The sequence below is a fragment of the Nesoenas mayeri genome (assembly GCF_963082525.1).
Source record: "Nesoenas mayeri genome assembly, chromosome: 6".
NCBI classification, from domain to species: Eukaryota; Metazoa; Chordata; class Aves; order Columbiformes; family Columbidae; genus Nesoenas; species Nesoenas mayeri.
Window position 1 is genome coordinate 43,653,565 of NC_137545.1, and position 62,162 is coordinate 43,715,726.

The 62,162-nt window shown below is 48.7% G+C and overlaps 1 protein-coding gene across 2 annotated transcripts; it reads left to right on the forward strand.

The window, feature by feature from the left end:
• Nucleotides 1-6,580: 6,580 nt before the first annotated feature.
• On the forward strand, nucleotides 6,581-60,153 carry GPD2 (glycerol-3-phosphate dehydrogenase 2). 2 transcript variants are annotated; one of them, XM_080347081.1, is made up of 17 exons: nucleotides 6,581-6,715; nucleotides 17,784-17,891; nucleotides 24,396-24,567; nucleotides 26,460-26,584; nucleotides 27,553-27,650; nucleotides 28,556-28,719; nucleotides 42,764-42,928; nucleotides 44,147-44,291; nucleotides 48,178-48,371; nucleotides 51,502-51,636; nucleotides 51,881-52,056; nucleotides 52,573-52,704; nucleotides 53,138-53,296; nucleotides 54,359-54,471; nucleotides 54,566-54,644; nucleotides 54,750-54,848; nucleotides 57,443-60,153. In XM_080347081.1, exons 2-17 carry the CDS (start codon nucleotides 17,790-17,792, stop codon nucleotides 57,566-57,568), a joined length of 2,184 nt encoding a protein of 727 aa, XP_080203207.1. In that variant the 5' UTR covers nucleotides 6,581-6,715; nucleotides 17,784-17,789; the 3' UTR covers nucleotides 57,569-60,153. The 2 variants fall into 2 exon arrangements, with proteins under 2 accessions (XP_080203207.1, XP_080203208.1); XM_080347082.1 differs by having other exon boundaries at nucleotides 44,204-44,291.
• The last annotated feature ends 2,009 nt before the right edge of the window (nucleotides 60,154-62,162 follow it).

Below are 62,162 nucleotides of genomic sequence, written 5' to 3' on the forward strand. Positions count from 1 at the left end.
TCTGCACACGAAAAGCAGAAGCTGAGCAAAACTTGCGTTCTTGGTGAATTTGGAAAGAAAGTCGAGACTGCGGTTTGCTCGCCAGCCAGGGGGACACCAGGTGACAGTTTCCCAGGCCAGCAGAAAAATGCAGGCCAGTTACAATGCCATCCGGTAACAATGCCATCAGTTCCCTTTCCCTTGCGCTTAATTGCTACTTCAGAACCTCCACTGGCAGAAAGTAGCACAGTAGATACTTGAAGTAAGAACTCCTATTCAGACAATTACTTACAGTTGGATCTGTCAGCCTTGAAAGACTGTTTTCCCAGACAAGCACTGAACCAGAAATCCCAAAGCAGTTAGGCAAAAAATATGCGTATTGAGAAGACTCTAATTCATTATTTTAATATATCTGAGAGTTACCCAGGCTGAGGTTGACCAGCAAGTTTCCCCTGCTCCTCTTACTCTCCCAGCCACTGTCGTTCCCTCCCGGGCAGCCGGTGTGACCACACGTTCCCATGTCTCACCGTGTGATTGCACCCACTCTAAAACCACTGTCGCATCAATCCCTTCATTGGGACATAAGAAAGGAAAGCGTCATGCTACAAATGCACCTGTACCATTTGTGCCAATTCACCTCTTCACGTGGAGCTGTATTAAGTGGTGTTTTTGTTAAAAATAATGTGTGAGGAGTAATTCAGATCCACCTGAAATATAACAAACCTCTTGGTAAGAACCAGCTGCCTGGTCATCATGTTTCACCAGCACACACCTAATACTGAATATTACCAGGAAAGTCTAGTCAAGGCTTCTTGCTGTGCCCCAAAATAATGAGGGATAACTGCAGGCCTTGAAAAATGGCTTCTAAAAGCCTCTCCAGCAAAGGCTTCCCAGTCACACTCCTGTCTCTGTTTCCGGGGCGCAGGAAATCTGTGCCGTTCCTGGTGAGCTCTGCGCTGAGTGGAGCACACACATCAACTCGATTTTAACAGGTCACGGAATAAGCCGGACTTTTAAAAATATCCACCTACCCAAAAGGACACATGAATACGTATTGCGGAGCCTTCAGCAAAGACTGTCGAAACAAAACAAACAAAACAATCGTGGTAATCTTTTAGGTAAGACTTATAATGTAGAACAACTTGTCAGTGCGGGTTAAAGTTTTAAGGCCTAGCAATTTTGACAGCGTCCCTCTGAGCACAGGGAGAGCGCAGGGACGAGCAGGACAGCAAAAGGTCACTTGGTCACATATCTGCTGCCTCTTTTAAGTTTATCTCAAGACCCACTAGGCACGTCCCAATTAATTATTTAAATCTGCAGGGAAAAATATTTCTGTAGATGAAAAGGGATAATCTTGCATTCTGGGGAAGCCACAGGGTGGCTGGCGTGCTCAGAAGTCGTGGTAAGAGGAAGCTGAAGCGTTCCGTCCGACCCACAGGCTCCAGGGGACTCCTTCACATCCCAGAACGCCCATTTGTCCCAGGTACCAGCAAAGGGGACACTTACGGATTGTCCCATATCCCATTGTTTTCAGCTGAACAGCTCTGGATTACAAAAGGTCACCCAACCCAAACTGACAGTGATAGATGTGGTTATTCAAAACAACTTTTCCCAACACAGCCATTGATTATGTTGCCAGCAATCTGCATAAGTTACAAACCTGTGGGCACCCCAGGAAGGTCGGTCCCAGATATCATTCAGATGGTCACAAACAAAAGCCATCAGGCAAGTGGTGCCAGGGAAACAGACACTGGAAGAGCACGAGCGACTTAGGTCCCCTAATTCCTCACTACATGCTGGAATATTAGCCTGGGGCTTTCCAAGTGCTTGCCTATGCCTTTGAGCAGCTTTTCTAAGATTTTTCCCTAATCAACCAAATGGAAAAGACATTTGGATACAAAGCAGATGTGTAAATCCACTAGGGCAGATTTTGGTCTGTCATTGTCTAAGAGAAAAGAATAATATAGCACTAATACCAAAAAGCCTTTTTCATTTCATTTTCTCAATACAATCTCTCTCCAGCACACATAAAGAGAAAATAAAACTAGAAGATTCTCTTTACCACAACAAAAAATCTTTAAACGACATAAAATAAATACACTTAGATAGTTCAAACAGTCTTGCTCTCAAAAAGATACTGTCTTAGTTTTCTCCTGTCCTCTACAGCTCAGCTCTTTGCCCCAGAAAAACACAGATAGTGCTGCACATCACTTCTTTCCATGGCCTGGCCCTCCCCTAGTTCAGCTCCTATGCTGCCATTGCAGGGAGAGGCCAATTAATTACTGTGTTTGTTCTGCAACAAATTATGTGACCCATGACCTTATTCTTTTAAAACTGCAATTTTTGCCTTTGTTTCTGTGACTCAGCCCTGATGTGTTGTCTTTATATAACTGCAAACAATAAGACATAATGATGACGATAATATATTACTTCAGTTTTAATAGAAAAATGGGCCACTTTCTCTTTTGAGACACACAAACGCAGTGGCTGGTTTTAGCTGTTGCAGTGCAGGGGGCACATGTTCAAGCACAGCCCATCCAGCCCTACTTTGGTTGGTAAATTGAGTGTCTGATATGAAGCAATACAGTTGTATTTCCGAATGATACTTGATAGCAGCAGCCAGAGACCGGCACACTTTTAAATGTTTAATCACAGCCCTGACTAAGTACTTTTAATTTCCAATGGGAGGACTTACCATGGATCTGCTTGAAAAAATCTCAGTAGAGAAATTCTGCTTCTGTTTCTGTCATTTCAACTCTTGTGTGGTTATTATTAACCCTTGCTCCTCACAAAGGCATGTTCCTGAAGACAGATTAGGAGAAAACATATTTGTGAATGTATGAACAGATTTTCTTCTGATGATACATAACTCTGGCAGGCAGTCAGGAAACGATGATAATCCTTTTCTTGATCTTCCCTTGCTAATGAAGAGAAGCTGCCTCTGGGGTTAAGGAGAAAAGGTGAACTCTCCCTGAACACAATTTACACCTGCTGAGCACATGATTTCGGGCATCTAGAATTCTTGTCTTGGCAGGTGTCCCAGGGCCCGAGCACACACACAGAGACTTGGGAGGTAATATTGTCATCTAGACTTTAAATAAAGAACAGACTCAAGAGGGATGAATTCTGTGGTACCTTAAGGCATCTCATTTTTTTGCTTAACCTTGTAAAAATCCTTCACTATTCAAACGTACAAAGACCAATCTGTACCAACCAGTAACTAAGATAGAATCACGGCTGAAAATTAACTGAGATAGAAAGACAGCTGTGGTTGGAAAGAAGCCTGATGGAGGGAGGAGAGAACAGCCCGCTCCTCGTTTGTCGGTACCTGCACCGTGAACACGTGGAGAACCTCTCCTGCAAAGGGAGCTTGCTGAGTAAATGTGACCCTTGTAAAAGCTGTCACCCATTCTTGGGTTTCCCCTTCATGAGAAGAGCAGTACGGGCGCTTGCTTGCTACTCCCTTTAAGAGTTTGCTGGTTTGGAATAGTTTATGAAACACAGAGGTGCTGGAGTGCAGGATATGTTTGCTTGGAAATCGGGTGTAGACATTTCACACTCATACACTGCTGCGTTTTGAATCAATCAAAATTATCAAAAATTGACACTGACAACGCAGCCATATCTACAGAGACAACAACCGTGAGGCACGGAAGAACAGGGTATTTTCCCAGTTATAACAAATGTGTGATGATGCTTTGGACACTTGTTAGGAGACTGATGAGACAGCAACATTCAGTGCACGTGTTAGTGCACATATATGGGGTGGGTATTCACCTCCGGAACTTGTCTGTGTTGGATCATGCTGAAATTATTCACGACAAATTGCATTTACAGCCTTTTGTCATAGCCCAATTATCATTCTTCCTTTCTCACTCAAAAAAAAAACAACCCAAACCAAATCAAAAAACCAAAATCATACCCCCCCCAAAAAAATAAATCCACTTCTGGGGGTTTTTCCTTTCCTTTTCAGTTCTATCTGTTCAGCTGAGGTATTCCCACGGACTCTAAACCTCAGTACCCCTGGGAGATACAAATTCCAGCTGCCCCTCGAGATCTGGCTCCTTCCAGGAGCACTACCATGCGTCTGGGACATAAACTGCTTCCAGCATCCGCGCCCTGAATATCACTTACTTTGCAAAACTTTTGAAATCCAACCCTGGCAGTTGTTTACTGACTTTAAATGCCACCTCGAGAGCTGATAGCCATCCATTGCTATTGCGGCTTCCAATTTAGCTCGTCTGGTTATATCTGACCCAAGAGGGAGGGATTATGTTGCTACGGGCTGCTCAGATGGGACCCGCAGTGACATTTAGCAGCTAGAGGTGCCTGCAGGACACGGTGGGAGGGAGATGTGCCCCATCCTTCACGGAAGCCGCAGGTTGTGTTTCTGTGCCTGACAGCAAACACGTCTCATGCCGCCTGAAAAGCATGCTGGCTAAGCAGCGAGCCTGGAGGAACAGCAATAAAAGCAGCTTCTGGGAGCTGGCCAGGAAGCTTGGCTAGACACAGCCCATCCTCATGTGCCTGGAAAGCAGGGACGGGGACAGGGCACGGGGCGCAGGGCACTGCGTGTGTGACACCTGCCGACACAGCACGGGGGCAAAGACAGACTCAGAGGGGTTTATGGGTATAAATATTCACCATATCAGCTCGTGTTTCGGTCCAGCATGGAAAAGGAGACCCCAAACACTTGTGGAACCATGACTGCAGTGCACTGAAAATGTCTATTTGCAGGGAAAAGCACAGCCCAAGTTCAGCAACAAGTTTTGGAGGAAGATCCTGGCTTATTACTGATGTGTGTTTGTCTTACTGCAAAGCAGCAACAGCCAGGAATCTCCAGATGATTCCCCCCAAAACAGCCACATTTGTCAGCTGTGTCCCCAGGAGCCTGGAAACCAGGAGGAGGAACAGAGGACCATCAGAGACCACAGCGCTCGGCAGCAGCTCTTCCAAGTCTTGTCATTGGTGTCACAGAACAGAAAGTAGTAGGAAGAATGAGGGTATACAAAATATCTCAGGGTATCATGCAGTGCGCAGCTCACTTATAATCCGTATATGGCAAGTGCTTAGGGAAGTTCAAGATTGGAAATCTGCTGGTTTGCAGAGGTAAAGAATTGAAAAGCTTTCAGTTCAGGAATTGTTCAATAGACAACCCTGTGTACCATATGCTGCAGACTGAAGCGAGATCCACTCAGTCCCAGCACGGGTGCTGCGAGTTTCCTCTCCGTGACAGCGTCACCCTGTGTTGGGCTCCTTTAGCTGTGTCCCAGAGGGGCTGAATCATGGAATCACAGAGTATCTCAAGTTGGAAAGGACCCATAAGGATCATCGAGTCCAACTTCCTGCTCTTCATAGGTCTACATAAAATTAACAACATGACAAAGACCATCGGTCAGTGGGTGGTTGTGCACCCTGCCTGTAGCTGGAAAGCCTGGCCCCTACTCTGTGAGACCTGGATTAACTGCTGGATTGTGCCCCTGCCAAATCTGGTAGAAGTCAGGTGCTCGGTGGGGCTTCATGAGAAGTTTCAGTTGAACTGAGAGAGCTGGCAGATGTATCAAGTCATGGAGATGTTTCTCAACCAGCTTCACACCGTACTGGAGCCGACAACAGAAAAAGATACGAATTTCTATACATCCATTACGCATTGCATATTTTTTTCAAAGGTGGCTCCTCAGATTTAGCATTTTTCTGGTTCGGGATTTCCTCTGTGTCTCATCCAGGTTATGAATATTGGGGCTCTACTACAGATCAAGAGATATATCGGAAAGCTCTTCTATCCACCAGACCGCACTTTAACCCTCCAGGCAGGTATCTGTGGCAGATAAATGGCCATTAATATAATACAATCACACAGAACCCCAGAGTGTGAGGGGTTGGAAGGGCCCTGGAAAGCCCATCCAGTGCAATCCCCCATGGAGCAGGAACACCCAGATGAGGTTACACAGGAAGGTGTCCAGGCGGGTTGGAATGTCTGCACAGAAGGAGACTCCACAACCCCCTGGGCAGCCTGGGCCAGGCTCTGACACCCTCACCATGAAGAAGTTTCTTCTCATATTTCAGTGGAACCTTTTGTGTTCCCGTTTGAACGCACTACCCTTTGCCCTATCATGGGTTGTCACCGAGAAGAGCCTGGCTCCATCCTCCTGACACTCACATATTGACACTTTCCATATTGATCCCCAGCAATGAGTCCCCCCTCAGTGTCCTCTTGTCCAGCTCCAGAGCCCCAGCTCCCTCAGCCTTTCCTCACACGGGAGATGCTCCACTCCCTGCAGCATCTTGGTGGCTGCGCTGGACTCTCTGCAGCAGTTCCCTGTGTTACCCACGTATTTGTGACCCAGAAGGAGCCGGCCCGGGCCGAGCGGCCCGGAGGAGGGGCCCGGAAGGGCCGCGACGCCCCTGAACGCGGCGCGGGGCGCGGAGGCCGCTGCGCTGAGCGCCGGGCGGAGCGGAGCAGGCCCGGCGGGGCCTAGCGCGGCGTTCCGGCCTGAGAACCGCCCGCCCTTGGGCCCGGCCGCGGCCTGGGGCGGAGGGCAGGACGGGGAGGCGCCGCCGGCGGTAGAGGCGGAGCGCGGAGGCGGCTGGCAAGCTGCCGGAGGCGAAGCGAGGCGTGCCGTGCCGCGGGCGGAGGAGCCGGCCGCCCGCTCCGCTCCGCTCCGCCCGCCGCCTTCTCCTCCCGCCGGCCGGCTGCAGCGCGGAGGGACGGGACGCGGCTCGGCCGGGCTCCGCGGTGAGTGGCGGGGGGGACGGGGGGGCGGGAGGCGGCGGCCGCCGGGGCTTCGCACCTCGGCCCGGCGTGGGGCGGCCGGGACCCCGGGCTGCAGGCTCTGCCCCCGGCTGCGGGCTCTGCCCGGGCTGCGGGCTCTGCCCCGGGCTCTGCCCCCGGCTGCGGGCTCTGCCCCGGGCTGCGGGCTCTGCCCCGGGCTGCGGGCTCTGCCCCCGGCTGCGGGCTCTGCCCCCGGCTGCGGGCTCTGCCCCCGGCTGCGGGCTCTGCCCCGGGCTCTGCCCCGGGCTCTGCCCGGGCTGCGGGCTCTGCCCCGGGCTGCGGGCTCTGCCCCCGGCTGCGGGCTCTGCCCCGGGCTGCGGGCTCTGCCCCCGGCTGCGGGCTCTGCCCCGGGCTCTGCCCCGGGCTCTGCCCGGGCTGCGGGCTCTGCCCCGGGCTCTGCCCCCGGCTGCGGGCTCTGCCCCCGGCTGCGGGCTCTGCCCGGGCTGCGGGCTCTGCCCCGGGCTCTGCCCCCGGCTGCGGGCTCTGCCCCGGCTGCGGGCTCTGCCCCCGGCTGCGGGCTCTGCCCCGGGCTCTGCCCCCGGCTGCGGGCTCTGCCCCGGGCTCTGCCCCGGGCTGCGGGCTCTGCCCCGGGCTGGCGTGTGGGAGCCGCGGGTGGAGCTCCCAGGCTGCCCTCAGCAGAAACCTGTAGCACACGCATCGCTGCCGCTCCTCTCCTCCTCCAGATCTCGCTTTGGCGAAGTGCGGCGGGAGCTGACGCTGCCAGCCGCCTGCCCTCTGCTTTGCTAAAGCTCTCAGGTGGAGAGGCTGCCCGCCGGCCGCTGTGCGTGGTCGTTGTGCGGCAGCGCAGCCCCGGCTGTGGGGTCGGCGTCGCCGCTCGGGCTGAGCTCGGGTCAGTTTCCCGATGGGCCGGGGCACAGCGCCGGTGTCTGTTCACGAGCAGCTGTTTGCGCGCGTGGAGGGATGTTTATATGAAATGTACATATGTTTATATAACATGCAGGTATGTTTTTATAATGCGTACATATGTTTATGCAACATGCGTAGGTGTATTTTATAACAAACAGGGTTTTGCAGGACTCTTTCGCTAGATTTCTTTCTCCCATAGAGCTGACAGAATACAGTGTCTCCTGTTATTAAAAAATGTGAATACTGGGCAAGGAGTAGTGTGGCTGTAGTTACACTGAACTTTGGAAAATGGAAACTTACTTGTCGCTTGCACTGAACATACTCATGGGACCATTTCTGGGGGAGAGTGTAGCTGTGTAACAAGTCAGTCCTAAACTTTTTTTGTGCTTCTTATTTCTTCTATTCAATGACTTCAGGCAAATGTTTGTAAGCCCCTTAACAGCAAAAGATATAAACGCGTGTGTGCGGTGACCTGGAGTGTGAAGCAGCCACATTTGCTACCTGCGGGACTCACTCCTGCGTTGGCCGTGCACTGGCAGCAGAGGCACGTGGACAGCGAGCTGCTCCCGGTGCGCTGCCAGCAGCCCTCCCTGCCCGCTCCGCACTCCTTGCTCGCTCTGCCCCGCTCCTCGCGCCCTCCCGGTGTCTCTGCTGCCCTGAGCAGCCCGTGGGCCGTGCCCGCCGCAGCTGTGCAGAGCTCTCCGGAGGGGCCGGGGCGCTGAGCACTCGCAGGGCTGTGGCGCTGGGCTCAGAGCGTTGGCAGCTCCGTGCGGGGCAGCTCCGGGGCAAGGACAGCCTTCTTTTGGAGCGCTCAGGACACGTGAATGTGTTACCACTCTGGGCTCTTGCATTGGTGTTGTGGTGGTTCTGGGGCAGTGGCTTGACTTCCCTCTGTGTCCTAGATTCCTTCTCTGTGTTTGCAGCCTGCTCTGTCCTGAGCTCTCTTTGAACCGTGGCAGCTCTGCTGCAACGGGGTTTCCACCCGGAAAGTTTTCCTGTGTGAGAGCTTTGCTGGGGTGCCATTACACTGATGTTGGCCTGAAGACTCTGCAGTCCCTTTGTAAGATCATCTTCTGACCAGGGAGCAGAAGCAAGCTGGCAGATGCAGCTGTTAGGAGTTTGGTGTATTTTTAATTGAAGTTAATCAGACCTTTCCTTTTCCTTACTTATTCATAGGTACGGTTCCTCAGAAATGCTTAGTGATGAGCAGTGACTGATGATTAGCCAGTAAAGACTCCATCTGATATTTCAAGATCTTTAAGGGTTGATAGCTAAGGCTAAATCCACTACTGGCTCTTCTATAACAGCAATAAGCAGAATAATATTAATGTTAGCCATTTACCAGTTTTATTTAGTCTAACTTTGGATGAAAGTTTTGAATAGACATGCATACGCGTGAAAGATTAGACGCACACCTTGTATCTAATTTGTAGTGTTATTTGGTTGCGTATATACGGATATACACTTTATTTTGCTTAATTATGTGTGTGCGCAAATATGCATGTGCAGAAGCACAGTAATAATAACTTGGTGAGCCAGGCCCTTATTACATAGTGTAATATTTTCTCTAGAGCTCCATTTCTACCTGGTAATCTGTCACTAATAGAAGTTTGGAAAGCTGGATGGATGTGGTAGGTTCAAAGGCCGTTAATGCAAACCAGCTTTCCAAATGAAAGCTCACACAGGTTCCTTTCCACCACCTGCTTTGTTTTCGCACATGTCTCTGCAAGCTTTAGGAAATATTTAAAAGAAATGCGCTTTTTCCACAGTCAGTTTGCAATTGTTACTTTCTACTTTCCCATGGCAGTGAGCTGGGGTGTGTGGGCCGGGGAGCTCTGCCTGCAGAAGGGCACGTCGGTGCACCGGGACCGACCCCAGAGAAGCTGAGTACTGGGTAGAAAGGGAAATTAATGTGAAACAAAAAAATTAGAGGCTGGGGAAAATAAAATATCTGAAGCAGATGAGGCCAAAGTGTGAGGATGGCGGTTTAAAGAGGGAAGGAAGTCCCCGCGTGCTGCTGCTTCCTGGGGCTGTGGGCGCAGACCCGGAGCTGCGGGCGGTGAACGATGTGGAGCAGAGACCATGGGGCTGCGTCCCCGGCGCTGCCGCCTCACACAGTTCCTGCTGCTGTGGATCGAGCCCATTTCTTCCCAAAGGCGTCATTTGAGAGAGCAATTTTTATTGTTGTTACATTAAAACCTCCTCAGTTTTACTTTTAGAAACACTCCATATCCCTAAATAGCTTTCTTTGAGCTTTCTTGTAGCTCTGTCTCAAAGGGTTTGTTACACCCAATAATGCTGCTGGAGCCCAGGTTGTCATTTCTCTGCTGGCTGGGTACAAAGTCTTGGACTTGGCCTTTGTTTTGCATAGCAAAGTGTTTCTCAAATCAAATGCTGATTGTGCTTTCAAAATGATATTGAATGCATGCCCCTCCTTGGGAATGAGATTGCGTGTACAATCAGGTCTCGATCTTTATGCCAGGGTATAAAGCCAGGCTGCTTCCTTGACACGCCTAAGTAATAACCTGGTTTGTAGGTATTTTTAAGCAGGTGCCTGTTTGCCTGTGCAGGTCTATGTCCAGTCTTGTAATAAGCAAAACGTCTTCGTTTTTAATCCTCCTTCCTCTAGTGTTTGGCTAAGGGGCGGAAGAAAACCATGGATATAGTTCAATATTAGGATCAAGCTGAATTGGTGGACTGTCTAATCGAATACCTGCATTAGCTATGAGGAGAATGAAGAATATCAGGAAAAAAGACTGAACAGCTATAAATTAACCATATCTAAGCAAAACATCTCTCTCTAATTACAATAATTGGTTTACAGTATTTGCAAGTTTGTATTGTGTGTGTGGTGGGTTTTATGGCAGATATTAACCCCCACTAATATAGAAAGTGAGAACGACTGTTTGAACGACTTAAGCTAAAGACAATGTTGGCACAGGAACAAAAAAGTGTGGCAATCACCCTGCATTAGTCAATGATCAGGCTGGAGACTTGGTTTCCCACTCCTCGCGTGGCAGATTTTGAAGTAACCTTTCAATAGGACAGGAGAGAATTCAAATATATTTATGATAGAACTTGATAAATATATTGTGGTGTTTTTATGGTGGGAAAGCTCGAAGCACTCGTGACCTCAGTGTTCATTGTGTTCCTGTTGGTTCCCGGGGTTACAGCTGTCGCTGTCTGTAAGTATTGCCTCATCCTCAGAAGCATATTGCTTTCTCCAGCAAAATTCCTACTAGCTGAAATCCCAAGAAAGATTTAAAAATCAGACTTTTCCCCTCATTATCTGTAGGTTTGGCTTTTTTTTGAGGGTGATGGAACAGAAGAAAAAGTGGCTAGGTTAAAAATACAAACAGTGGAAAGAGAAACCAGATAGGTTTGTTAGTGTGTTCCGTGCGGGATACAGCGTGAAGCAGTTGGGATATCATCATGTAACGCTGGCTGGGAAGACCTTGGTCACCTGAGTACAGAAAGCTGAGTAGTTTGAAGCAGTGGGGACCAAAAGCAGGAATGAGGATAGTACACTTATTTTTTCCTTTTCTTTTCCTATATTTTTGTGCCTGACAAGCGCTGCAGCTACTTTTGGGCGCGATAGCCGAGCGAGTTGCCGGGCCTGGAGCGTGGGAAGGATTTTCCCCATATGGCCACTGCTGCTCTGGTTCCGCTGATGAGTGCAGGGCGCCCCGTGGGGTTCGGGGTTTGAAGTTCTGCGTACAGGAACATACACATTTGTGATGTGGTCTGTGGCTTAAAGGGACTTGTAACCCTCTGAGCTGTCTGGATATTGTGGATTATGTTTCTGTGCTTGGTTGGTGAGGTAGTTCTTGGCTAATTAATTAAAAAGTGCCGAAACTTGTGTTTAAGAACCCGAAGTAACCATGGGAGGTTTTAGGAGAGGGTTTTGTACCCACTGGAACTGTCTCTCAGTGTGTGGCTCCATTAGCTACGGCTCACAGTCCTTCCTGGTGGAAGTCACGAGGTGTGAGTCAGTGGCCAGGCTGAGCTGCTGAGGCAGGGAACCAGCTTGGTTGCCCCTCCAAGTGTCCTGCTTGGTTCTTGTTCACCATCACTGCTGGTCAGGTAACAGTTAGCACAGGGCGGCCCAGGAAGGTGAGACCCCCAGCTGGGGATGGGGTGCTCGGTGACTGCTAGGGGTGCTGCCGGGGGCACCCCCGTTTGGGTTGGTTTCAGCTTTAGTCACTTGCTTCTGAGGTGCTTCCTTTGGTTAGTGTGGTCTGACATCCTATGGAACTTAGTGTTAACCACTTCAGTCCTTTTTAAGAGCAAAGGAGAGATGTAGATGATCTAGTTAAGGGGGGGCGCTAACAGGATTATTTTCCGATTACGTCACCTTTTTCTTGTTCTTTGGCCACTTCTTGCACTGTCGCACCCCTGACCGGCCGGTGACGCTCTCGGAGTGGCACAGCTTTGACCGCTCCGGTTACCTGCAGGAAGAATCCTAATTGTGGCCTGTCCTGCTGCTGTTCCCTGCACCACACCGATCATCACCTTTCAAGTAGTCCTGCAAGAGGGATGGAGGGCCAAATCCAGAACAAGACAGTGACTTCAGCTCTTCAGAGGCGGCACAAGACGCGACTCTGCCTGGAGGGAGATCGGTCTGGGGCTCTCGTCACCCAAACCTCACCTGAGAAGCTTTTGGAAGGAATAAGACAGATTGAATTAGACAACGCTGCTGTGCCAGTGGCAAGTTATGCAAACCGTAGTGGTGATGATTATAAGTTTTCTATTTTTAAGCCTTCTATTGAGTGACTCACTTTATTAGATGTGTTTGTTTAAAACGGAATGTGAAGCACCCAGATTCCATGGTAATGGCCTCATAAAGCACTCAGATATACAACACAACAGATTGGATTTCTTCTCTTAATTTAACAGGTTTTGCGTCTCATACGCCATGTCTGATGGCAGCATACAGGGCATCACACGCTCCTATTGCGAAGCTCCACAGTTTGTATCCATCTGTCTCTTCACTTTTGCTAAAGTAGTCATCTTCCTTTGATCTCTCACTCACGATTCTGCGGCTGAATTTCCCACCCTTCCCCTTCCCTCATTCTTCCCATTCCTTCCCCCACCTTTGGCCATGGGCTGCTTAGATCCAGCCCGATGGTTTGATGGTTAGAAATCCCTGCGTGCAGCGCTGCGGGCGGTTCAGTGCTCCTTGGCAGCCTCCTGGGCCTGGACAGGTGCCCGTGTGCCCTGGGCTGTGCAGAGTTGCACAACTCCAAGTAAGACCCAGCCAACAGTCTTGCTGGGCTGGGCCTTACAGGTGATGAGGAGGGCAATTCACTCCTTGGATTTGCATCCGGCTGATCAGAGCTGGGGGTGGCAGATGTTTGTCACATCTACTGAAGGTGTGTGTTGAAACCCCCTCTTTATGAAACAGGACGTGAGTTGCATGTTGTGTGCTTTTTGGTTTTTAAATGTGGGGCTGGAAGTGGTGCGGGAGAATCCAGGCTTTGAGGAGTGTGTTAATGGTGAAGTGGAGCCGGTGCCCGTGGGGCGGGAGACCCAGGGTTTGTCACCGGTGGGCTCAGGGGGGTGTCCCCAGCCGGGCTCTGGGCTGAGCCCCCGGGGCAGTGGCCGCTGCTTTGTCACAGTCAGCGTGACCCCAACTTGTGGTTACAAAATGCGCTGTTGGAGGGAGCACTTCCTCCTGTGATCACAGTTCTTAATAACTTCTTTAACTTTTGGAAACTGAAAGCATGAACGTTGGTGTAGTTTCCATTTCATGTAATTCGTGCCTTTTTTTTTTTTTCCCCCCTTTGTGCTTCCTTTCAACTTTAAAGCCTCTTTCTTCTTATCAGAAGTCCTCTGATAGCTGGAGGTTTGCGGTGCCGTCCCTGCGGCTGTTCAGCAGCGCTCGGTGGTTGGCCGGGCAGTGACGCGGTGTTTGCGGAGCTGGGGAGCGATCATGCCGTGCACAGCGTCCCCTGCTCGTGCTGCTGCTCCTGCCCCCCGTGCTCACCGCCTGCGGGGACGTCAGCCCACCCTCCGGCCCGTGGGGTGGGTCCAAAGGCTGCTGTTTATCACCTCTATTGAAGCTACATGCAGATTTACAGTGTCAGGTGGCACTTTCAGCATTAAAGCACTGTACGCTGTTTGAGCCGTTTATAAAGGTGACTCAGAATATTTGTGTTATGGAAAGATGACTTATTTCTGACTGCATCACTTCTCATGCTGTTTGCTGTTATCGTTTTCATTAAAATAAAATTCAGTTTCTATCACAAGCTATTGATCTTGGCTTGGAAGAGAGTCAAGGTTTATCACCTGCTTGCACAAGATGAGAGGTTTTTAAGTACGGGCTCCTTCCCTGTATATAGCACTCTGTGTACAGCCTTGGTCACGACTGTGTGAGCTGCATTCTTTCCCTTTCATCTCTGAGCTTGGTGCTCACAACAATCTTTAGCACCCGTCTGGGACAGAACTTGAGGAGAAAACCCACAAGTGTACGTTTGGAGCTGCAGCTTCTCTTTGGCTGTGTGTGCTGGGCAGTCCTGAAGCCGTCCTGCCGGGGACACCTCGTTGTGTCCATTTCCCACGTGCGATGCGGTTCCTTTTGGAGAGATGCCGAAGTGTTTTGGGCAGGGAGGAGTTGCCGTATGCTCTGGTGGGGGTCGGGCAGAGCCTCGCAGGGCACCCAGCAGCCTGGCACCTATACATTACATCTTGTGACCCTGCCGGCTGGCTGGCTGGGGCTCTGCTGCCGTGCCTGTAATGGCCTGAGCTCAGCTCAGCCTCATCCAGATCCATCTGCTCATACCTCACCAACACGGGTTCCTAGGGTGAAATTGAGATGTTCCGAGTGTGAAAGTGCTGTCTCTAGATTTGAATGCCTGTCGAGCTTTGCACCGGAGTGGCTTATGTTAAGCCGTACTTTCCTTTCTGTCCCTGAATGAGCTTCTCTTACCGACGGCGAGCAAGATTTATGTGGCAATTTGCGCAGCTGGTCTCCTGGGAGCGTTCCTTTCTCCGGAGAATCGCATAAATGTGGCTCCGAGCACCGAGCAGAGCTAATGCTGCTCACACCCCCTGCCAGCGGCTGGGGATAGAACCCCCCGGTACAGAGGGCGTCGAGCCTGCCGCTTTCCGTGTGTTCTGTGTTATCTTGCATAGTGAAAGCGGCAGAATTGTTCTCTGGGGCATCTCTGATTTCCCTTAGTGCAGTTAGCACAGCTGTGTGCTCAGTGCGCCCGGTGTGCGCTGCGGCTGCTGGCGATGTCCCTGCTCGTGGCCAGGGGTTGGACCACATCACTTCTAAGGTCTCTTCAACCCAGGCCGTTCCGTGGTTTGGTGTGTGGCAGCACCGGCCCGTGGTGCTGGCTGCGTTCTGGAGGGTGAAACGTGTCGCTGGTAGAAATCTGGAGGTGGAAAGGGCTGGTATGCCGAAAGACTGCGCTATTGTAGACACGATCCTGAAGATTTTGTAGCTCCTCGCAAATATTCAAGAAAACAATACTGAGTTGAACTTCCATTTGATTTTGATAATCACTTAACTTCTGAAGGCTGACTGTCCTTATGCATATGAAGGAATATTTATTGCATGCAATTGCCCGTGGAGTTGGTTTCATTCCTAATAAAGATTTCTTATAGGAAATGTTAAATAAAAGCTGTTTGCTTGTCTCTGCAGCATTGTGTTAGGGCTAGTGACAGGTGCCTCAAAGCTTTCTGAGTCAAAGTAAGCACAGTGGGGACACGGAGGTGCTTGTTGCTTTTGGTGTTTGTTGTTTAAGCCAGTTCTCATATCTGGGAGGACCAGAGTTTATCCTAGCTGATGAATGAGAACCTATGGCATCTGTACCCAAGTGTTGCCTGTCAGCCCATGTGTTAAACACGAAAAGAAATTCCTTCCAAAGCTGCCTGGAAAGCTGCGTGTTTAAAGCACTGGAGCGCACTGGCCTGCGCCTGCCATCCATTGGCAGCATTGGGCTGTGCCTCTCGGTGCCTTCCTTCAAAGTCAATGAGCTTCTGAAGAGTTTAGTTGGACTGGGGTAGGAGGGGGTTTGTGCTTCAGCCAGCACCGTTTCATACCGAACTCGGCAAAACATTGAGCGGATACGCTTCCATTTGTTTTCCTGAAATCTCTGCAGGTGCGTAATGCGGTACGTTGGAAGATGCTGATTTGTTCTTTTTAAACTCCCTGGGATTCTACAGCATGTTGTGTTCCCAGAACAGGCACTTGCGAGGGTTTTATGCTCCTTTGCTGATGCGTCAGGTGTGTGAAAGTGCTTCAAGGCTGCCGCACTTTGCAGGCTGAACGGTGAGTTGTTTTTCTAGGACTCGGAGAAGCCTTCTGGTCGGAGCGTGTAGCGCAGAGTGCTGGGACGATGTCTGTGCATCACCGTCACCGTGTGCTTTGTGCGGCTGCAGGCAGCCCGTGAACGGCTGCTGGTGGCCACGGTTACTTCAGTTTGCAGGATGGTGGTGGCAGCGCCAGTTTGCCAGCTGCACGCTTTGACTCTTGTGCAGCGCTGCATTGCATGTTGTGTTATGACTTCGTGAGTATCTGTAGGCATTTCAGGTGTGTCAAAGTGATATTATAGAAGGTTGTTTTAAGAGATTTAAGATGGTAGGGTTTAGCTGCTGGTTAGTTTTTACTTTTAATTTTGGGGTGCTGATAAACCTGCAGAATGGTGTGTGGTTCTGAGGCACTCTGCTCTGGGGGTAGGATGTTTCTCCCTGTCATGTTCTAAAGGAAACATGAAGTTGGTCCCTTTTGAGACTGAAATATGAAGTAAGTGGAAAATGTGATGCTCTACATACGTATCGAGAAAGGTTGTTATGGTGGGAGTCTTCAAGAGCATATGTGCTGCTCTGCAGAAAAACTTGTGGGAAGCTGCAAGTCTTGGCCTTCTGTACAGTAATCACTTACATATAGTACATACAGCATCTGTGCATCAAATGTTTGTGTGCAGTAATGGTGTGTGGACTCTCCCCCTGTACTGAATGTGCTGCAAGAGAATGAAGTCGAGATCTATCCCGTCTTAAAAATGAAGTTTTCTTGTTTGGCTTATGTCTTAAACATGTTTGGTGTGTTCTTAAAGAAAAAATAACAGTTATGCAAACTGGAAGAACTAATAGATGAATGGCCCTGCCCAGCCCCTGGATGGGGGAGCTCTGGTGGGCCTGGCTCTGGTGGGCCTGGCTCCTGTGGGCCCAGCTCCCACCGCCTTGCAAGCCCGCTGTTGTTCCAGCGTTGGCACAGGGCTGCACACACCGTCTGCTGCTGCTTTAGCCTTAACGGGGCTAAATCTCTTGTATGGAGCCTGCTGGGGTCTGAGGCTGGGACAAAGCTGTGTCCATCCCCGGGGGCTCCAGCGCTGCGGGACCCCTCAGCCGTGGCGGGTGTTGTTTCTAACGTGACACGAGCTCCATGGTCCCGCCAGGATGGATGAGGTTGTTCCTGCTTAAGATTCAGGTCAGCTCCATGCAAATCTTTCATTCAGCGTCCGGACACTGTGTCTTTGAAGAATTCGCCTGACCCACATAGGGCTGGTTGTAAACCCTCTGGAGGCAGATGACAAGTTCTGCGCTAACCGCGGGACGCTTGCTCTTGTCTGCTGTCTGTGCTGCTGCTCCTCGCTGCAGGGCCGACCGGCGCCTCGCCTCCCCACCGATCCCGGGTAGGACGAGCTGTGTGCAGGGACTACTGGCCCCAGAATTCCTGCCCGGAAAGCGGGATGGAGTGTTCGAGGCGGCCGCGACTGTAGCAGTGGTTTGATGGGGCAGGAGGGCGGCCGCAGGTGATCCTGTCAAGCAGATGCGCTGTTCTCTTGTGCCGGGGGTTTGGTGCCCAGCTGGCTGTGACAGGGTGTTCTGATTCTGCTTTGGCCACAGCATCGTAAGCACTTATCACATGTACAAGTACTTAGAGCTTAGGCGGGGGCCGTGCATACATCTTGTATGTCTAAACACTCTTTTGTCGTTCAGCTTTCGCAGCAAATACCAGAGCACTCTGGCCTGCCTCTGACTAGACTTTGTTTAGAAATTAGTAATACTGCAATCAAAGTCGCTAATTAATATATTGCTACCCTAAGTTTCAACTTGTCACAACATTGTCATTAGTTTCTGCAGATGGTCTGTTCTGTGTAGCCTGGATTCTAACATGGAAAAACTGCCTATTAATTTTTATCTTCTTTTCTTACAGTAAAAAATGGCATTTCAGAAGGCAGTGAAAGGAACCGCTCTCATTGGAGGAGGTGCCATAGCAACAGTTTTTGGCCTCTCTCAATTTTCTCAGTATAGAAACAAACACGTAAGTATTAATTATGATTTCTGATAAAATATGAAACTTAAAATCTGTTTGAGCGTATGTTAGGCTTATACGAATAGTGCTGTTTGGAAAGGAGTGCCAAGAGCCTCTCAGCGTGATTCGATGGGTGCTAATCTGGAGGATGGCATTAAACGATGTTTCGCTATTGTAAGTCTTTAAACAGTGGGGAAGTGAGATTCTTATAAATCACTTTTAAGTTTTAAAAGATGACCTTTGTGTAGGACTAGGGATTTACTCAGTTGCAGGAGGAGTGGAAAGTACCCATTGAAGTATAAGCATTAAATAGAGAGCATTGTCAAACTTAGAAGCTGGAAGTGAAACCAGTAGTGCTGCCTCTGAGAATCCCGGACACACGGGCAGAACAAATCCTGGCAGCGAAGGGCGGCGCTGGGGACTTGCAGCTGGGGTGCAGCGGTGGTGAGGAGGGGGCTGCGGCAGGTTCTGCTCTCAGTTTGTGCGTTGGTTCTCGCCGCTGTAGAAAATGGGTTTCGCTGGCGGATCTGCCCCTTGCTGTGCTCTTTAACTCGCTTCTCGATGCCGGAGCCAAGGAGGAATCGGTGGAAGGAACAGGCGTTGCGGGCTGGTTTTCCGCAGAGCTGGCGTGGCTCAACAGCTACTGCTTGTCTTAAAGCAAGTTGCAGTGCAGTAATGCTGTGCTTTAGAGCATTAGCAAATCACCCTCTCTGGGCTCCGTGTGTAAGGGAACACATCTCCTGATGGTGTGTTCGATGTGGCGCCTCGCGTTTGGCCAAGAGCGTTTGCAATCAGTGTTCCTACCCTGGCTGAAGCAGGAGCAGAGCTGTGGTCTGATCTGCTCCAGTCTCGGTCTGGGAAAAGCTCAAGCCCAAGGAGCCGCCTGCCCCTTCCCCGAGATGGTATCGGGGCGAGCGGGGGCTCGTTCTGCTTTTCACCGTGGAAGGGTAACCAGCCGGCTCTGCAGCCAGGCAGGCTGTTACTCGGAGCTGCTTCCCTTACCACACGTTTACTATAAGACGCCGTTCAAATTGGACAAACTGAAGATAGGATCGGAGGCGGATCTTAGTGGTCTAGGTGAAGGTAAAGCCGTGGGCGGCGGGGGAGTCTTCACCGAGCTCCATGAGGGTGTGTGTTACCTCTGAATAAATGATAACCGGAATGTTCTGGCTGTTTGTACGGGCAGGAGGAGCAGCAAACGGGATGAATCACTTCTGGGGAACCTAGCTGGAGAGTGGAGAAACCGCGATCCTGATGGCTTTGGATACTGTTGCAGAAAATAAAGCCTAGCATTTAAAGTGAGCTTCCCATTGGGCTGCCTGTCTTGCACCTACCTGATAATACTGCTTCTAAATCTCTCTGGAGTCTTTATTGTAGGATTTTTACAGTCTGGCTTCATTACTGTCAGAAATGGCAGCCTCAGACTTTAGGACTGTTAAATATGAGAAGGAGTTGGAGGGGAAAAGTGACCTGTCTAGCTCACTTGTACGTGCAGTGTTCCGGAATTCAGGGATCTCCCATTTTTCTGGCAATAGGTGTCTGTTGGATGGCCGTCATGAATTTCCAGAGACAGATTAAAACCCAAAGTTTTACAGATGATCGTGGTGTCAAAATGAAATAACCGCTTGTCCCCTGATTTCTAAACCTGTTGTGTAGGATCGGTCTACAAAGGATCTGAAATTTCCAGCATATGTCTCAGCAAATGGATCTGTCAAGTGAACAGCAGGTTGTTTTCATGTTGTACTAACTTGTGCGTTTGCTACGTGATGTCCCTTAAAGCTGCTGCCTTAAACACCTAATATAGGGCAGCAGGTGGAACATAACGGGAGGGATTGACACAAAGGAGGACAGTCCGTTTGTCGTGTTGACATATCTAAGCTGTGGGCATGTCCCCCAGCCCAAGTGTCCTCTTTTTAATAATGCCTGCCAATCAAACGTACGCCAGGGCAAAGAGCTTGTCTTCCTTTGCCAGGGAAGAATATTGCCCCAAGATGTGCACTAATTGGCTACACACTGTAGGAAATCTGTTATTTCAAGAACAGAGTCCCTCACATAATAAGACAGCAATAAAATGCTCAGTTTTTCCGCGTGTTTGTATTGCTTTGCACAGGGACCGTCTGTGCCGACCTGCAGCGGGGACACCAGGTACAGAATGGGAGCTCAGCTGCCCATAGCCCTGGGCACGCAGTCCGGAGCTGTCTGTCTGTCTGTCTGTGTTTGCCGTGTTCACTCGCGGCTGTTGGGTGTTTCTGTGTAACAGGGCTGTTCCAGGGACATCCAAGGGAGAGGACGGAGGGCGCTGAGGTTGTGGCCCTTGAGAACGGGTAAGGTTGGGTTTTGACAACACCCAGTTCCTGCTGAGCACAGAGAGGGTGGGAACACACGTTGACATGACAGAACTCTTGCCGAGTTTAACTCGTAAGCTGATGGATGAATATTACATTTCTGTATGTTTTTATAGCAACCTGATCACTGGGATATTTACTGAATAAATAAGATGGGACAGCTTAATGCTCTGTGTAAGGGAATGAGTAGGAATAACACTAATTCAAGCAAAACCTCTTTTGGTAAACACACAGGAGTGGTGCCTTCATCCAGCCGTTTCCCTTAAGGGAGCTGGTCCAGCTGCTGTGCAGCCTCCCTGGCTTAGTCTGTGCAGGGCAAATGCGGAATTCGGACAAGGAGGCTGCTGTTAGATTAGAAAGAAAACCCCTTTTCTGTAGGAAAGGGGGACTCTTCATAGCAGGTGGCCCAGGGGTCTGAAGAAACTAGTCCCTCCCAACTGGTTTGGGTCAAAGCAAAAGGGTGTGTAGACTCCCAGGTTATTTTCAGTGCTTCTACTGTAAATGAATTGCATCTCAAACAATATGTGAACTCTCAGTCCATGTGTGCTATGTTGACTACCACTCAGGAGCTCCTGAAAAGAAGAATTGCATCCGAGATGAAGCTGAACCCCTCTGAGACATAAAATGCACAGGCTATGTACATCATCGATTGATTTGGCCTCAGATATTCAGATACCAGAATGGCAAATGTGATACAGCCAGCTGTGTCACCAGCGCTTCTAACGCTGATGGGGACAGAGAAATGGGAATACCCGTTTCTCTTGCTTCCCACAGATGCTGACTGAACTGCTTTGTGTGAATGCGTGGAGCCGGGTGCAGCGGTGCTGGATGTGCAGTGGGTGCTCCTGGATGTGCCAGGTTTGAACTGGTGCTCCCCTGATTGTGCAGTTGTAGGGGGTGCTGGCTGCTCCTAACTGAGCCCACCAGGCAACCCTTCTCTCTTCTTGCTGTGTAAATACATTGCTGCTCAGTAGGAGTTGATCATCAGGTGAATCCAATACAGTGTGATGATACGATAATGCACCAGGGCCTGCTTTTGGGTGGTTTTTTTAGTGAATAAGGATGATGAATTTGACGCTGCAAACCGACCTGGAGATTTACATTAGCAAATGAATAAGAATGCTTGCTTATGGATTACTAGATCACTGTATAACTTCATGATTGAATTCAAACTGCCAAACTAAATTTCTTCTTGCTAAGAGCGTAATCAAAAGCATTCAAGGAACTCTTGCCTGAGAAATTGTAGATATAAACAGCAATTGCTTATTTCAGTAAACATACTTGTTCACTGCCAAACTAATCACCTTATTGCAGATGGAATCCCTGTATGCAGCTTTTCTTCACTCCTGCATTTAATTGACAGCAAGATGAATCATATCTATATCAGTTCCTAGTGCGCTAATCACTTTGCTTATGTTCCAGTGCTAATCACGGCCCTCTCCCAGGACATCTGCTTGGACTCCTGGTCTGGGTTCTGCTAGGGGCCGTTTGCAGTGACTGTTGTGTTTAAAAACACAAAAAGTAGTCAAAACCCAGACGATACTGGTACTGCTCGAACTCTGGATTGTGTTTTTCTTGTATTCTCTTGTATTGCTGAAGGTGCACACTTTGAAAATAGTCCCTTGTTCTGCTGAGGAAGGCAAGCCTGGCAACGCAGTGCGAAATTCATCTGGAGACGGGGATTTTCCCTTTTCTAAATTTTAAGAAGGCTGAGCGTATGTAGCTGAACTTGACCAACCAAAACACATGTAAGACTAAGCCAGGGGTGTTCTCGGTCCTCACAATTTCCTCCTTGTCACTCGTCTCCAAGTCCCGAGGTGATATTTAGGGAAGCGAGGAAACAGGCACCAGCCCTGCCTGTGCTGGCACCGGTACGGCACCAGAATGCATGTTTAATGCAGCAGCTGGCCCGGGAAAGCCGCAGCTGGGTAGGACGCCAGCCTGTCACTCGTTCCCTTGCTGACTGGATCGGAACACAACGCGCAGTTAAAGTGGGTGCTGCTCTCCTAAGGAGTTTGCATGAGCTACTTGCATTACGGTCAATATAATCCATGATTGCAGGATGAACTTGATTAATCATCTTTTGAATATGTACCTCCTTTAGACATAGCTGCTGATTTTGAGATTTTATTTTCAGTTTTATAGTAGTCATAGGAACATTGAGAAATAATGCATTTCAATCATAATACTGCCGAAGAACGAGCAAATAATTTAGAACAGAAATATTTAGGTTGCATGCACCATATACCCCGAGCTCGTGCTTCTTGCGCTGTTAATGTACAGCGGACGTGTTGCAAGAATCACGTTCACCTTGAGCTCCCGCGTCTGCTTGGAGCTCTGTGACAACAGAACAGTCACCCGTCCCTGTGCAGGTGGACGCACGGTGACCAGTGACAGCGTTCCCCGGTCAGTCGCTGCTGGGATGCGTCAGGCGGATGTTCCCCCGGTGCAAGGGCCGGGGAAGGTGCTGCAGCTCCTGAAGGCTGGTGGTGGTTTGTATGAGCGGAGGGTTTTGGTGAGGGCAGCGATGGAGGAGCGTGTCTGGGAAATGCGGCACGCGGGCCGGGTGACGGTCAGACAGCGGCGCAGGGTAAACGGCGCGGGTGACGGTCAGACAGCGGCGCAGGGTAAACGGTGCGGGTGACGGAGCGTTTGCTGCATCGGCCGCCACTGGGAGCTGCTCTGTGGCAACTGGAATTCACGGCGCTCAGTCTAATAAGCAGTGAAGCCAAAGGAATAACTGAACAACTTGCCTAATTTGGTTAATTCAAGGAATGCTTGGGAATAAAAACTTAAATGGGAGAGTTTCCTTGTACAGTGTGAGCAGTGGATGCAAAGAGATGAGACAAAGAGCTTGTTCTAGATACACTAAGAAAGCAGTATTTTGTTTTGTCACTTGAATTTGTATTAGTTTGCTCTTTCCCGTCTAGGAGACTCGGCCACAAGCTGTTTTACATCAGTTAAGTCCGTCACCTGGACTAAGGCTGGATCATGCTCAGAGCTTACACTATAGGGTTTAAAGAGGGTTTTCTTGTGTTGAAAGTGTTTATAATTTTCAGGAAACTCTGCAAACATTAATTCTTACTTGTTTTTTACCTTGACCCAGTCTGAACTGGCCAGTTATTAGCCAGTTAATAGCCCTTCTGTCCTGCTCCGGGCAGCGTGGGCATTTATCTGTTTTGAGGTGTCTCAGAGCAGCAGTGGTTCATCCCATTCAGGGGTGCGAGTGGTGGGAAAGATCCGTCCTGCAGGTATTAAAAAATAGCGTTGGGAGGAATTCCCCGCTGGTTTTGTGCAGAACGAGGGACGGTGGTGAAGGAGGAAAAGAGCTGGAACAGAAAGCAAAGCTGGAGCTGAAGGCGAAGAGGAAGCAAGCGTGGCTTTTGTGGTCCTGCACCCTGTGTAGCCAGGTTTAACTGTCTGAATAGCTACATCTGCCTACAGCCCGTTGTACAGAAAATGAGTGTGACTACGTGAACATATGGTGATGGTGCTCCTCACCTCCACTATGAGAGATCCTCAGGGCCACCCCGGTGACACCCGAACTTGTCGGGAAACTGACACATCCTTACGTTTTGTCACTTTAAATAAAAGTTGCATTTTCGCATGCCGTGGGATATAAATGGCTTTGCTTAGAAGATTTTCAAAAAGGACATGGAAATAGTGTTTGTTTGGTGTTTTAATGTACTGTATTTGACAGTAAACCACATAGTTTCATGAACCTGATCAAATTTGAGCTTAGATTAACGGCACTGTACAAGTAATTGATTTTCAAGTATAAAATGTACATTCATCTTTAAGTCCTGTGCTTTGGTGGATTTTTTGGTAGCACGTGGAGAGCCTGACCATGTGTCTGTTCATTGAAGTACATCGCAGGCACCCTGTAACGTCTGACATAGCAGAATGCTGTTCCTAGAAGTAATTAATAGAGGTAGAAGCACTTGAGTACAGCATGATATTGAATTAGGCAAGGTAAAGTAAATGCGTGCTAACCCTTTATGGTTTTAGTGCTGTTTGTTGCTCCATAATGTATCAATACAATGTTATTGTTAAATATTTGTGGAATATTTGTGTTTACCCTTATGACTGTAGAAGGTGCAGTGATTTAGCTGTGCGTATGTGTACACAGCAAATACAGATCCTGATGTTTTGTTTTTACCCTTGGTAGGGCGCCTTTGCGCATGTTCAAGCTGCAGAAGCCGTGAGCATCCCAATGAAGACCCATCTCCCCAGCAGAGAAGAGCAGATCTTGGCGCTGCAGACCACGGATGAGTTTGATGTGCTGGTGATAGGCGGGGGAGCCACGGGCTGCGGCTGCGCCCTGGATGCCGTCACCAGAGGTGAGCCTGGGGGGCTCCATTGCGCTGCTCTTGGATCACACCGTTTGCAATGGGTTTATCAGACTGGCCTTTCCAAAGTGCTTGAAGATAGAGAAGGTGTACTCATACTCTGAATGCCTGGTTGTGAAACTACTGCTGTTCTCAGCAGCTAAAATGAGCTTGGGGAAAAACTGTCCTTGTGCTGGGTGGTGTCAGCAGTGTCTGTTGTTGGGGTGCTCGTGTGCAGCTGCCCAACAAACGTTTGTGCTGGATGCTCTTGGGTGGATTCTCATTCTCTGTTGCTCCTTATTTAGTGGCTGTGTCTGTAGCATTAATAACATGTCGCTTGTGTGTGCGGGAGAACATCTGCTGCAAAGACACGGACTTGTAGCTGTTTTGAAAGGGCCGTGGGAGTCTCTGCTCGGGGTGGGAAGGCCGGGCTGCTGTGCCTGTGTCCTCGGCCGCGCCCAGGGGCTTTGGGACAGGGCAGCAGGTTCCCGTCAAACCCGACGGTTCTCAAAGAGAATAAGTCATTTTGTAAGTTTAGTGCAAACGGATCTTCAGATACAGAGATGAGAACGCATGGGTGCTGTGTCTGTGGGCTTCAGCTCCTGCTCTATTAAAACACTCTGTTACCCCAGAATACAACAGTTTTATACCAAAAGGTTTGTGAGAAAAGCTTGTCTTGGAATACAGTCGTTGCGTTGCTTTTGGTACAATCAGCCAAAGAGAGAGAGAACCAGCTTCCCGTAGTTCCTGTGTTTGTAGACCTTGATTCTGCTTTTGGAACTAAAATGGAAAAAAGAAAGTGTAGAACATAAGAGAGAGCAATAGAATTGTTCAGGTGCCTTACCTTGCGGGTTTCCCTCCGAAGCGAGAGGTAAAACCTGACTCCAGGAGTGGTTTTTGCTCGGTTTGGGAAACACTTGCCCGGCAGGTGTGATAATTTTAACATGGATAGAGCAGCAGGGCCTGCACCGTTGGTACATACACACACACTTAAATCTGGTTGTCAGTTTTTGTTTCATATATTGTTGAAGATAACTTGGGATCTTTTGTCTTTTGCCTCTGCTGTATCGTGGTAGAAAAAGCAGTTGCTGTAAAGCCTACAGAAATCACTATAGGTGATCTCTGCTTATCCTTTTACTAGATATTCCGGTTATATCAGTAGAGTTCTGAAGTGTGAAATATTCCTAGGCATTTGGTTAATGAATTGTGTATTGTTGCTGTTCATTCATGGAACTTGCTCTTTTATTATGTTTGCTTCACTTAACAACAAATCTTGCTTTTCATGTGTTTGATATATCTTCACCAAATTATTTCTGATTGTATCCATTAATCTTCAGTCACATTTGACAAAAATAAATTACTCTGATCTTTGGAAGTTACCAGTAATAATTAGATTTTTTTTAAGGACGTAGAAGTTTTGGAGACAGAGATGTTAAAATGCATGTTCACCAGGCAGGGACGTCCAGCTCACCCCGGGGGCCGATGGACAGACAGACGCTGCTGTCTGCCCGGCCGCTGTGCGCTGCAGTTCATGGCACGGCAGCTTTCGAGCTCTCTGCTGCAAGGAGTTAAAAGCACTCATGAAAATACTCTGTTCCTGCCATGCATACGAACTGTGATTTGCTTGAGGGAGCGTGGCCCCTATAATGTACTGTAATGCCTTTCTATTGTGAAATTTCCAGCTTTTAATGTGCTTCTGTTTAAGTTCTGTTTTGACTTTTCCCTTAGGAAGGAGGCTAAAATTTTTCATTACAATATAGACAGTGCGCTACACTTTGAATACAAATTCATCCATGTACAAAGTAATTTTTCTTGCGATTGTCTCTACCCTAGAGAAGTGTCTTTAATGAATTACATACAAATTGTGCAATTTAAGAAGTTAATTTGGTTTTCTGGTAACACAGGACTAAAAACAGCCCTTGTGGAAAGAGATGATTTCTCATCGGGGACCAGCAGCAGGAGCACGAAGCTGATCCACGGCGGGGTGAGGTATCTCCAGAAGGCCATCATGAAGCTGGATTTGGAGCAGGTAGTTGCTCATGCTGGTTCTTAAGCAAAAATCGCCGGTAGATACTTCCCTGTCCCGATTACATCCGAGTCTCCTTCTCATCGTTTCGGTATTGACTGTTGTGTTGCACAGCCGCTGCACGGGGGAGTTGGGCTTTCCCGAGCAGGGAGGCGGGTGCTGCTGCCCATGGATGGGTATTTCGAGCTGCCTCGCCTTGCAGGCTGTGTAGAGTTTGGGGGAGGAAAGCAGAGCCAAGGCTGAGTGCAGAATAAAACAGCTTCCTACCCGTCACAAGCAGAAATTGAGGGAGAGAGGGGTTGTCCTCTTTGTTTTGGAATAGGGAAAGAAAACATGGTAAATGAGTGATTGCATGTAAATGTTTTGATGTATTCTTGTGTTGCTGGAAGTGTGATGGTTTTGTTTTGAGAAATTGATTCGTCTTCTCATTGAAGCGTCGCAAACTTTTAATGGTTATAATACTGCCACGAAAATGGTGACTTTGTGGGGAAAAACATATAAAACATGCAGTTATCCAGCTATAGAAATCAACCTCTTATTTTTTTGCCAAAGAACAACTTAGTGTTGATTCGTAGTGATGGATTTGGAGAAGAACGCTCCTGCGTGTGCAGCTCGGTCAGTCTGGGGTCGGTTGTGGGAACAGGCACCGAGCTGGACTGTGGGCTCTACCCCCTCCAGCGCCCCTGCCCATGGCTGGACTAACACAGCCTGTTCTGCTGTGCCTTACGTTCACATGAAAAACAGTTCGACTGTCCTGCCAGGGCACCCAAATGAAACCAGTGGAACTTACCATTTTCTTGGGAAACGTATTTTTTTAAGTGTTGAATTTTTCAGCAAATCTCGGGGTGTTTTTGGAAGAACAATAAAGATGTTGCAAGGTATCTGCTTTACCAAACAGTTTCTTATTAAATGTTGCACGTGGAGACAGAGTTGGGTAACTTGGGATTCACATGTGCGCTTCTATTTTTCAGTACAGGATGGTGAAAGAAGCACTTGAGGAGCGTGCAAATCTGCTTGAAATTGCTCCCCACCTGTCAGCTCCTCTGCCGATAATGCTGCCCGTGTACAAGTAAGCTCTGCTCTGCTCTGCAGTGCTGCTGCTGCTGCTTCCCCGGAGCAGGATGCAGGTCCTGGTCCCCAGTGGGTCTGTGGGCCGGTCACCATCTCCGTCCCACAGACACGTCTGCAATTCAGCTGCTCAGCGTGTCTCTGCCCCCCCGATGGGCCGGGGTGGTGTTTGCAGCTGAACAGACTCTCATTCCCAGGGTGTTATTTGCTGTTCTTTCCAGCACACCCTTGGCTCACACACGTGCTGTCGTGGTGTTCTAGCGATGAGCCCGTACACTAGTTCAGTGCAATCGCCTTCCACAGAGTGTGCCTGTTCGGTGTTGAGAGAACAGTTTGCTGCTTGGATGAGGTGGGAACTTGACGTGATTTGGGGTAGGTTTTCACAGCAGTTACTCACTGCAGCAACTTAGAGCAGTGAGCTCTTGCTGAATGATCTTAACCTGTGGCTTTATTCCTGGCTTAGTAGAAGGGGCTGGAATAGCCATACTCCAGTAGGTCAGCGGTGTTCGGCACTGGTCTGGTCCTGCCTGTGCAGGAGCTGTTAGCCCAGCAGTGCGCTGGGGACCCTTCCAGCCGCGGCACGTGGCCTGGATCTGCCCTCAGCACAGCTCTGGGATCTCACACTGAAGTACAAAGAACCAGTTTGTGAACCTAATTCCAAAATAAATGAAGCCATGAATCTGTTTGACTGACTACAGCGAGTGCAGCAGTCGAAAATAGTAGTGAACAAGACACCAGTTCTTGCGTATTTACATTATATTGCGATACCATGAATGTGTATGATGGTACGAAGTGAAACTGGTGTAATACAACACACTGTGTTACTCAACATTTTCTATGCTACAACAGTGGGTACTTGCACTTTTCTTTATAATTTCAACTCACGGGAATTGTGTTTTCCCGCAGATGGTGGCAGCTGCCGTACTACTGGCTTGGAATAAAACTGTACGACGTGGTGGCTGGAAGTCAGTGTCTGAAAAGCAGTTATGTCCTTAGCAAGTCGAGAGCCTTGGAGCTCTTCCCGATGCTACGCAAAGACAAGCTTGTTGCAGCCATTGTCTACTATGACGGTATGTTGCCTTTCTGAGCTTTCAGTATTACAGTGCGCTGTGTTTTGGTGCTGGGGAGCACAACTGTAGATGGCATACATTGGCTTTCTAAAGGGAGGAACAACCACCTGAAGGATTCAACTTGTATCTTAAGCATTCATTTAGTAGATAAATCATGTTTTTCACGACACTAACGTATTGGAGGTAGGAGAGAATGTATTTGTTTTTTAGGCTATATATAGTGATATGTGAAAATATTCTGGGGACTCCCTACAACTTTCCAGCTGTGTGTAGCTTTTCTAAATACTCCTCAGCCTCAACACTTGCGCACTATCATAAGTCAGGAGGGAAAGTGTGATCATTCCAGTGATGTTAAACGGTTTGCTGCAGCACTTCCACTGTGCAAATAACGTCAGGCCTGTCTGGGTGACCCGGCTGCTGGTTGTGGTTCTTGCGCTGGGCTGGATGAGGCCCAGATCAATTACTTTGTGTATCACCAATAAAATTGGTTGCTGTGCAAAGACAGCGTTCGTTGTGATTATAATGAAATACTAGAGATTGCTGTAAGACATGAATGTTAAAACCCCTTTAAATACAGGGTTATAAATTCATGAGAGGAAAAAGTGCCTCCAGCTCAAGTTATTTAATCTATTGTATCAGCTCGTGTTAGGTGTGTTTGTATATAACACTTGCACAAAATCTGTCTGAGTGGGAGAAAGGACGATGTTTTGTGCCAGTCCTGTGACGTTCATTCGAAGTAGAACAGCGATTTAACAGAGCTCCGTGCAGTGGTCTCAGAGTGGCGATTTTCCCGTTCGGAGGCGTTGACGTGTGCTGGCTTTGGCAGCAGCGTCGCTCCTCGAGCCGGTTGCCCTGTTGGCGGGAGGTCGGCAGCAGGTCCTGGCCCGACTGGGGCTCAGGGGCTCTGCCGCTTCCCCCTCTGGCCCTTCGGTCTCTCCAGACGCACAGGGCAGCGCCGGCTGAAACTGGGGGCCAGTTAGTTGGCTTTTGTGACAAGTGACTAGCGGGAAGGTGATCTGGAGCAGTCACATGTGACGTGCCGCTGTCTTGGGTTTTCTCCAGACTGCCGGATCCCAGCACCTGCTCATCTCAGGCAAGTTACATCCCCAAACTGTCAGAACTTCAGGATTTAAGAAACACTGAACTTCTGCAAGTTCCAAGTGCTGGAAGGTTCGCTGCTTACATTGGAGCACCCGGCCGTACGGTCATACTCACTTTCTCGATGCACTTGGTTGTGTTGCCATATCTAGAAGACGGAATGTATTTTTTTTCTTTGCATCAGACTTCCACTCTCTTTCATGATGTGTTTTTAATGGGATTGTTACTCTCCCTTCCCACTGCTCTTCCATTTCCCTTCCAAGACAGAAAACGTTGGTAAAACTGCCTCAGTAATGGGGCCTGCTCACTGATCTCAAAATGCCAGATGTGTTCAGGGCAGGGCAAAAGCCGTACGTTCCTTGCGGGCTTGGCGGAGCCCTCCAAAGAATAAATAGCTGCAATACTGATCTACTTTGGGAGCGGTACCGTTCTAGTTAGTTTTTACCTGAAGATGTAGTTTGTGACCTTTTGGCAGCCAGGAAGGTCTTCGCACCACATTGATTACGGAGGTAGTTCTTTTCCCGTTTTAGAACTGCATTTACACGGCTCATCAGCTTATCAATAAGGGCTCTGGGGCTGGGCAGCAGCAGGAGGGCCCCTCCAGACACCCTGCACCCACAGAGTATTTCTGAGTCTTCTGGCAAAAGCACTTGTTGATAATTGCAAGTTGTCTCGGAGCATGGCAGAATGAAGCAAATAAATTGTATATATGTGCAGGAATAGGTATGTGTAGGTTCTTAATTGGGAGTAAGGTGAGATTTAATGGATGGACTTGATTTTTACCTGTCTGATGGAGAGTGCATCTTCTCTTAAGTTCTAGAAGAATTAAGAGGTTGTTTAGAAGCAAAACTTGTTATGGGATTGTGTGGTATTTTTTGTGTACTGTAACAAGAGCTGCTGTAAATAGCACACATAGAAGTAATTCAGATTAACATAATCTATCCCTTAGACTGTTTTGAGGGATCCCAGGAGCATGCAAGACGAATGAAGTGGTTCTCTTAACTGTAATTACACTTCTCGTAAGAGCACTGTAACTTGAAGCCTATTTCTAATCTATAGAAGTTTTTCTCTGATTCAATAGAGGTAGCTGGGTGTATCACAGCTGTCGGGTACTCCAGCATGCCAGAGATATACACTGACGAGGTAGCTTTAGAATTAGTCTTTGAGTTCCTTGGGCGATTAATTGTTTTGAGCAGCGCTGCAATAATGAGGGTTCAGCACCAAGGTGCCGTGTGGTGTGTGAATGGGGAATGGGCAGGACTTTGAGGGACGGAGCTGCCTCCGCGGGTCTGTCCCGCAGCAGCAAAGCCGCAGCGGCAGAAGGGAAATGCAGCGAGTCCGGAGGAGCAGCTGGGGGGGGGACAGCGCTGGGGTCGTATCACCTTCAAAAACCAGGGGGCTGGGAACGCATCTGGTGAGACGGGGCAAAAATGGACTTGAAATTTTGCTGCCAGTGAAACTCCTTCTTCATGCGGGTATATCTGCCCTTATTGTCATTTGCTCGTAAGCCTACAGCTTAGTTATCCACATTTTTATGCAAAATTTAAAGACAAGGTGTTTTGCAGTGAAAAAATACTGAGAAAAAACCCTCTCAAAGCTCCACCAAACCGTAGTTTACCAGAAGAATAAAATGGTTCTGAAGGATTGAAGTGCCAAATTTGCCAGTTCCTAATACACATTTGAGTGCTTTGAAGCTACACCTAATCCAGAATACAAACTTTCCAAGTAAATGTTGAATCGGTTCTGAACATGCCGCACTCCAGGGTGGAGTTGTGTGCGGTGACTGCTCCGTGGGTCAGCCATGGCCTACATGGGCTCGCACTGCCTTGTGACACGTTCATTATTTCATTGCGATCAATTAACCCGTGTTCTGTCCACAGTAACTTTGAGTCACGATGGTTCGGCAAGTACACTTTGGATCTTGTCAATTATTATACTTGAATTTTAGTGATATGCTTTCATGCCCTAAATCTGGAGGAATGGAGGACAAAAAGGAAAGGGATTTGAAGTAGAGAAGGGGATGGTAAGGTCAAATTAAACTCCTTTTAGTTCTTTCAGAAGGACTAGTCATAAAATAGAGCATTGAATAATGGCGAATATATACATATATACGTCTTTAAGTGGGTCCATCCCTTGTCTGTATTCTCTAAATAATGAATAAATAAATTGGCCTTTTAGGAATGGCACGTCTTGACTGACTCTGTATGCACAGTGAATGTGGTTTTATCTTGTTTTCCTGCTTTTCTCGGCTCCGGTCTCTATCGTACCTTGTGTGTAGTTGTTAACAGCACCGGCAGCAGCATCTCCCTGGCTGACACGCTAGTCGCCACCACCGAAGGAAGAATTAAACACTCATTATGTAGGTGGCTTTTAAATTTGATAAACCCACCTGCCCAGTCGTGCCGGGGTGGTGGGCGATGTTCTTTGCAAAGGAAAGACCAGGGATGCTCTTCGTTTTGTAATTGTTGATCAAGCTCACGGCGTGTCGAACAATCCGTTATTCATTAGTATGTGTTCTGAAATGTTGCTGTGATCTTCTTAATTACATTTTAAAAAATTGTTTATGCAGGAAAAAAACAACCCAACCTCCCCTGGTAGATGATAAATGTTGGAAGTACCAGCAAATCGCAGCCTTTCCCAGGGGCTATTCTTGCTCTGTCTCGGCATCGGGAAACTCAAGCATATGTTGGATGTTAGCCTGGGTGTACACAATGTGTCCTATTTATTCAAGGTTTCCTTTGAAGCCACAACTTACAAGTTTGTTTCTTAGGGGTACATGTCAGACTGCATTTAGCGTTGGTTGGTATTAGGATACTCCTGAACAGCAAAGAGGCAACATTTTGGGGGAAGGACGCGGCTGCGATCTGAGCAGCGACCTGTCAGTTCTGCTTATGTAGCCGAAGGAAGCGGGAGAAGAGGCTCCGAGAGGCTGGGCTGAGCAACCACGTCGCGGGCAGAATTATTGTAAAGCTCTTTAAATGGAAGAATTAATCTCCATTTAAATTATATGGAGCTCATTATGCTGAGAACCGGGGAAAAAAACCATTAAAGCAGAGATCCGGCTGACCAGAATGTTTCAGTTTAAAGTGTTTAGAAATTCTAAGTTGCACAGATCTTTTTAAGATGCATTATTTTGCTATCTCTCGGTGCTTGCAGGCTTTTGTTAGCATATTTGCCTTGCAAGATGAGCCTTTAGGTGTGTAAGGAGAACTTGTGTTCTGGAATCAGTCATGAATTTAAGATTTTAGGGCTTTGTTGACCCTGCTCTCTGAATTTCCAGCTGTTTTCTGACAGCAGGAATTAACATAGGCCACTTCTGCGACTGTTTTGCCACATCAAGGCATTTGATTGTTTTAAAATCTTGCTCTGCAAATTTCCAGTATACTTGCTGCGAAGTAATTGCTCTTTATGTTTTGCATTCTCAGTATTTTCATATATGTTATGTCCTGAAATATTTGATGTGGGGGTTATTTAAAGGTATAGAATGAAGCGCTGGCAGAGGATTTAGCTTTCCTTGTTTACAGCAAACCCCCTGAGAAATCCTTCCCAGCGCACACACACACAAAAATCAATGCAAAAGAGTAGGGCATTCATTAAGCTGTCAAAAATGGAATAAATGCTTTTTTTTATTTAGGCTCTTGTAGCTATTTTTCCCAGTATTTGAGTGTGTCCTGAATTATGAAATGTTATAGCTTTGTAATTCATATTTGACAAATGAATATTTTGAGCATGTTGAGCTGTTATAGGGGTATTACCCTATTACAGATGCAGACAGCTGTACGACTTTCTCCTTCCCTGGGTATAAAAAGCCGGACAGCTTTCACTAAAGGACTCTATAGGTGAAACACAGCTGACCGTATATCTTGGCGTCTGCAGGTTGAGGCGGGTGGGCGAGAGGAGCCGGCAGGCACAGCGACCGAGGCGCGAGCTGGCGGTGCCGCGCGCCATGTCCCTCGCGGTGCCGCGCACGCCGTCCGTGGGTCACAGAGCCCGTGGGAAGCCCCGCAGAGCCGGGGCTGCGCGGGGGAGCGACGGGGCTTGTCCCGGCTGGGCTCGTGTCAGCGCTGCGGGGAGGCGCGGCAAATATTCACATAAACGGCGCTTCCAAAATGAGAGAAAACCCGTTGGGTCTCTGCTGGCGCTCGTAATGTGTGTTATCCGCCGGAGCTCTTTTCCGAAGGGGTAAAATCAATAGCCTGGAACGGCTCGGCGTGTCTTTAACCCGATTCCGCGGCTGTCAGAGGGTGCAGCAGCCCCCGAGCGGCGCTTTGCTCCCCGGGCATCCCTCCCAAAAGCACGGGTGATAACTGCGGCTCCCGCTGTACCTGTAACAATTTAATTGTGTAAGTCAGCCCAGTCAAGCATCCTCGGCTCATGACTGGGAGACATGAAATTCATTGTCATTATTGTCCCTGTCATTTTGGATCATTATATCCTGCTGCAGAATTTTCCTCACTCCAGTGCTTTCCTACCTCCAGGACGCGGGGATTATGGCTGAGGTTGGGGTGGGGGCAGGACTGTGAACTACATTTACCTCAGGGGAGCCACAGATTAAATTGGCTTTGCTCTCTGACTTGCTGGATTCATCTGTTTGTACGCTGTGGGTTTAAGGTTGGAAATGATGAATATTCTAGTGAATTCTGTGCCTATCTCTTTCCTTTTTTTTCTTTTTAATGCTCACGTAAGCAAAGGATGGTTTTTGTGTCCCCTAAGAAGTGAACGGGGAATAATTCTTCAGATCATGTTACCTCAAAGATTTAAGATTATTCCTGAGCAAAACGATGTTATTTGCACATTGTGGCACAAACATCTGAGCGTTCCCCAGCGTGTCGTGGCTTTTAGGGGAGAGACTCCGCCGAAGCATGTAATTCTGCCGTAATTTATACGGGTGCGTTTTATGTGAACTTAATAGTCGGTCATTAGTTAATATGTACGCTGTTCCATATTGTAGGTATGACTGTATGTTGAAGGAAGACGGATTATGGCATGCCTGTGCATCTTGCTGCTCCTTGTTCCCCGGCTGGTCCCCACGGGGTCCCGCGGTCAGCTGGGTGTCCTGCCTGCTGCACACGAGGCACAGCAGCTGGCGACACGGTCGCGACTTCACTTGCACCTGGAAAATCACTGCGGCGTGCAAAGCACAATTTGCCTCAGACTGAAGTTTGCCCCCAGTTTAGGCTGTTAGTGGGAGCTCTGACACCACGTGGGTACGTGATGAGCTGTGTTGACATCATCACATCTCTGGTGTGGTGACATGGCCATGTTGACCTCAACATGTCTCTGGCATAGTCAATTTTGCCATGCCACATCACCACATGTCTCTAGCCATGGTGATACGACCATGTTGACATCACCACGTCTCTCTGGTGTGGTGACATGGCCATGTTGACATCACCATGTCTCCAGCATGGTGATATGACCATGTTGACATCACCACATCTCTCTGGCACGGTGACATGGCCATGTTGACATCACCACGTCTCCAGCATGGTGATATGACCATGTTGACATCACCACGTCTCTCTGGTGTGGTGACATGGCCATGTTGACATTGCCACATCTCTGGCATAGTGGCCTGGCAAAATGACATCGCCAGGTCTCTGTGGCATGGTGACACAGCCATGTTGGCATCACCACGTCTCAGTCATGGTGACACGGCCATGTTGACATCCCCGTGTCCCTGGCGCGGTGACACGGCTGCAGACCTGCCGTGACAGCTGCTCTCCCTGACATTTCCGCACCATTCCCACAAACTGGCAGTGACAATGTTTAGTTTCATTCTAACACTGTGCTTTACTGACACTGACAGTGCAATATGATTGTGGTGACAAGCTGAAGGCTGATACAAAAGAAGTGGGAAACAACATCATTATAAAGCAGCAGCACAGAACAGTAATTCCAAATTTTGTCACTTGCTTGATGTGCCTGGATGTTGTGGCTCAGTTTGGTCTTCTGGTATCTGAGTTTCGATAGTTCTATCTTCTCGGCAGCAGACATGATGAGACATTTTCAGGTTATTGTGATTTTCAGATTTTTAAAAAAGCTTTTACAAGCTTGCTGTCTGCACTCGTGTTATTCATTTGTTTGTAACTCTGAACCTAAGTTGGAACGTATCATACTTTCATTTCCTACTCTTCTCTGTGGTCATGGTTTTTTTGTATCCATACATACAGTTTGTTTGGCCACAGGTTCCTCCGTTCCTTTGATCTTACCTTATGAAAATAATCTTGACTTTAAGTTCCCTAAGCCTGGCTTAGGTGGTTTTGCTGCCGCCTGGGTGGTCTCTGCCGTGCTCTGGCTGTGCTGAGCTTTGGTAAACGCAGCTGTTGGTGGGAAACGGGCTGTAATCCTTCCCAGCCCCGAGGAGCAGAGCCTCAGAGCCGGGTTAGTTACCTCCGCATCGCCCACAGGGACAGGGACGCCTATTGCTTCTCATCTAAGCTGGTGCTAAGTGGAGGAAGCAAGAACTTACTCAAAATGATTGCTACTGGATTATTTAAACTCGGTTTCAGCGTTGAGAAGGCCAAGCTCAAGGCTTTCCTTTCCATTGCGGCTGCTGCGGAGCGAGGGCTGAAAACATCTACATCTTCGGGCAGATCTGAAAGAACTAAAACAATGCGGTGCGTGTGTTTTTTTCCAGCGCAAAGTGCGTATTTAGCTGCGTATCATTCTTCCCACCTGCTCGGGCTGTATTTCAGTAGCACAGATAACACAGTGGAAAGCAGGATTCAAATGATACATGGTTTGTGTGAGTATTAACAGTCTGGTGTGATGCTGCTCTGTGTCCGTGGGTGGCTGGAGCTGGTGTAACTGAGTCAGAACGCTTCCCTCCGGAGCAGGCCAGGAACGAATGCGTGCTGCGGATCCTAGAAAGTCTGGTAGTTTGCAGCCAATTTTTGACTCCAGTTTCATGTGATTCAGAGAGCAAGAAATAGTTCAGGTCGGAGGGCATTTTTACTGACTTGTGACTCACGAGCCCAGTTCAGTGTTTACCTCTGACCTTATGCTACTTATGTCAGGGGAAGGGAACTTGCCGGGTTCTTTGTCGAACAAGTCTGGAACAACTTTGAGTCACTCCAGCTGATTCATAATGCCTGAACTCGGATGGATGTCACCGGGCTCCGTATGTACAACAGATGTTGAGTTCCTGGTTTAACGCTTGCGATAAAACTATTCATGCAACTAAACACTTATTTAAAAATGAGAGGATGCGGGCAGTCCTGGTAACTCAGTTATGTAGAGTGATGTATAATTACTGCTCATCAGCCTTAAATTCGGTAAGGTTTTGGTAAGGTTTGTATCTACACATACAGCAAGAAAACTTCCATGCACATGGAATAAATGTGCTCCCATGCATTGCTTTCTTTTCCTATGTACATGCAATTGACTAGTGCAAGGCTGTTGGGAGAGGGGACAGGTACAGAAATATACTTTCAGACAAAACTTTTGGGCTGTCAGTGCTTTTTGGGGAGAATGGGTGTCATCGCTGTGGTGATCCGGTGGTTTGTCCCTGTCTCCATGCTGGGGGCGGGTCTGGGGTACGTTCCAAGTCCAAGGGCTCCTCCTGTGTTGGACTTAAGTATTCCAGTTTAATAAGTGGAGCTCTGTGGTATCAGTAAACAAGTAACATGCAAACGAGAGTGATTTGCAAGTATTTGTTTGCTTTTATCCCTTCAGCTTTTTAAAAGAAAACAAATTAACAAAAAACCTACTTATTTGTATGGCTGCGTTATACAGGGATATAAAATTGCCACCATACTGTGGGCCTAGTTCTCTCATTCAAATATATCTTTTAATGTATCTTTCCTTTCAGAAGAAGCCTGGTAGGTGGCTCTATGGAAAGATTTGCCCTCTCGAGAAAGTTCGTTAAGGCTGTCAGATAGCTCCTTGCATGGCTAATTTCCAGCTCCCCATTAAAGCTGACCTCCGCAGCAATAACCAAGACGTCTCATCAGCAGAGGCTGTAAATGCGGGAAAGGTGAGGCGGCTCGGCGCGCTGCAGGGAGGCAGGAGGCGCGGAGCCCCGGCGCGGGCGCGCTGTGCGGCAGGAGCCGGCGCGGGCGTGCGCCGCTGTCGCTGCCGCAGCCGCAGCGCTGCCCGGCGTGTTCCACGGTACTCGTCATGCAGCGGGTGTGCTGGGGAACCGCGGGTGTGTGCTCAGCGCAGAAAGGTTAACGTGAACCAAAGTTACCCTCGGAGAATTAAAAGAGCTTCTGGCTTCTGAAAGAAGATGCCGCCGCTGGCCGCTGCGCCATGCTCACCTTAGGGAGCAGGAATCCGGAGTTGGTGTAAACTAACAGGTGTCAGACAGCGACACGGGACAGGACAGAGCAGAACTGCCGGGGTGCCTGATGAACACGGTTTTCACAGCCCTGGGCTGAGTCAGTCGCCAGCAAAGCTCCGCAGCGTGCGGCTCTGCCAGCGCTGCTGGCGGACACACTGAACGTGCGCTGTGTGCGCTGTGTGCGCTGGGGGAGGATTCTGCTGGTGCCAGCGGGAGCATTGTCTGCTCGTCTCTGAAGAAGTACAGCATTTCCTGCTAAGGAATGAAAATAGCACTTTCCTAAATTACACAAAAAAAGAAATTATAAACCAAATGGCATCACTGTTGCTCTTAACACAATGTAGGACGCACTTTTTCTTCACGCACTAAATGTCTTCAACAATATGGCTGCTAAGAATAAGGGGGCTTTTTTAAAGAGGATTCAGTGGTATTTTCATAAAGACAGTTAAGCCAGTGTTTTGTTAAAAGCAAGGTTGGCTTCCCATAACAAAAATCAAAGTATTGCTCCATTATTACTATATGGAAGACACTGCCCTATTAATTTGGCTTAGCCATTCTGTTGTAAAAAATAACTTTTCGGCTTATAACATTTGGAAAACACCTGTGGTACCCTAGAGAGGTTGCCTGTTGTGATGAGGGGGTTTAATGGTTTTCTCGGTCGTGCACTGGCTGCTGTGCAGGACGGAGCTGGTGAAGTTGGAGACCAGGACCTCCCGTACAAGTTTTGGTCACCCCGCCGTTTGTCACACGGCTGTGCTGTGGGTTTCCTGGGCACCTTCTGCACGTGGGGATCGTGCCAATAAACTTCACACGTCTCTTCTGGTGGAGGTTCAGCCTGGAGGCTTTTAGCTTGGGGTTGGAGGATCTCTGAACCTGATATGGAGAGGATGATGTTCAACTGGGAAGTCAAAAAGATGCACAATCTTTGCTTTGCTGTCCTTAACTTCTCTCTAGAATGGGAAGGATCGTCTGAGTACCAGGGCACGTGCCGATCTCTGTGTAAGAATAATCACTCCTGATTCCAAAATAGCACGTGTCAATAGCTAGTTTTACTTTAATCAGTAGAAAATACGCTTTGTCAACTGCGAATAGTGCTGTAGTGACAACTCATCCATCTATGGTACCTTTAGAATGGGGGTGAGCATGGAGGAGCAGCAACCACTCCTTCAGACATCGAGGAAAAAGAAGATAATTGCATATAAAGTGCAGGGTTTTAATGCAATTGTCTGGGGGAAATGTGCACGTGTGAGTCGGAGGGTTTAAAAAAGAAAAGAGCCGTTCCTGAGTATAAAAACCATTGGACTGTGACCCCATCTCCACCAAACTGTTGCAGTATTATTCTCCACAGATGATAAATTCCTGAGCTGGTAAGTCACTCTTCATTTCTTTCGAGCGTGGACCTCTGCAGATCTCTGCTGTTTGCACTCGCGGGCTGCGCGCTGTAGATCACATCAATCTGAAGCCAGTGGGTTTTTCTGGATGTGTAGTTAATCAGGAACTGGTTATTTCCTAGTCCTCTTCCTGCACATACATTACAGCGGCACTCTCAGTTCCTTTTGGACAGCTGAGAATTGAGTAATAGCAAGGGCTTTCTTGCATCAGAATAACGATGAGGGGAAAATGGATGAGAGTTTCAGAGGAAGCGTGAAAATGTTGTCTCGAGCACAGTAGTCCAGGTCCCGAAACACGCTCCACATACCCTTACATCGCTGACATTGTGAGCATTAGGAGTTGCTACAAGTGCTGAGAGGCTCTTGCATTTGGGGCTCAGTAAAGAATTGTTACTTAAATGTTCATTCTTTTTAGAAATTATGCCTGTTTCCACATTGTTTATTCTGCTGATTGGATTATTTGGATTACTTTTGTTCTGGACAATTAAGTCACAAAACTGGGAAGGGACAGTGTCTGACAGCAAAGGGGGGTGTGTGCAGAACCCCATGTGTCTGACAGCAAAGGGGGGTGTGTGCAGAACCCCATGTGTCTGACAGCAAAGGGGGGTGTGCAGAACCCCATGTGTCTGACAGCAAAGGGGTGTGTGCAGAACCCTGTGTGTCTGACAGCAAAGGGGGGTGTGTGCAGAACCCCATGTGTCTGACAGCAAAGCGGGGTGTGCAGAACCCCATGTGTCTGACAGCAAAGGGGGTTGTGTGCAGAGCCCCGTGTGTCTGACAGCAAAGGGGGGTGTGCAGAACCCCATGTGTCTGACAGCAAAGGGGGGTGTGTGCAGAGCCCCGTGTGTCTGACAGCAAAGGGGGGTGTGCAGAACTCCATGTGTCTGACAGCAAAGGGGGGTGTGTGCAGAACCCCATGTGTCTGACAGCAAAGAGGGGTGTGTGCAGAACCCCATGTGTCTGACAGCAAAGCGGGGTGTGTGCAGAACCCCATGTGTCTGACAGCAAAGGGGGGTGTGTGCAGAACCCCATGTGTCTGACAGCAAAGGGGGGTGTGTGCAGAACCCCATGTGTCTGACAGCAAAGGGAGGTGTGTGCAGAACCCCATGTGTCTGACAGCAAAGGGGGGTGTGTGCAGAACCCCATGTGTCTGACAGCAAAGGGGGGTGTGTGCAGAACCCCATGTGTCTGACAGCAAAGGGGGGTGTGTGCAGAACCCCATGTGTCTGACAGCAAAGGGGGGTGTGTGCAGAACCCCATGTGTCTGACAGCAAAGGGGGGTGTGTGCAGAGCCCCGTGTGTCTGACAGCAAAGGGGGGTGTGTGCAGAACCCCATGTGTCTGACAGCAAAGCGGGGTGTGTGCAGAACCCCATGTGTCTGACAGCAAAGGGGGGTGTGTGCAGAACCCCATGTGTCTGACAGCAAAGGGGGGTGTGTGCAGAACCCCATGTGTCTGACAGCAAAGGGGGGTGTGCAGAACCCCATGTGTCTGACAGCAAAGGGGGGTGTGTGCAGAACCCCATGTGTCTGACAGCAAAGGGGGGTGTGTGCACAACCTCATGTGTCTGACAGCAAAGGGGGGTGTGCAGAATCCCCATGTGTCTGACAGCAAAGGGGGGTGTCTGCAGAACCCCGTGTGTCTGACAGCAAAGGGGGGTGTGTGCAGAACCCCATGTGTCTGACAGCCGCTGGCTTTGGGCTGGGGGAGCGTTCCCCGGGTTACTCTGGAATATGAGCTGCGTTCTGCTTTACATAGAAGCAGCAACTGTCCTGCAGCTTGTTGCTGCTCTTTGTCTGTATTTTTTGCCTAGTGCTCCCTCTAGATCCGAGATGCAGGTTCTCTCGGCCCTGCGCAGGATGCCGAGGTTGGAGCTGGACCTCAGGGTCTTTTTATCCGTCCCTGACACTGCCGCGGCAGAAATGTTGATGCGTTTATGTAATGATTTGCCCGCCGCTTCTGACAGATGGTTGTTTAGCCTTGTGCGTCCTGTGTGATGGAGCATCCCCAACTTTTCCTGACATCTTGCTCAGTTGTTTTGCTGTTCTTTTCTGCGGTTTATTCTGGGCATTGTTTGCTTACTTGGGTTGGAGTTACTGTTTGTTTCTTCATCGGTGCTTTATCATCTCACAGTTTCTGTACGCTTCTCCTGAAGACTGATTGCGCTGCATCACCTGCGCTGCGTTAGAATGAGGAGTGTGGGGAGGGAGGTGCTGCCTGAGAGCCCATTGATCCCATCTTTATAACTTTGCCCTTTTAGCTGGGAACAGATTATTTGCGCAGTGGTTCGAGATTGCACAGGCAGAATCAGAAGGACCAGACTTTACATAAACCATTTATACTAAACGCTGGGAATGCTGGCAACATAAATCAAATACAATATCTATTACAAATTTATCACTTTATCAGTATTATATACCTGTGATAGAAGGGGTCCAAACATGTGGGAAGGGAACCGTACCTCAGCAAGTTTAGTCCTCTTGTAAATTAATTATTCAGGACACAGCGAGCCTGGCCCCTTCAATGTATAGTAATTCTTTCCAGCCACCATCCAGGACTTTAACTTCAGTGGCAATAATAAATAGGAAAAGTCTCAGGTGAAGCCGGTATTTCAAAGTAATTAATCATCTTCCCCTCATGATCCCTCTGCCTCTCTCTTGGTTTTCTTTAACGAGAGAATTTCAGTAATAAATCTTTAATGATATATGTTAAGAATCCTTCATTAATTCTTGTCTTCTTATTTCTGTTTTTTGATGCTCTTATGTTGTACGTTGGGAAGTTAAAATGCATATGCGAGAAAGAAAACAGTTCTAGAAAGCTGATAATTTGGCACAGTCTCCAAAAGGTTGTTTCTCGGATGCTGCGTGTTGTGTGGTACGCTTGCTAATGGGAACTGCTGATTAGTACTGCTTGGGCTGTCAAACCAATACTTAGATACAGTTACAGAACTACAGCACGACTGCACCGGAGAAGGTAAAGAAAGAAGTGATTTGTCTGCTCCTAAATTGGAGGAGAACGAGTGCTAATTCTGGGTTTCCTAACGAGCGGAGGCTGCAGCACCTGGTGCAGGGCGGGATGGCGGGGAGGCCCGTGCGGGTGCACAGCACCGCTCTCCTGTGTCTTTAAATAATGCTCGTTAGACGCGAGCAGCCATCACGCCTATTCAATGTGACAGGGACAGATGTGACAGATCGGTTCTGACACACTTCCATAGCACAAGTCTGTGGCTGGAGGTGACTGGTGTCCTTCCCCCGGTCCCGTCCCCGCTGCAGGACAGCACAACGACGCACGGATGAACCTCGCCATCGCCCTCACTGCTGCCAGGTACGGGGCTGCCACCGCCAATTACGCTGAAGTGCTGCGGCTGCTCAAGAGGACAGACCCGGCCGGCGGGAAGGAGCGCGTCTGCGGGGTGCGCTGCAGGGACGTCCTCACAGGTGGGTCCCTCCCGGCACCCCGGGCACGCTCCCGCCCGCAGAGCGGGGTGCGCCTCCTGCCCCTCGGTGCAGCTCCTGCTGGCTGGGTGCAGTGATGCTGTGGGTCCAGCGCCCTGCTCGGTGGGTGCAGTGATGCTGTGGGTCCAGCGCCCTGCTCGGTGGGTGCAGTGATGCTGTGGGTCCAGCACCCTGCTCCATGGGTGGGAGTGATGCCCATGGGTCCGCATCCCTGCTTGGTGAGTGCAGTGATGCTGTGGGTCCAGTGCCCTGCTCGATGGATGCAGTGATGCTGTGCGTCCAGCACCCTACTCGATGGGTGCAGTCATGCTGTGGGTCCAGCACCCTGCTGCGTGGGTGCAGTGATGCTGTGGGTCCAGCGCCCTGCTCGCTGGGTGCAGTGATGCTGTGGGTCCAGCACCCTGCTCGATGGGTGGGAGTGATGCCCATGAGTCCATGTCCCTGTTGGGTGGGTGCAGTGATGCTGTGGGTCCAGCGCCCTGCTCGCTGGGTGCAGTGATGCCGTGGGTCCAGCGCCCTGCTCGATGCGGGGGAGTGATGCTGTGGGTCCAGCGCCCTGCTCAGTAGACGGGAGCGCTGACTGTCCGCAGTGGCCCCTGTGCCGCGGTGGCCGGGGAGCAGAGCGCTGGAGGAGCGTTCTCTCTGCTAACGAAACACCGCAGCGCTGATCGGAGGGAGGAGCGGGGAGCGTGCCGCTGGTAAACATCAATGAACCGAGAAAGGAGCCATCTTCCCGGCGCGCGGCGGCATACCATTAGTGTCAATCAGCTTTAACTTCTGTCAGCTTTTTCACTCAAATCCTAGTGTTTTGGCAGAGTAGACTAAGCTTTACATCCAAACCCTTCTGTCAAGCAAAGATGATATTGTAAAATGCTACGTGCAGTAATAACCCCATTTACCAAGTCTATGGGTTGAGACTGAAATCTCTCTCGTTTGAGAGGCAGATTTCAGCTGAACTTGTACCCGCTCCACCTTCCTCTGCCTTTACAGATAAGATTGAATTTTACTGTAAAACATTTTCTTTCAAATCTGGCGTTACATGAAAACTTTGTTAATTTTCAAAACCCATTCCAGCCGTTCAGTTCAGACAAGCACGATATACTTTACAGTAGGTTAAGTTCATAGACAGATTAATAATAGAGAGTGTCAGCGAGCAGGAAAACAAATGGTGTATGTGATTGATGCTGTTTTCTTTCACAGGGCAGGAATTTGATGTCAAAGCCAAATGTGTTATCAATGCTACGGGACCTTTCACAGACTCGGTGCGCAAAATGGATGATCAGGAGGTGCCCAACATCTGTCAGCCCAGCGCGGGCGTGCACATTGTCATGCCTGGTTATTACAGGTAACGATACTCAAAGCCCAGGCCATTTGTAACAATCTACCCATGGACGGAATAAATAAGCTTGCAGAGATGCGTTTGTGGGTTTTACGGTAGTTTTGAATGCACAATTTAAATTTATTTATTTTTAAAAGAGGATTCTGGCACCGTGCCAATGAGAAGAACAATTCCATATCTTCAGAGAAGACTCAAGTCTTGTAGTTCTTAGTTAAAACTCACCAAGGCAGAACTGCTGCTGAAGCAGCAGGGCGTTCAGGCAGAGCCTTTACAACAGGCTTGCGGAAGGTGCCTTTTTGTAACAAGCAGCTTGAGTGGAGCGTGCTGGCTGGTTATTCACCTCCCTTACGGAGACACGGCGCACAGAAAACCTTGCAGAGGGGCTGCCGCCTTCATGCAGAAACGCTTCTCCTGTTAGATGTCCAGCCCTGCAGTCACTGCCGCGTTACGACTCCGCTCGCAGTGAATTCAATGTGTGGGCAGCATGAGAAGGGGTTCAAGGCGCCAGGGCGGGATGGCAGTGCTGCTGTACCCCCCGCGGGGCCCGTGGCAGCTGCGACACCGCGCTCTCCTTATTTGCTGCTGCAAAACCAAGTCCCCTTCTCCCACATAAGCCCTGTCAGCTGAAGCTCAAATATTACCTTTGTTCCCGCAGTCATTAGCATCCTAATGGAAATTCCCGTTCCTAGGCTGCTCCCGGTTCTGTCGGTGCAGAGCACTTGCAGTGATACCTCCTGTATCTTCACCGCGCTCCTCTGTGAATAGAAATTCACATTTCCAGTGCATAACATGTTGTTTTTGCCAGAGCTGTCCCAGTAGGACATGACAATCCACTGTAAAATTAAGGCATTTCTGGCCTCGTATAAAATCCCTCTTGCAATCTGTTCTTCTTTTGGTGTCTTTCCACATGTAAAATGGGAAAATGACCCGAGAGCTGCTTTAAAGCACCAGCAGTGTGGAGAAACGGGCTGTAATCCTGGTTTCCCGTGTCCTACGAGAAGCACGCGTGCCATTGACTGTGCGGCCCTACGGCAAAAACACGGGGGCTTTTAAAACTTCGAGTCACTTGGGAAAATCAGAGCAGAAGATGGCTCCATGCACTAGGGCTCTTATTGTGTGATAACCTAATCATTTTAATTGGTAAAGCAGAGAATTCTCATTCTGCGTGTTCCCTGGCGTATGTCAGCGGGTGGGCCTGACTTCTGGTGTGGAATGGTGTCTGCCCACACGGTGGAACCGCACCGGCTTCCCTTGCTCGTAGCTCAGCCCACGAGCTGCCCGACATCAATGCGCTCAGGGTGTGTATTCCAACCCGTACCAGGTCTCCCGGTGCCACGGGCTAATCCTGACAAGCAGACATTATTTCACCTCATCCGCTTGCCCTGGGGAAAATGTTTTGCAGAATTTTGACCCAAACTCGTGGAAATGAAAATTTTATAACAGGTGGAGGTTTCAGGGTATAAACACAGCTAAGATTTTGTAAAACTAATGTTAACATAATGCATTCATCTCCCATGGGCTTCTTACTCATTTATGTTCTTCATTAATAGTCCCAGTATTCCTGCTCTCATTAATTCTGTTTTCAGGGCTATTCTAGGAGCTGCAGTTCGCCCCATCACTCCCTATGGTTGAAGTCTGTTCTCTGCTAAAGCGCGGGGGTTTGAGCTCCTTTTGTTGGGACAGGCTTCCTGCCCCAAACGTGCCCATGAATGCAAGAGGTTTTACCCACCCCTTCTGACAAATTTCTGATGTTTTCTGCCTTTTTTTAAATTATTATTTTTAATTTCCCCTGTGCTCTTCATTCCAGATTCCAGTTGAACTGGGCTGGTGACCCTCAGTTCTGCCCCGGAAAGTCACACGTTTGCTCTTGAGCTGCATGTGTCGGTGCTTTGGTCAGATGCCTCTGAGTCCCATGACAGCCAGTATTTGAGCGCTAGGATGCTCATTTTTGATGGGAACGCTTTAATTTGAATTTGTTTTGGTGGCTTTTCAATTATTTCTATAAGATGGCACAAACATAGCAATAGGAGATTGAGAGGGAGCTTCCCAGGATAGCCGGTAGTCATTAATTCAGTAAATTAATTGGCATATGGAAAACTGTTCCATCCTTTCTTATTGTTTGCTGTGCAATCTAATTGAAAACACTTCAGTCCATAGGTGGTGTGGTGAAACTGAGCTTTAAGTCGTTACTTCTTTCTCTTCCTCATTTTGAATAGGTTTTATGAAATCACATTAAAAAAAAAATCATACTTTTGAGAGAACGTCTAAAGTTTTCTGAATATTCTGATACCATATATTAAATCTCTGGTTTCCGCTGCCTCTAAATCAATAGCTTTTTCATTTTCAAAAGTAATCATTTGTCTGACGTGATTTACCTTTCACAAATCTGTGTTGACTTCCCCTATTAAATTGTACTTCTCCGACTGTAGGCTTAAGCTGTCTATAAATATCATCTAAAAAATGTTCTAATATACATGCTATATATGAAATTTTCAGCTTCTCTTCTAGCCTTTCCAGATATTGAAAACTTCCCTTCCGCCAGCAGTTTAGGCTTCCTGAAAATGAAATATTCAGTGGTTCAGCTTGTGGCTCTCTTAAATAGGTCATTTGCATCCAACAGGTCTTTGCCTGCGTGCAGCTGATTGTGTTGGTATCTGAGGCCACTGAATCGTTCCCCTCTGGTCCTTGTTCCCACCTCGGTGTGCAGCCGCGTCCCCGTCCTGCAGCGTCAGCGCTCTCCTCTATAAGGGCCGTTCACTTGCAAGTGTTGATAGCAGCTTTTTGTTTTCCAAAATATAAGCAGAGCTATTTAATAAGCGATAACTGGTTCTGCACACATGGATATATGTTTTGTTTTGTTTTTCATACATTATACTAGGAAACATTTATACATAAGTTAAAATTTCCTGTACAAAGAACTAACGCTTTTCTCCGTTTGACTGTATCATTCTGCTTCTAGGACTGGCATAAACAAATTTAAAAACCCATCTCTGGATACTAGCATGCAGTTAGTTGGTGTAGGTCGCTATGGAGGTGATGTATTTTGCCTTTTTTCCCTCAAAACGCAGCCCCTGGTTCGGGAACGCTGCGCTGGGAGCATTTGGAATGTGTCTCCTGGTGGGACCCTCGGGGGTCTGTGGGTGTTTGACACCTTTTCAGTGTCCCAGCCATTCTTACCATTTCAATCCTGCTCTTCTCTTGCTTTTGCTACTTTTTCTTCCCACTATTAACCCTCGGCCCTTTCTGTGAGCACAGGTTGTAGACGTAATCGAGATTTCTTATGTCTTTACCCTGTTTGGGGCACAGGCAATTGATAACTTGGGTCAATAATATTTCATGTTTAATTTTTGTTCTTAGCTACTTAGATGCATCAAAACAGAACTAAGGTTCTTATTTCTTCCATTTTAATGTGCATTCTGTTTGAGCCTTTTCCTTTGTGCCATAATATAAGTTATTGTCTGGTTTTTGATTAAAAGCAGTTGTTATTCCATGATGAGTTTCAGGCAATCACTGTTTTAAAATTTCTGAATGTTTACATTTGAAATTCCAACAGGCAAGATTTCCAAGAGCAAATGGAGATGTGAGATGCCAGAGGCCTGGTTGCTCCATTTAAGCTTGTATTCTGCTAACTCGCTTAGGAACTAAACTCTAACAATATCTGAGCATCACATTTGAGGATGTTATTTCTGTAAACTTCTGGCGCTACCTTTTGAAGCCAGGTCACAGCCATGTGTGACATCTCAGATTTATTATTATTCTTATTATTATTTTTAAGTCATTTGACCTGAGAACAAAGGTGCGGTGCTGTTACTTTATCTGGGGTCCAAGGTGTGCAGGAGCAGAATCTGGGTGCTGCCCAAGCTCCTTGAACCCCGTCCCCTCTGTATTGCAGCCCTGACCACATGGGCCTGCTGGACCCGGCCACCAGTGACGGGCGCGTCATCTTCTTCCTGCCCTGGGAGAAGATGACGATCGCGGGGACCACGGACAGCCCGACCGACGTCACCTCCCACCCCATCCCCACCGAGGAGGACATCAACTTCATTCTGAACGAAGTGCGCAACTACCTGAGCGTGGACGTGGAAGGTAGAGCTGCCCAGGAGGGTGCCGGCGGGTCTGTGCAGTTGGACCAAACGCTTCTCGCTTGGGTTTTTTGTGCCTGGTAACAGTGGTTCTGGTGCACCTGGGTGTTTTTAGCCTGATAGGACAGAAGTGTCATCTTGATCTATGCATCAGACAGAAAAAACAGTGTTTTTCCCATTTATACCTGCTCTGCTTGGACTATTTAGATGGAAACTGTTTGCTGTCTGCGTGCTGAGATTTCACACGCCTTTCCCCGGCTGGCACCGACTGTCCTGCTCGCAGCCAGGTCACCCTGCTCACCTCAGGGCAGCGGCAGCATTAACGTCGCGCAGAGCTGGGCCAGTTCATCCTGTTATACTTAAATAACCTGCTGTTCTTAAAGAAAGAGCTTTTCTGACTTTTCCCATGTCTTTGTTTTCATTTCCGATTTTCTAGGCACACTATTCTTAGAATGCACTTTTTCCTGATACGGTAAATATCGAATAGTTTCAGTGTTCAGTGGGAGAGGAAAGTGTAATGGGCAAAAAGGAGAATGTATAAAAAGTTCCCTTCCGGAGCTGAGAACAGGTTCACTGTAAGACGCTGCCCTGCTCTGGCTGGGCTGGCTTAAAGGAGAGAGGCTGCTTTCCTTCAGAGCGCTGGGCTTTTGGTTTGGTTTAGATTAATCCGTAAAAGCGTTTGTACTTTGCGTTTCTGCCGCAGCAGCAGCGTTAGAGCCGATGTGAAAAGCGCTCGGTCAGGAGCAGTGCAGCACCCTCAGGGTCAGGAAAGCTCGCTGTCTGGAGGCTGGAAATGCTGGAGCGCTTCTTTCCCGGAGTGGATAACTGGTGGCTCCGTATCACACACAATTCAGAAGAGGTCTCCAGGAAATGGCCCTTCAAGCTTCCTGAGCAGAAGTCGATGTGAATAAGTGTGGTAGGGCAGACGGGTACCTGGTAGAGTTAAGACGGTGAACAAGACAGATTTTGCAAGGCACATTACGAAGTGTTTAATTGTCCCAAATGAAGCCTACCTGGGCGCACGCTGTTTTTCACATGTGCAATTAGCAGTGTTTATAGATTGCTTGTTATTGAATTAACAACTGTGCTGCCCATATCAACGCGCTGCAGACCTGCCTTTTTGCTGCCAGAGACAGTGCCAGGGTTATCAACTTACACAGGCTTGGATGTGTTCCAACTGTTTAATTATAGTGTCACGCATGCTGCTTTTTCTAGTTTCATTAGTTTATAAACGTAATATGGTATCTTATTTCTGTGATTAACACTTCATTTTGGCAGGTTAAACATGCTGGCAGAGCACCATTGATTTCTGAAATCTATTTTGTGTTCTTTGGGGATATTTTTACACCCCGTTACTGATTTTCAATTATCATTTATTTGTAAGTTGTATTAAAAAAAAGAAAACGTTCTGAGGACTTCAGCAAAAAGTAAATCAGTCAGTTTTTCTATTGCAAATGTAATAAGCAGCAAACTTAATTTCATTAAATTCTCTATGGGTGTTATACATTGAAAAGAAAAAAAAAAGTGACTTTCAGAGGCCAGGGTGTTTTCCTACCACTGTTAAGGGCTTTTGTGACTACTCGGTGCCTTCAGCTTTTCTTCCTTGAAGTCTGCTGAGAAATCAGCGCTAGTGCGAGGGATGTGCTTGTAACGGGACAGGGGCAGAGGTGAGGGGTGTGCTTGTAATGGGACAGGGGGCAGAGGATGTGCTTGTAACGGGACAGGGGCAGAGGTGAGGGGTGTGCTTGTAACGGGACAGGGGCAGAGGCGAGGGATGTGCTTGTAACGGGACAGGGGGCAGAGGTGAGGGATGTGCTTGTAATGGGACAGGGGGCAGAGGTGAGGGATGTGCTTGTAACGGGACAGGGGCAGAGGTGAGGGGTGTGCTTGTAACGGGACAGGGGGCAGAGGGGAGGGATGTGCTTGTAATGGGACAGGGGGCAGAGGCGAGGGATGTGCTTGTAATGGGACAGGGGGCAGAGGCGAGGGATGTGCTTGTAATGGGACAGGGGGCAGAGGTGAGGGATGTGCTTGTAACGGGACAGGGGGCAGAGGCGAGGGATGTGCTTGTAACGGGACAGGGGCAGAGGTGAGGGATGTGCTTGTAACGGGACAGGGGGCAGAGGCGAGGGATGTGCTTGTAATGGGACAGGGGCAGAGGCGAGGGATGTGCTTGTAACGGGACAGGGGGCAGAGGATGTGCTTGTAACGGGACAGGGGGCAGAGGTGAGGGATGTGCTTGTAACGGGACAGGGGCAGAAGTGAGGGATGTGCTTGTAACGGGACAGGGGGCAGAGGTGAGGGGTGTGCTTGTAACGGGACAGGGGGCAGAGGTGAGGGGTGTGCTTGTAACCAGAGAGGGGGCAGAGGAGCAGCACAATGAAGAAAAAAGTAAATGGCCATGTAGCGAGGTTTCTGGTGGGTGGGACCGTGTTCTGGAGGAGGAGCCGTTGGTGTGAGATGCCCGGGCCCTTTTGGATTGTGTGCTGTACTGAACGCTGGTGCGAGTTTGGGGATGTGCCACAGCTCACCATGGCCCTGCCATAACCCGCCTCCTGGTGCGTGTGCGCTTCTGATGAGATACAGGTCGCTTGTCAACAGGAAAACCTGGAAAAGTAACCCACAAGTTAGAGAGAAGCTTTGAAGTCCTAAAAGCAAATGTTATGCTCACGTGGAACAGACTTTATTTTGGTTTCTAAAGTCAGAACGGTCCTGTCAGCACAAGCAAAGGAGGAGACCTGGTGCTGGGCTGTGTGTGCTTTGGTTTTGGTAAGGTTTGGGTTTTTTGGGGGTATCGGGGTTTTTTGAGGTGATGAGTGAGGGACAGCTGTTGGTGGCTCAGTTCCCAGGTATCTCTATCGTGTTGGAGTTTTAACTGGTGTGAAAAATGAACCCCTCTGCCTTTGTTTTGGGCTGGAGAGTGTTACTGATCCCAGTCACGGCAGTGCTGCCCAGCTTATCCCGTCACTTTGGAGAATCTTCTCCCGCTTTTGGGTTGCTCAGCAAGCGGGGTGTGCTGTGGTCCTTGTTTCAGAGCCAGTACCTGCTGGGAGGCAGCGCCACGAGGGCCATGGGTGGGATGGGGGTAAACACCAGCAGTTCTGGCTCACTCTGCTGATCTTTGTTCCTGACAGTGAGAAGAGGAGACGTGTTGGCAGCGTGGAGCGGCATTCGTCCTCTGGTCACAGACCCCAACTCCAAAGACACGCAGTCGATATCCCGGAATCACGTCGTCACCATTAGCGACAGTGGCCTTGTCACCATAGCAGGTACAGGACTTTCTCTTATGGTACAGCTGCTTTGGGCTTTCCCAGTGTCTTTTATTCAGAACGTTTCCCGTTGCAAAATAATCCTTTGTGTTCCTACAACTAGATAATGATCTGTCAGTGGTAGCACGACTGCCTTGTTGGAGCAAGTCTAGCAAGAATAATGCGATATATACAATAACTACAGTACATACCAGCTGGGCATTGTGCTCGCCCTCCCCAAACCAAGAGATGCGCGTATTTGCAGGTGGGAAGTGGACGACGTACCGTGCCATGGCGCAGGACGCGCTGGACGCGGCGGTGCAGGCGCACAGCCTGCGGGCCGGCTCCAGCAGGACCATCGGCCTGCAGCTCGAGGGGGCCAAGGACTGGAGCCCCACGCTCTACATCCGGCTGGTCCAGGACTACGGACTCGAAAGTGAGGTGAGCGGTGGTTTCTCTTGGTGCTCAGGTGTTTCTGCGTTGGAGGGTTTTGTTTCCTCACTAGATCAAGTGGCAGCATAACTTGTGCAAAGCTCTGAGCCTGATAAGAGCTTATTATCTGGCTGGGGCAAAGACAGTTTTAATAATAATAAGTTCTAGTAACTGTTCTTCTTTCCTTCCCTTTTCCCTTCCTCCCAATCTTGACTGTTTCCTGCTGTCAAAGCGTATGGCGTGCTGGGGTCTGTCTTGCTTTGAGCCCAACAAAATCTCTGCCTAAGGTGTGATCCCAGTGTAGCCGAGGAGTCGGAGCATCACTCCTCACAGTCACACTGACACCTACACAGTGGTGTCACTGCTGGTCTGACCCAGGCACAGCCAGGTAGTTTCCACCCACACGATCGAAATCCAATACCCTGTTCAGCCTCTTTGTTATTGGTGAGAAGAGAATTGACAAGAAGAACATGTGTATATTTGATGCGCTGTCAAAGCATATTGAATTTGTTTTCGACTCCACAGGTGGCTCAGCATCTGGCTTCGACGTACGGTGACAAGGCTTACGAGGTGGCCAAAATAGCCCAAGTTACAGGAAAGAGATGGCCTATTGTCGGAAAACGGCTGGTGTCTGAATTTCCTTATATTGAAGCTGAGGTATGTGGAAAAACTACATAATATTATTTGATTCTTCTCTTGGGATAAGCAGGTTCTAGCGCAGGTCAGTCTCGCTCTGTAAAACAGCTCTAAAAGCCCTTTCCTTTGGTGGGGTCTGGATGTTTCTTCTATTTTTTTCCCCTTCACCAGACTATGCATTATTTTTATGTGAAAACATACAAGTATTAATATATTTATATATCATTAAATATTTTAATTATACAAGGTATAGCTTTTTATTTCACGTATACGTATTTGATTCCAGATAGATTTTATGAAACATTCCAAGGCAAAGGGCGCTTTTCAGAGCCTTCTCTCGGTGGGGTGGGAGCTGGCAGCAGAACAGGGGCTTTGTGGCGTGGTCTGCGGTGCCCGGCACGGCGAGGGGCGGCACCTGCCTGCTGGCTCAGCCGCGTCCCCACTGTCGCCGCAGGTGGTGTATGGCGTCAGGGAGTACGCCCGCACGGCCGTGGACATGATTTCCCGGCGTACTCGCCTGGCCTTTCTGAACGTGCAGGCTGCGGAGGAGGCGCTGCCCAGGATCGTGGATATCATGGGCAAGGAGCTGAACTGGAGCGAGCAGAAAAAGAAGGTACAAAGGGCCTTTTTCATCCGAAACTGTTTTGTTTTTCTGAAGTAGGTGCCATGTTAACAATCTAAATTAGTTGAATAGGAAGCTTGAAGTGATGCTTTCTTCCTGAGAGAATGATTCACTTGGCGTGTTTCTTTATAAAGGCTTCATCAAATAGCTGTGAAATAAGCTAGTGTTGGCTGGGGGTGCGGGGAAGGTGAAGATCTGTGTCTTCCTGTTCCCCAGGTTTAAAAATTAAAGCAGACTTGGCATTCCTACCCCATTCCTGTTCAAATATTTTGGTTACTGACACTTTTCAAGGGATCTGCCTCAGAAAAGGGGGATCTCGTGATCGGTGTCACTCATTCTGTGTGCGTGTCCCTGGAAGGGAACAGACCCTGCGTTCGCACCTGTTCAGGAGCCAAACACACAACCCGTTCAAACACAGACCCAGAGTCGCAGACTCTTCCGTGCTGGTGCCTCCGTGGCAGGGGCTGTGTCGCTCGCAGACCCGTGGCTGGTGTCCCCCGGCTGGAGGAACAGCTCTGCTCTGCGGTACTTCTTGCACATCCCGTGTTTATCGCTAACTAAAGAACTGGCACTGAACTTTGAAAAGAAAACTGGTTTAAAGCATAAAGAACCTGCCTGGTGTTGAGCCTCCTGATTTTCTGTGGATTTTGGACAGTGAGGTGAAACTTGGTGCTAAGACGTGAGCTGTGAGTTAAACAACATTTTGCGGGCCCAACCTGCGAGTGCTGTTCTCCGTGAGACAGGTGGATGTGCCGTGTGTGACGAAAGGCGTGCTGGGGTGCTAGGAGCGCTTACACTGCCAGTAAGAGTCTTTACTAGAGTACTAGTCTAGTACTAGTACTAGTCTTTACTAGACTTGATATCTCTTAAAGACTTGCCTAAGCCCAACTTATTTTTAAATACTTTTCAGCTATCATCTGCTTAATTTTTTGGACCTCAGATAAATTCTAGTGAAGTGGAAGAAGCTAATAAATACTACATTAAAAATGATTGTGTAAGAACTTGCTGTTCCTCAGATATACAGTTTTCTTCTTTCTTTTTTTTTTGTTGTAGGAAGAACTTGAAGCTGCTAAAAAATTTCTCTATTATGAAATGGGCTACAAAGTAAAAACGGATCAGTTAACAGACAGCTCTGAAATCAGCCTCCTGCCTTCAGATATTGAAAGGTGAGTAAAGTAAGAGAGTTGTTCTGCTGCTCGAAATGAATACCCATCGTTCTCCTGAGTGCAGTTTTTCCCACTGCTCGTCCTTGTCTTGCAGGTACGAGAAGCGATTCCACATGTTTGACAAGGAGAAGAAAGGGTTCATTACTATACTGGATGTGCAGCGTGTCTTGGAGGTAACGGTTCCTTGTGTTTAGTTTCCCTTTTAAGCCTCTTATCTGAATTTCAGAGAAATAGTGCTGAACAGTCCCGCTGACACAGTTGTGCTTCTTGTTGTCTAGAGCATCGGTGTGCAAATTGCTGAGAATACTCTTCATGAGATTCTAAATGAAGTGGATCTGAACAAAAACGGGCAGGTTGAGCTCAATGAGTTTTTACAGGTGGGTGTTTCTTTGTCACAAGAGCAGCCGTAACTTCAGTGAAAAAGGCACAGGGGTTCATTTTTGTCCCCCTTTGCTGAAGGGCTGGGCTGGGACGAGGTGAGTGGTACCTGAGTAGATGCTGTAGTGACACACAAAGCCATCCTCAAGCAACTTTGAAATTCAAGGACTTTTTACAGTAAGACCCAAAGAACAGATCCAATTTACAAAGCATACCACAGACCTGAGCTTGGCTTTTCTTTAGTACAGAAATGCTATTTGGACACGTTCAAAATGACGCAATTGTCCATTGGAAGCTGTAGGGCACGGTTAGGCACACTGGCATTTATCTGGGCCTCTTAAGTGATCGATAGTTTCCAAACTATTTTGAATATTTTCAAGAATGAGCTTGTGATTAACTCGCACCTGGTCCATATAATCCCATTTTAACTCCTGAACTGGCTGATGTTTTCTCAGTTTGTATGAAAAGCAGTGACACCCTGCTTTTTGCAGGGCTTTAAAGCAGAATTGAGGGTGCAGTTGGGGCAGGCTTGCCCGGCTCCCGTTGGGTGTGCAGTTTGCCAGCTGTGCTTCTGAGGAGCCTTTCCTGGCGTGGTATTTGGAGCGGCTGCCGCGGCCGTCCCGCCCGCTGGCAATGATGAATGCCGAACATGAGATAAATTAATGCTGGGGATTTTGGTCAATGTCAGCCCTTTCTTCACTGTGTCAAGTTAAACAAACAAGATCAAGGCAGAGGAAATGGTAATTGTCTCTCTCGAGATGAGCTGTAGATAAGAGCAGCGTTGTTGAATCTAAATGCAGGAAATTTTCACAGGTTGTGTCCAGCATTAGAAAAAAGGACTATTTATTTGCCTAAAATGCAGCGATTTAGCAGGCTAGCTGAAATGTGCTTGGGGAACAGGGGGACAGCCCAAACAGACCATGGGCAGAAAGACGAAACAGTTTGTGCTCAAGTGTAAGAGAACATCCAGCTGTGTTTCTGGCTGTGGAATGGGGTCACCCGGCAGCCCTTTGCATTAAACTGCAATTAATTGGGGGTGGGGAACCCACCATTTACTGTCGGGGCCGTGTTGAACTATAATTTGGTTCAATTGGATACACTGTGGTTAAGAAGTTGAAACGACGAGTGATTATGCCTTCTGTGGATGTTTTTGGTGGCTTTCTGGGGTTTTTTGCTTTGTGTGCTAACAGTCTCATTAGGACGTCCTGCCCTAAGTCTTAGTGCCTGTGAAATACAAGAGGCAAGTTTTGGTATAGTTCACTGTTAGTTGTGTAAAACTGGTTCCTGGCTTCTCCCGTACGTTTCCCGGTGCAATGTGAGTATTGCCCGGTGGCGCTTGGTGCTCAGCGCCCAGGGCTGACCAGCTAACAGGAGGTTGCCATGGAAGGAACAAAATACATTGAAAGCTTAATTTATTTTTCGTTAATGGATCTTTTAAGTCAGTTCCCAATACTTTGGTGTTTGCTTTCTGAAAACTTTCAGGTAATTGCATTTTAGGGCAGAATGCTTGTGGAAAGCCGTGTGCAAATATTTGTGGACGTTTATATTAGAATACAGGGCAGTGTTGTGCCGAATGGGGAGCAGAGTGGTGCCAAGTGCTCCCGTTGGGCTTTCATTGCCAGGACAGCTCAGATACCGGTGTGGAGAGCGCGGGGAGGATTTTCCAGCAGGATTTGTGTGTTTAGGATCTGTTTAGGGCGCTTCCCCTCCCGGGCGCTCCTGCCGGCTTTGGCGGGGTTCGTAACGCATTTGCATAGGTCCAGCTGCAGGTATAATTAATAGACTTGCCTATGGAAGGGAAGAGATCTGAAGGATTCTTAGCACTTGATGGGAGTAAGAAATTGCATTTTCCAAGTGCTGATTGCTTTCCATAGTAGTCTTTGACAAGCTGACTGCATGTAATTTCAAGTCTAATGCTCCCTTTATCCATGGGATAAAGCAGAATTAACTAAAATCTTAGCACCAGTGTGTGTTCGTTAAGATAGAGCTGAGTCCAGTTTCGAGGACTTAAAGGCAAATTAGTTTTAAAAGTCTATAAAGGAATTTGGATTTGAAGGAATTGTGGAAGTCAAGTGTGCCATCTCTACAGAGGAGGGCATGTGAATGGAAGAGGGCACGGCCCGGTCAGCGGCACGTCGGGAATGGTGTTCTGCCCTTAGGTACGTCTTGTGGGTAGCAAACAAAATTAAAGAAGAATTAAAAAAAAAAGAAAAAAGGCACCCCATGAAACCGGTGGGTTCTCCTGCATCCATAAGTGTCCCTGAAGAAACCCTGCTGTTGATGGGTGCCTGCACAGTTGCTTCCAAAGGGATCACATTTGGTACATCTACCACCCGTTCCTTGCCAAAACCTCCGCTGGTAATGCCGGAAAATGTCAGTGAGCTTTGAGGTGAATCTTTGAAAAGCCTCACACCAGTTTTGCTTTACATGGAAGGACCAGTTCTGTGTGTTCAGTAATCCCTTTGTCCGAGAGGCAGCAGCTTGGGGGCCGTGTCCCCTCGTGCAGCGGAGCTGGCAGCACCTGCCGCCCCGGGGTGTCTCTCGCGTCCCTCTGTGGTGTCCCCGCTAACGGCGGCTCTGTCCTGTGTCGCAGCTGATGAGCGCCATCCAGAAGGGCCACGTGTCGGGCAGCCGGCTGGCGGTGCTGATGAAGACGGCGGAGGAGAACCTGCGGCGGCGCGTGCTGATCTCGGTGGACCGCAGCGGCGGGGGGCTCTGAGCCCGCCCGGCCGCCGCCGCGCAGGAACATTCCAGTGCTGCTCGTCCTCCTGCCTGTCACAGGCGGCTGGGGGCTGCCCGTCGGTGTAGCTCCACAAACACACAGCTGTTTTCGGTAGTAATGGTTTTCTGCGCAGCTCTTAATACTCCAGTACGTGGCCTTTGGGGTTGGGTATTCTTTAGCTCTAGGAGTTGGTGAACAAGAGTTCGGGAATACAGTCTGGGAAGATGTGGGTGCACGCACAAGCACACGTATTGCCTTGTTCATTAACTTTTATATTGCCTTTACCTTCAAAAAAACCCCACCTATGCTCAGAAAGTGAATCCTGTCTGTAAGTGCATTGCATTGAGTTTTGCAAATATGTGTTTATTGTTTAAACGCTGTCAATCCGTTCTCTTCAACACAGAGCGGGGAGGGAACGCTGACGTCCTGGGCTGGGGATGGTACCGCAGAAAGAACAGAAGCAGCACTTGCCGAGGTGGTGATGATGGGGAAGAGCCATCAGAACCTTCGGTAGCTGTCTGGCTTTGCTCCTTCGTTTGCTGTGATTTCAGTGGTACCTGTGCTTGGCCAGACAGAAATACCAGCAGCATGGAGCTGGAAAACTACAAGACATTTTGATTAATCACCCAAGCTGATGATTTAGTTAAGAGCTAGGAGACAGCTTTCCGTTCTCCCATATTAATAGAAATAAGCTTCCCTCAATAAACAGCATTGTCCAGTGGGTGTTGGTTGATGCTGTGAGCACTTCATAGTGTTTCCAGTTTCGGACAAACACTGTTGTGCAGATACAGCAGTTCCTGTTGGCGTAAGTCTTAATGATGTATTTTAAAAATTCTCAAGCACAAAGTGAAACAGTGAAATTTGGTTTGCGTTCCGCTAAGTTTTATAGAAAAGAGAAAGGGCTATTTTTCAGCAGATTAATAGAAAACCCAACCAAACTAGGACCACTTACTTGAGCTGCTTCACCAACGCGGCTCTTGGCCTTTCTGCGGTGAGACCGGCCGCGTCGGCATCGGCTGGGAGATCCCGGCTCTGTACAGCGAGAAAACATCGGAATTGCTTTATTGATGAATTTGTCATTCTATTCTATCCTTTGGGCATAAATACCAATTTACAAATCAAAACCAAGCTTCAGTTCCAGGGTGTCACAATTTCTACTTGTGTAAAATGCATTTTAACTGATGTCACCACTTTCACTAATGGAAAATAACAGTACAGCGATGAACAGCAGATTACTTTAGTATTTTAAAGGGGAAAATGATTATGTACACAAGGTGGGGATGGTGAGGAGCATTAGTGCAGAGCATTGCAAGTACAGGTGTGGTGTCCTTTAAGCAAAATAAATCAGGTGTTCAAAACCAGTAGACTATAAAATCCTGGCAGGCCTCGCTTGAAATTCAGTAAATGGTTGTATTTCTGTCAGTCCAAACAACTGGTAAAATCTGAAAGGAAGGGGACGGTCCTGGGTAAAACGCTTTCCAGCTGTTTTTTGCATGTTAATGTTTGTTGTGGGTGGCTTTGTACCCAAGCGCAGGTGTTGGTGACGGGCCCTGCATTAACAAGGCGCAGACTGTGAGCTGGGCTTACCTGTGTTAACGAGGCGCAGGCTGTGAGCCCGGCTTACCTGTGTTAACGAGGCGCAGGCTGTGGGACGGGCTTACCTGTGTTAACGAGGCGCAGGCTGTGAGCCGGGCTTACCTGTGTTAACGAGGCGCAGGCTGTGGGCCGGGCTTACCTGTGTTAACGAGGCGCAGGCTGTGAGCTGGGCTTACCTGTGTTAACGAGGCGCAGGCTGTGAGCCGGGCTTACCTGTGTTAATGAGGCTCAGTTGGTTCCTGGCCAAAGGGCTCTGGTCCTGTGCCCGTGGAAGCTTTGCAGTTTGAAATACGTTCCAGCAATCCAGGTAAATGTAGATGTTTGACACAGCTCCTTGCTTCCAAACCCTTCTCAAATGGGAGCACAGAAGCGGGTTTCACATGCGCTGCAGGGCTGGGGAAGTGGACGCACAGTGCACAGGTTGCGCTGGTTCGGTGAGCAAGGGAAGAGGGAAGGGCTTAAGTTTCTATTATTAACAGTAATTTAAGAAAAAGAAAGTAACGAGACCTTTTCCAGGCCACGGAAAGATAAACACTTACTGTATTTAACATCTGTTGTGTGGTTTAAAGAAACATTCTCCAGTCCCATATAAGCGGCACTGTTAAGAATTAGCAGCACAGGTTTACCTGTAAGGCCAGGGTTTCGGCTTCCTCCCGCGCTGTGCTCCCGCTGCCGTGTCGCACGGGGCCGGTGACGGGGGTTCCTCGGTCTGGGTTTGCTGTGTCCCCTGCTCTGTGTGCGGCAAGCGAGCTCTTGTCCTTGTGCCGTCGGAGAAGCGCATGTGTTGCTGAACCAGCTACGTCTGTACGTGAAGATCGACAAGTATTTATTTCCCCCCTCCCATTTGTGTTCGGGCATGCTGCCTTTGTGTTGGCTTGTGATTTTTTTCCCTTTAAATGTACTGTAGAAAGCGTTGCGAATGTCCCTGTCTGGCATCGTTCTGATCCCGGGTGGAAAATAAACAGTGATTTGTCTTTTTATTTCTCTTTTTATTTTTCCTTTCTTTCTTTCTGAGGTGGGAGCTGGATTTCTGGTGGGTTCAGTTACTCTGTGTTTTAAGTGGCCTGCCCGGGCGGCGTGCGCGTACATGCAGCGCGTTCGTCCCTCGGCGTGTGTGAATACGCGTGTGTGCACACAGCCGCCCCTCTGCATGTCTTACATGTGCCACCTGGGTGTTTCGTTAGGTTGCTGTTCTAGGCTGAACTCTTAAATACTGTGTTTGAGGCTGGGTTGTCATTTTTATAACTGTCTTGGTGTTTTACTGCCATTATTTATTACTTTTGATATACAGAATGAGCCGCATGCATTTATAGAGCAATAAGAGGATGTATTTAATGTGCCTTGTTTTTAACTGAGTAAGAACTGAAAGCATGAATCAATAAAAGTGATTAAAAACGGTCCCTGTGCTGGCAGTTTGTTGTGGCAGTCACAAAAATAACTTTGATTAGCCTCGGAAAAGTTGATTTTTAAAGGAAAAACGCTGAGATGGACACTCGGTAAACATGACGTAGTTTTGTCCCTGCTTTCCCGTTTTAGCTCGGAATTTCGCACTTACTGGTTTAAAAAGCAAAAGTGAGGAGTTAATTTGGCGCTCGGCATTCCCGGGGTGGGGAATCGGCCATCGCAGCCCGGCCACGCGGGTCCCTCTGCACACTGATGAATTCTGTCATCACCAAAATCAATAGGAATGAATGGAAGAGATTTCATAATCCATTTTGATCATTTTACATGTCAAGTTAGTCGGGGGTTGCCGTGTGTTGATAAATGTTCTGGCAGAAAAAAAATGCTATATATTTTCATTGTCAGTAAATCAGTAAAGCTGTTATCAGTTTTAACGCAATTTTTATAATCTCCATATTATTTTATAGGTTTTAATTTACACTTGTAATAGGGATATTCCAGCAGGGCGATGCGGCTGTGCTGAGCACGGGGGTTGTGTACGCGCAGCCAGAACAGCTCCCCCAGAAACAACAGGACCGATACCTCCGGAGTCATGACAAACGTTGTGAATTTTATGGAACCCGTGGTGTGTAAGTAACATGTCAGGAAACGTTTGCTGCACATCTTTGTCCCAAAGGTGGTGCGGCCCTGGGGCTGCCTGGGGAGCTGGAGGGAGCTGGCTGCGGCGCCGGGGCTCTCTGCTCTCCGGCAGCGCCTTGCGCCCGCAGTCCCTGCCCTCGCACCCCCCAATGCTCCAAAATCCACATTTATTGCAACTTGTGTTCACTTGCACCCTGCAGCCCGTTTCACAAATGCGATACGGAATATCATAGCAACATTAATATTTAAGCGTTGATGCCTGAGCTGGGTGTTTCCCGTGTCAGATACGAACTGATTGCATCTGTTGAGCAGAGAAAACCATCTTCAGTGGGGCTGAATCCTCGCTGCTCAGTAAGTGTCACTCCTCCAGGGGATTGGGGCGCGTAGGTGTGTTCATCCCGAGGTTTTAGCCCCGGTGTGTGGTTGCCGGTGCCCCCGCTCCCGTCCTCCCGCCGAAGGTGCCGCTGGCGCAGCCGCACGGGTCCTCTGCCTCTGTTCCCTTTGCACATACAGGCAGAGATGGCATTCTGCTCCCCTGAGCAAGCCGCCGGCCTTTTTCACTACGGTCTCATGCAGGCACTGTCACGTATGAGAGGTTACCCAGTCGGATGTGAGCAGGGGGACCGGTATTTTGGGAAGTTTTAACTGTAAATGTAACTGAGTGTGATCCCCAGCACATGCCAGCATTGGCCACCGTGCTTTGTCTGCCCCCCCGAAGCGCTGCAGCCCGAGAGCGGCCGCTGCAGCTCCAGAGGCTGGGGCTGTGCTCCAACTTTCCTGTGTTGGCAGGTGAGGCTGTTTCTGTTCCCTGGCGCTGGGTTTGGGGGTATCGGTGGTGTCCGGAGCGGGTGCTGCCACGCTGACCCGCAGCTCGCCAGCTGGGTCCTGCCGGCCCAGGCACCCGCAGCTGTTTGTCCAGGCGATCCGTTTGTCCAGGCACTGCGGCCGTGCCGAG

Bases quoted from the DNA above. Each gene is read 5' to 3' on its own strand.
- GPD2 (XM_080347081.1), top strand. From the start codon at position 17,790: ATGGCATTTCAGAAGGCAGTGAAAGGAACCGCTCTCATTGGAGGAGGT. The intron at 52,705-53,137 runs GTATGTGGAAAA...CTGTCGCCGCAG, and splicing joins TTCCTTATATTGAAGCTGAG to GTGGTGTATGGCGTCAGGGA. The intron at 54,645-54,749 runs GTAACGGTTCCT...CTTGTTGTCTAG, and splicing joins ATGTGCAGCGTGTCTTGGAG to AGCATCGGTGTGCAAATTGC.